This window comes from Lactuca serriola, chromosome 1, assembly GCF_051521515.1.
Source record: "Lactuca serriola cultivar US96UC23 chromosome 1, Lser_US96UC23_V15, whole genome shotgun sequence".
NCBI classification, from domain to species: Eukaryota; Viridiplantae; Streptophyta; class Magnoliopsida; order Asterales; family Asteraceae; genus Lactuca; species Lactuca serriola.
Genome location: NC_136408.1, coordinates 14,410,854 through 14,482,942, shown reverse-complemented (window position 1 = coordinate 14,482,942; position 72,089 = coordinate 14,410,854). Strand labels below are relative to the sequence as shown.

General features: G+C 38.5%; 1 protein-coding gene and 1 long non-coding RNA gene across 3 annotated transcripts; both read left to right on the top strand.

Moving 5' to 3' along the window:
• Positions 1–12,483: 12,483 nt before the first annotated feature.
• On the top strand, positions 12,484–14,644 carry LOC145067579 (putative serine/threonine-protein phosphatase 2A regulatory subunit B'' subunit TON2). 2 transcript variants are annotated; one of them, XM_079014690.1, is made up of 5 exons: positions 12,484–12,913; positions 13,032–13,149; positions 13,597–13,745; positions 13,949–14,050; positions 14,151–14,644. In XM_079014690.1, the coding sequence occupies exons 1-5, from the start codon at positions 12,724–12,726 to the stop codon at positions 14,261–14,263; spliced, it is 672 nt and encodes a 223-aa protein (XP_078870816.1). In that variant the 5' UTR covers positions 12,484–12,723; the 3' UTR covers positions 14,264–14,644. The 2 variants fall into 2 exon arrangements, 1 of the variants encoding a protein (XP_078870816.1); XR_013688861.1 differs by lacking the exon at positions 13,032–13,149 and having other exon boundaries at positions 12,485–12,913; positions 13,597–13,695; positions 14,151–14,338; positions 14,411–14,644.
• A 1,538-nt stretch (positions 14,645–16,182) lies between these two features.
• Positions 16,183–17,059, top strand: LOC145067573 (uncharacterized). The gene is made up of 2 exons (XR_013688860.1): positions 16,183–16,332; positions 16,835–17,059. It is a non-coding gene; the product is annotated as an uncharacterized LOC145067573 (long non-coding RNA).
• The last annotated feature ends 55,030 nt before the right edge of the window (positions 17,060–72,089 follow it).

Sequence of the window (72,089 nt, the reverse complement as noted above, 5' to 3'; positions counted from 1 at the left end):
ATTGTGTCTAACCACCGGTTGGTCGTCTTGACCAACGATCCCACTAAAGTTTCCTCCTTCAGACTGCCCTCCATTCTCCTCGGGCTCTTCCACTTGAATTGAAGGTTCTTCACGATTCTGCCTAAGCAGACGTCTTGTTTCTTCCATCTGACGATCCAACATCGTTTGAATCATCATTTGTACACCAGCCATTGTTATCGGCTCAGATGCAACAGCTACAACAGGTACTTGCTCAATCACTGGTGGTTGATTCCTGTTTTCATCCGCGTCTCCAACTCAACTTCTTGTTCTCACCATTTTTGATATATACACTGAATAAGGTGAAATTAGATCCTCATTCACGATAGATATTCAAATCATCCTTATCACTCCGAAACGTTTACATGCTAGTTCTAATAACGTAGACATACGCTTAGAATCCTACACACATAAGGTTTCCAGATCCGGTCGGCAACAGAACATGGATCCGAACAAATAATATCATATATGGCAACATATAACATTTAGCACATAAAAGCCTCACCCACTACATAGGGCCCCGCCTGGCTTCGAGCCCCGTTCGGTATACATATATGTTTCTCTTAGGTCCCACTTGTCTCTGGGCCCCGCCAGCTAAACAAATACAAGCATATAAATAATTCATAACACATAGGCTAACTGAGTCTACTATACTCCTGTACTAAGGCCTTGCCTACTAGGCACATACAAGTATCACACAGAAAACAAGTATATTATAACATGCAAAACATTCCTTGGGCACCCGACCGACATCGAACCTTGGTCAGGAACATCATACTAGCATACAATGCCTATTGCTAACCCCCGGGTTTTGTGACATCCCCAAACTCTCGGCTAGAAAAAACCGTTTTCATTTATGCTTTTTAAACATTTTCAGAGTAAATCCTTTTGATTTTAAAAGAGATGCGGAATTTGTTCCCAAAAACAAAACATGATAAAATAGATCTTTTATCAAAACACTTCATAAAGAAATATAATTTCATTTCATAATCAAAATCGGGATGTCATGTTCCGATACAGACCATAAAGCATAAACGATAACATTACAAGTCATTCAACAAATATATACATATACAGACTTGTAAACAAAACAACTTGATGATTCATCCATCTTATGCCCTTGCGTCACTTCCTGTAATACAGATAAACTGAGCGGGTCAGGCTTGGGAGCCTGGTGAGCATATAGGGTTTTCAACCCACAATAAATATTTAATTTAACAATCAACAATAAACCCGATTACCCATTCCCGTTATCCTCACTTTACGTCCCTAAAACAACATCTATTATAAGAGACCTAATCTAGGATTTTTCATCGGGACGGACATTACTGCAAAGGGGCTTCCTTAGCAATAAATATCCTAAAGGAAACCATGAGGGGGATAGAGTAAACCGGTGAACACGTCGTTCACAACACCTACAGGTTATGAGCCTGCTAGTGTTCCACAGGACAGTCTAGAATAGTCTGTGGTCGTCATCCATACTCTGCTGAATGACTAGAATAACACCAACAACACCGAGGCCTCTCATCTGTTTATTACACACCAACTATCTACCCATGTTCTACCCAACATATTAGTAGATAAAAATATACATTTTTATACATAGTTTAAGAACATGTATAGCATGCTTTAATCAATACATATTCCACATAACAGATGAGGCATACACACATAACACGTATTTCATAGATAATAAATCAGATCTATGAGATAGAAGAAAGTGAATATACATTCACACACATAACAACAAAATATATACACGTAGGACGTATTTTATATAAAATACTTCATAATATTGCGTTAGAAGAAAATGACTACACACTCACTTGATCAGAAGATGATCGGGCAGCACTACGGCTTGCAGAGGTAGTGTTTCTCTGTAGATCTGGAAGATCTTCACAAAAACCGGGCTCCTCGCGGGCAGAGCTTCGGCTCGGGAATAACGCTGTTCGGGATCCTCGGGGCTTCGGATCTTGCTTCGAGGATCGGGAATATTACCGGGGCTTCGGGGTATAAACGGCATGCAAAACGAGGCAAAATCTAGAGAGAAAAGGAAGAAGTTGTAAAAGGATAGAAGCTGGCTTCGCATCCCCTTTTATAGGGCTGATCCTCGGGGTTACGCTGGGCGTAACTTCGGGGTACGTGGGGCGTACTGTCTAATCGTCATTGCCTGCGTCATCGGAGGTACTCGAGTGCTAGACTTCGTCACGTTTCGCTGTACGCTGGGCGTACTTCGGATGAGTCCGCTGGGCGTACTTCGGATGAGTCCGCTGACTCCTCTTCGGATAATATCGGAAGTTTGAATTAAAATTAAATATTAAATATTTAATAAACTTCAAAATTTTGTATCTCCCTCATACGAACTCCGTTTTCGACGTTCTTTATATCCACGCGTAGGTGAGACTACGCTATACAACTTTTGTTTAGACTCCGTCGGCTAATTTTGAGTTTATTTTTATTATTTATTTTTAGTAGGCCGGGACAGAAAAACTTCGTTATAAATTCATATATTTTTCGTCCGACGTCCGTTCTTGCCTAACTTTTCATCGTTTCGCTACTAACAACGAGATCTTCGATTCTCGTTTAGATTGTTTCGGCTAAAAACCGCTCGATCTCAAATCGAGTATTCGGGCTGCATACTGCCCAGTCGAAACTTCAGAAAATCATAACTTCCTCATACGAAGTCAGATTTGGGCGTTCTATATATATTCAGAAACCTCGTTTCGACTACTACAACATTATCCAAAGATATCAAGTTTATTTTACACTTAAATTTTGACGCTCATTTTATTCTTAATTAATCATATCACATAATTAAGCAATTAAGCACGAAACACATAATACTCAAATAATACATTTTTATTATTTCAAATTTCGGGTTACAAAGGTTAACCTAGACTATTACATTGCTAAAAATGGCAAGCCCAGAAACACAGGCGTTACAGGTTTTCCTACTCATAACTACATGGGCCGACATTATGGCCTTAGGCCCATTCACATAATGAGGAGACTCACCTTGCACTATTGAGGCTTCTGCTGATAACCTCCTGACTGCTATCCGATAATTCTCCGAATCGCTGCTCCTCTAGCTCCCCGAGCTACCAATACCAATATAACACTTAGGCCTAAACTTTCCTTCCGAAGTCAAACTAAGTCAACTCTGGTCAAAGTCAAAGTCCTGGTTAAAGTCAACCTTTCAGGCTGAACCTACTCGCCGAGTCAGCCTAATGACTCGCCGAGTTCATAACCTCAGAAACCATGCAACTCGCGACTCGACTCGCCGAGTTACCCCAAGACTCGTCGAGTCCTTCAATCTTCGATTCCTAGTCCTGTCCAACCCACTGAGTCCTTCAATCTTCGATTCCGACTCGCTGAGTCCATGAACAGACCCGCCGAGTCTACTTGTGTCATCTCCATTCGTCGATTATAGTCCATTTCATTGCTTCCCACTTATAGATCTGGACTCCTAAGGCTAGCATCACACGTAACGTTGCCAACTTTACGTGCATGCAAGGTGCTATGAAGCTTGAACACCAAATCCAAGCTAAAATGGAGGTCTATGTCATTGAATGGAGCCATAGCTAGGTAAGGCTAGCAACTTTGAGCTTTTAAAGCTCAAGAGTTCCCAAATCTAAAGTCCAATACACCCTCAAAGGCTTAATTCTCAGATTAACCTTGGAAATGGCCCAAATGTGACAAAATACAAGCTAAGAAGAGGATCTAGATGAATAACAACCAAGGGATGAGCTTTATACCTCCAAACGTTCTGAAATGCTACCCAAGCTCTGGATCTACTGCCTCTTCTTGAATCACCAAGGGTTTCCTTCTTTTTTCTAGCTTCAAATCACTCAAAAATGGTGAGGAAAGCTTAAGAACACTCAATGGATGCTTAGAGTTTTGAGAGTAGGTGAGTGGAGTGATGAAGGATGGGGTGGAGGCCTGAAATGATGTTTAAATAGGGCACCAAGTCCCTAAATTAGGGTTTCCCAACCCATACCTGACTCGTCGAGTCAGTCTCCCCGACTCGTCAAGTCGGTCACTTAATCCGCGACACGGGACACGCTCCGACTCATCGAGTTCTCCCTTGGACTCAACAACTTGACCCTTTGACTTAGGGCTTTCCTTTCCCTTCTGGGTACTGCTGGATTAGGGTTGTTACAGTTGACTAAGTTCATTTATGGCTCACGACGTGAGTATTAAGGGTTCACGACGTGAGGAGCGCGTGATGCTCCAAAACCCTAGTTTTCGGGTATTTAAAGGTATAAGATGATTAGGGTTGCTTCTCCTTAGCCTCTTTCACTAACAAGACCTTTGGAAACCTTAATCTCAGCCCCCATTGAAGTTCTTGGTCATTTTGGTGTTATTCAAGAGATTTTAGAGGCTTTGAAGCTCATTAAGAAGAATAAGATCATTGGTGGTGCATTAGTTAGCTTCATGGGTTCATCATCAGCTAGATGTGGAGCCTTTTGACCTTTGTAAGTCTTCAAGTTCATGCCTTTCCTTTCCTTGCTTGCTAGATCTAAGTTTCCATACATTTTATGGCTTGTAATATTGGTTAGCATGCATGGAGCCCATAAAGCTGGCAGCTTTATGGATCATGGTGGTATCTTAAGCCTTATAAGTATCAGATATGGGTTTTGGTCATGGTTTTGGACTCCAATTTTGAGGCTTGGACCTTTTTACTCTTATTTGACTCGAGTTGGTGTTTAAGTAAGGTATTGGACATATGTGACTAAAAAGCTTCGATTTTGATCGTCCTTGGGGTCAAGGAAGACCCTATAAACTGTCCCATGTTAAGGCTTAATGGATTAAGAGCTTAATGCTCATTATTGGTCAGATCTGGACTCACGACGTGAGGAATGAAGCCCCATGACGTGAGTGCGTATTCGAGGAAGTTCCTGGACTGAAACCACGACCTCAAGACATGAGCATGAAGGGCTCACGACGTGAGCAGCCCCTGTGCAAGTTTTGGACTCTTTGATTGTGGGCTAGCTTGGTATTGGACTTGTCTTTTGGTTTGGGATCATAATGGACTAAGGATTTTAGAGTAATGGACTTCTGGTCGGGCTTGCCTTGATGGGCTTGCCGAACTGGGCCTTGGTTGATGAATTGGGCCTTAGTAGGCCCAATGTCGCAGGCCTTGATTGGGGCCCAATGGGCTTGGACTTTGGGCCATCGGAAAATCATTGGTTCAGAAAAGTAATTGGCCTTTGGGGAAACGCCCATGTAAGGGTTTGGGCCCAATTTGGAAAATTGGGCCATTGATGGATATTTATGGATTTGATAGTTTTAGGCCTTTTTTGTGAATCGTTTTGGGCGAGGGGTGAAATGACTAAGTGAATATTTTAGTAATGATAGCTCGGGGAGCTGAAGGATCAGCAGTTCGGGGAATTGCCGGTTAGCAGTTAGATGATTATCCGTGGGACTGCAATAGTGCAAGGTGAGTTTACTCTTGTTTGTATGGGTCTACGGCCACAATGACGGCCCATTTAGTTTATGCATGATAGGCAGACTCGGGGTTAGCTCTTGGTCTCAGCTATGTTATATGTTCCAGATTACGATCTGATGTCGGGGTAAGCCCGAGGAATGTTTATATGCTTCTGGACTTCGGTTCGATGTCGGGCGAGGCTCGAGGAAGGTTTATCTGTATGTTATTTCGGACTAAGGTCTGATGCTGGGGCAAGCTCGAGGAATGTTTGCATGATAGATCATACTTGTTGTCTGTGTGATACTTGTATGTTCTTGGTAGGGAGGTGAGTGTGGGCGAGGTCCCGTATCTCATCACTGGTTGAGTATGGACGGGGTTCCATGACTCATCAGTAGCAGGACAAGGGCGGGGCCCAAGTTAGGCGAGGCCTTAGGACATGAAATACATTTAGAGTATGTTTTCTTTATGTGCTAGTATGATTATATGATATTGTTATATGTGTATAGCGGGCGGGGCCTAGAGACAGGCAGGGGCCTAACATAAACATATTTGTATACCGAGCGAGGCTCGATGCCAGGCGGGGCCTGATGCCGGGCGGGGCCCGATGCCGGGCAGGGCCCCAGTATATGTGTTTATGGGTATGGTATGTGGTAAGTTGGGGAACTCAATAAGCTTCGTGCTTACGGTTTTCAGTTTTGCTTTCAAGTATTTCCAGTTGCAAAGAGAAGAGCTCGGGATGACTGCATTGCACACGCCAATATGTTTTAGCCTGGGATGTTTACTCTAATGTTTTGAAACTCTGATAACAATGTTTGAGATATTATAACTTATGTTTTGATGACATGGGTTGATAAATGTGGTTTTATTAATGATTTAAAATGAAATTTTTGGACCGTATTTTTGGGATGTTTCAAGTTGGACCTTGGTTAATTATTTGGCTATTGGGCATTCAGAGTGGGTGTTTAGGCCTTGGGCTTGGATTACGCTAGGTTGGAGGTAAAGTAGTCCTTTACCCCAAACATGGAATCAAGGTCATGTATTGGAACCCAATTATTAATTGGGTGTTCTTTTGATGTTGACAGTTCGGGAATCTGTCAACCAGCAGATAGAGTGTTATCCGCCGGACTTCAGCAGTGCGAGGTGAGTCTCCTCACCATACCAATGGGTCTATGGCACCAAGGCCAACCCATTTTGTGTTATGTGGTACACTAGTTGATGTAGTGATATGTGGTATGCTAGTTGGTTATATGCTATGTGCTATGCTATTTGTTTATGTGATATTTGCATGAAAGACCATGGGGGCAGCCCATGACACTTGGATGTAAGACCATGTGGGGGAGCCCATGACTTTTTTGGTAAAGACCATGGGGGAGCCCATGACACTTGGATGTAAGAACATGTGGGGGAGCCCATGAATTTTCAAGTAAAGACCACAGGGGGAGCCCGTGGCACTTGGTTATCAGACCATGTAGGGAGCCCATGGCATTCAAGATAAAGACCACGGGGTAGCCCATGACAAATAGTTAAGACCATGGGGGAACCTATGTCATATATGTGTAAGACTCTAGGGGGAGCCCACGACATCCTGGAGTAAGACCCTGGAGGGAGTCCATGACATCCTTATATGTTTATAGGCATTGTTTATGTGATATGTGGTATACAAGTTGTGTATGTGATATGTAGTATACTAGTTGGTTATGTGATATTTGATTTGCTAGTTGTCTTTGTGATACTTGCATGGAAGACCCCCCCCCCCTCAGGGGGGGGGTGGATCCCGTGGCAGTTGGATATCAGACCATGGGGGAGCCCATGACACTTGGATGTAAGACCATGTGGGGGAGCCCATGGAATCCTGGAGTAAGACCCTGGGAGGAGCCCGCAACATCCTTATATGCTTATATGTTTATACGCATGGCTTATGTGATTGATATGGCCTATGTGATTGATATGGTTTATGTAGTTATGTGAATTATATGACCTATGTGATTAATATGGTTTATGCTGATATGTGGATTATGTGGGGTATGCTCTAGGGAACTCACGAAGCTTCGTGCTTATAGTTTTGTTTATGGTTTCAGGTATCCTCGGTTTGGAAAGGAAGGGCCCAGCTTGATCGCAGTGCACACACCCGTGTTCCACAATATATGGTTTTGGGACGAACTCTGATAAATGTTTTTAATTAACCATGTTTTTGGAATGTTTGGATTTAGAAGATATTTGTGCTTTGACTATGATAAAAATAAAATTTTTTCCCTTGATTTTTGGGTCGTTACACCTTCCGAATCGGAAGTACCTGAAACCATAAACAAAAACTATAAGCACAAAGATTAGTGAGTTCCCAAAAGTACCACATACCACATATATATATATATATATATATATATATATATATATATATATATATATATATAGCAACATGTGGCTGTGTCGGGTCCATATCAACCCCTGGGTACGTATCAACGTCGATTCCATAATGACTCAATATAACAACTTGTAATTGTGTCGGGTCTGTATCAACCCCCAGGTTCGTTTCACTCCTCATACATAAGCATACAAACATATAAGCATGAGACATAAAGATAGCAAGCACATACAGGAATATCAAAAAGTGTCACAAAGACAACCACCATCCTATAAACTTAATCCAGTGGCCCAACATTGGTGCCTTCGACCCATGAGTACACTGAAGAGACTCACCTCCCAATCTGAAAGAATATCTTTACCCATCACTGCTCTAAAATTTATCTCTACCGGTCACCTATACATTTAACAGGAACCCAAATCTCAAACTATAAATCAAATTACCCAAAATGCCCTTAGGTTAAACTTGGTTAAAATCCTGGACAAAGTCAAAAGTCAAATGAGTTGACCGGGTCAACTCAGTTGAGTACGCTGGGCATACTCAAAACGTACGTGGGGCATACTACACCTTGACCAGAAGTCGAGGGGCTGAACACATACGTGCAACGCCATCCTCCAAATTAGAATGAACTGATCATATGTACATGTTAGCTAGTCGACTAACCATAGTCAACTCCTAACTCAAGGAAATTCCATTTTACTTCAATATGTCAATTTACAACATACATTTGATAATTGCTCTTTCTAAAAATTTAGAATACAATGTTTGAAGTAACCTAGGAAGAGATTTAATAAAGGCAAGATATTTCCTTTTGTTTATGAGAACTATTCCCACACTACGAATTTGACAAGATTAATGATCCTCATAGCTAATCCTCTTAAAGGTTTATAGTAGTATTTTTAGTGGATAAGGTTATAGACATCATTCAATGACAAATTCCATTATAGTTTGTTTTTACTTATCCTTAGAAAATAATCACCCTAAATTATTTTAGAAGGATAGGATCCATATTTGGCTCCATGATGTGTAAAGGGATGTCGTAAACACACAATAAAGTTATTTAGGTAGGCAAAGCCCTTTGCCAATTTCGATCACCACGAAATTCCTAGATCTTTGAGATTTATTGACTATCAATGACATGTTAATCTCGGATTATGTTCATCTCAAATTCAATGACGAGGTCGCCGCAGATCACTGAACAGATGGTGAATTGACCATACAAAATCGCGTCGTCCCCGGCTCAAGTTACACTTGAGATTCGCGAGTTCCACATCATTCTCTACCTATACTCTCAAATTGACGTGTCGGTTAACCACACGAGCTCCATCAACAAGTTATAAAAACAATGTGCAATGTTGGGCAAAGAAAGGCGTCTCGCGGTCCTTCATGACACCAAAGTTGGATTAGACTTTGGACTTGATCAAACTCTGGCTCACTTTTTTATGGATAACATAAGATTCACATTAAATAGATTGAGAATTAACCTTGCAAAACCGCTTGGTCCCCGGCTCAAGTTACGCTTGAGATTCGCGAGTTCCATATCATTCTCAACTATATTCTAGATTGATGTGTCGGTTAACCACAGGAGCTCCACTAACAAAATATAAAGACAATGTGCAATTTTCATGGATAATATAAACTCACATTCTATTAATAAAACGCGATTTTTTTTATATTTGTATTTAGAATACTCTTAGATTGACCATTATCACTATCAAACCCTTTCGGTAACTCCATTCTCAAAATGCAATAGGGCGGTGAGGGTGGTAAGCGCGAAACATATTAAAAACCGACCTCATTAGGAATCAAAGAGACCTCCTTAAACCCCTACATTAGAATAGGTGAGCCTAGTCACGGTAAGACTGACCATGTCAATATTTAAACACGCGAGAGCGCATGTTGTAACTTTCTTATACATATAGTAGACACAATTCTAATATATATAAATACAAGGGGTAAATTTAAAACTCTTTAAATTTAGTTGTCTATTATTAATTCTAATTAATTGCTAGGACGCAATGTAACAATTAATAAATCATAAGGGTGTAATATTCAAATTTATAAATCTCTATTATAAAAATATTAAATATTTAAATTCATTATTCAAATAACAGATAAATATTCAAATTCAAATAAACACATTTAAATAATATATATCAATTATCAAATAAATATTCAAATTCAAATAAACACATTTAAATAATATTTATCAATTTTTAAGATTAAAAAACAATTTAAATTTAGGTATTTATCCATATTTAATAAACCTTCATATTTGAAAATGGCAAAAAAATCCGAAATTTTGATTATGTTGAGCTCACGTTGTGAGCTCCTACTCTCACGTCGTGAGCTGCGACTAGGGTTTTAACACATTACGAAATTTTCAATTATTCTTCTTCCATTCAGTTCCAAACAAGTTTTTACAGAAAACATGCATCTAGGGTGAAAGTAACCATGAACCAATGGCTTTGATACCACTGTTGGGATTACTACGCAAAAAATACACTCTAAAACTAGGCAGCGAAAAAATCAAAATAACGATATACCTAAGTGTACATGCATCCTATGGATCTATGGCTTCATGCTAATTACATCAAACCTAGAAAACTAAAACATAAGTAAGAAAACATACCTCTTATGTAGCCCTTGATCTCTATGCTTGAGATCATGAACCTCCATGAAGTTGCTTGGATGAAAGGACCCAAACCAGAATCCATCTAATGGTATCACACCCAATGAGACCAAAGAGTGGAATAAAAATAACTAGGAGAAATGTTCAATTTCACAAACCCAAAGGGGTTAGAAATCTTCCCTAAGAGGGGGAGGAAGAAGGGTTGGCGAATACTTCAAGCCAAGGTGCAAGGAGGAATGAAATCCCTAAGGCCCTATTTATAGCCTTAGATCCCTCCTAGGGTTTAGTACTCCTTCCCATGTGGGATGGAGGCCTCACCATGAAATTTCACTCCTTTCCCATGTGGGATGGAGTGATTTTCATCCAAACCTAATTCCATAAGGTTCTGGAACATTTTTGATTAACCAACTATCGATTAATGAACATTCAACCCTTTAATTAATTAAACTATTAATTAATTCTCAAAATATATTTCCAATTAGTTTCTAATTAATTATTAACCATAATAATTAATAAACTAATTTCTCCTTTATTTATTCTACTCAATTTGGGTCTTGAGGGCAACCCAAAAGGAACCTATTATTATTAGAAATATTACCAATAGTTAATGACCTTGGACACTATTCCAACAGATAATTCTTCGACTACAAGATCCCACCCTACAACGACTAGACTCACCCGAGAGCCGCCCAACAGAGCAAAAATCTAACCTTCTAAAAAATTATCTACTCCATGAAACACGTAACCTAGCGTACTCAATTAATAGTTATTCGGTTTTAATGGAAGTCTCTAAAAGCACAAAGCAAGCAACATTCGGACATCAAGAAACCTCCACCGGCACATAAAACCACTCTAGCATACAACCCCAAATGCTCCATCCACAGCACAAAAGGCATCGCTGAACTCAGGCAATCCTACCTCACATTTCCAACAGATCTCTAATCATAAGCATGCAACACTACTAGCTCACGTAACAAGCATAAGAGCATCTCTCTTAAGCAGACACACTAGCATGCAATACTGAGCAGATTCCTAGCCCTAAACTAGCATGCAATTCTATCAGCTCATAATAACAACACATAAGCAAGTAAGGGTATTTTGGGAAATCACCGCTCGGGCTCTGGCTGATTATACACACCGCTTTGGACCTGCTTTCAAAACTCTTTTATTTCCTTGGAAAATCGTGTGATGAAAAATCATTTCTTATGGAAAAGTTATCAACTCCTCAGTTTGAGTCTAGGCATAGCCGAGGGTGTGCCCGAATCCCTCAAACCAAGGCTCTGATACCAAATTGTAACACCTCAAATTTCTAGCCAAAATTTTCATTTTTAATTTACCAAATATTACTTGATGTGTGTGGAATGCACTAGTTTTAATCCTACTTTTTAAATTTAAATTAAATGCACAAAAAGCAGTGAACCTGTCGATTGGTGGTATAGTTTAGCAAGCAGGGTATCGAACACAGGGAACGAAAATTATGCTAATTACTAATATTATCTAAAAACAAGCAATGGGGCGAGTTTGGATATTCGTTAATTCGGTGGATAAGGGTATGGGTCTGATTATTTAAAACCCTGCGGGTTACGGAGCGGGTTTGGATCGGATTTTGAAATTTGTTAAAAGGGTTTGGATCAAGGTCGATTCGCTCCAAACCCGCTTCATTGTTAGGTCTATGTACAAGTTAGCTACAGTTTATTTCTTGGTTTATTTAGTATTTTTTTTTTTGGAAATTTTCATGTTAATTAGACATATGGTCATTTGTGTATTGTGGATTAATTCAGTGAATTTGGTTATGGAGAACTTGCAAAAATGCATATATGCCTATGATTAATGTGTCGTGTATATTAGGATTTAATATTTGCAAGCATGTTGTCATTTATATACTTACTAATTTAGAACATCCACTTGAACAGTTCTTGGATTTCATTGGCTGAGATGTATATTTTCTTCGGTTTTTTCTTTGCTTTGTTGTAAGCACAATTGTTTTAATGTATTGGGGATTTTCTCTTTCGTGTATCTTCAAAGCCACGTGTTTAGATGTGTTGTCCACCGCTACAACACCCAATAGAAATAACCATGCTGTCACTCACTCAACATCCAGCGATCCAATCCACCGCTTCTTTTTTACTTCCCTCCATCACCTCTCACTTGATCTTCCCTTCCTACTCACTCATGTCGGCCTCTTCAAATCGTCGCCTGATCCCGATGATTACACCTTCTCCTCCTCTAATTATCTTCTCATCTTAGACGATTCCTCACCCTCCCTCCTCCCTGTCCCCGTCCATGTCGTTACCGCCTCCATCAAAGCTAAAGTACCAATCATACCTTACTCCGATTTCGCCTACAGTCATGGCGAATCAGAGATGGCGACATTCAATTGCTGTTACTTTGATATCTCTCATCGGCTTCTTCTTCTCCTCCGGATATAGACGGCCCTTCCACCGTTACCGATTCCGACGCCATTATCCTCGAGGTAACTTCTAGCTATTGACAAAATTCCCAATTTTGATAGACTCTCCATTTATTAATCGTCGCAGACTGCAATTACATTGTCCATTTAGTTAATACTCATTTTGTTGTCGATTTTGAAGTTGAAATTCTGTCAATGGAACACGATTCTGTTGAAAATAAAATTTATGCGTATGAGGATGATGTGGGTTGGGTGAATTCTAGGGTTCCCAAATTTTTCCTGATTTTTTGCTTAATAAGGTAATTTTGTTCATCTTTTTAAATATTTTGAGCTAGAATTGTCCATTATCCACCACTTGCACTCGCATTGGGCATGATTGTGATATTGATAATTCGTAGATTTTGTGGAACCAATTGGAAACTTTAGTCAAAGATATATGAAATCCGTCGTCCCAGTTTTGCATGCTATTTAACGGTGAATGTGATTATATAAATGGTGATCTACTTCTACTCTCATGCATTTAAATTGAAATAATGAAGTAATTTGTAACAACTAGAATTGTTATTCCGGTTCTTACTCTCACTCTGCACACTTGATTACTTATGAGCAGGATTATGCAAGTAGCAAAGTATAATTACTGTTTATTTTGTGGATTTTGGCATTTTCTGCACCTATTAATCAAAGCTTCAGCACGCCATAACATTATGTGATCTTGAATATAAAATATACTTCTTTTATCTTTGTAGCCAATTGGGATCTGCTTTCTTGGACGAGACGAATGGAATCTGTGTTTCCAGTGTTCCTGTTAGTCTGTCACCTGAGCTTTGGAAGGAAGACAACTGGAGGTGGGAAATCAACTCTAATCCATGTTCTAACATCTCCACCCTCAGACTGTGTATGTGGTAACCATATCCAGTCTCCAAAAGACCAAAATACCTTCGCTATATACTTAATGAAACAAAAATTTATATACCAAGTAGGCAGAATTTAATTTCATTTTTGATGGATTTCATATATCCTAATGGGAGGAAGAGGATACAATTCGATTCTATATAAAAAGACGAAACTACCCTCATCATATTTTCATGTACACTACAGATATGTTCCTTGCACTTGATAAAGATATGAACGGAACACTGAGCAAGCAAGAGCTTCGAGAGTATGCAAACGGGACACTCACATATATTTTTATCGAGTGGGGTAAGTAAGAATTTGTACATTCTTATTTTATCTTTATTTTTTTAATCTGATGATTTATATATTTTTTTAAATGACTTGTGATATTAATTTTTTTTAATAGCTTTTGATGAGCATGTGCATAGGGGTAAAACGGGAAGAGGAAATGCTCGGGAGATGGACTTTGAGAGTTTTCTTGACTTTGTTCTAGCCCTTGAAAACAAAGGCACTCCATAGGGAATTACATATCGTTTCTGATGTTTAGATCTTATTGAAGAGGCTTCCTTACAAGAGTTGATATTCACACCCTTTGTAGGTATAACTAATTATTTTTTTATTATTATTAGGAAATAGGAATGACTTTTCAACATCATACGTTATCAGGTTCCGTGTAGTTTGACAATGGAACAACTGAAAACATACCAGAGATGCAAGAGACGCAGAGACCAAACAAGAAATGTTATAAAAGGAGTGAAGTATGTTTTGAGATCAGCTATTGTTACATCTAATATTTTTAAAGCTAATTTACTATGTTTTTAACCTGAAGTTGTAAATAATTCAAATCCATGTTTTGCATTTTAATTTATTAATTTTTTACCATCCAATATAAAAAGTAACTTGATTGCAGACTATGGTGGTGTGTGTTTGATCATACAACTGAAAATAAGTGATAATTCGTTGTTCAAAGATTTAGAGAGATTTTTGTGCATATGGACCAGTGGTGTTAAACATACTTGGATTGGATATGACCCATGTTCTATTTACTATTTTGGATTGTCAGTAGCTAATTTCTTCAAAATGCTAAATAAACTAACTATTCAAGTATGGGTTATTAATGGTGTTATAGTTACATAATTAACAATTCAAATAGAGAGCTATATCACTCCACTAAATTGTATACATTAAAGCTATTTTGTTTGTTCTGTTATGAGCCGTTTTGTATTTATTTTTTCAGATTTTTGGTCATTCACTTGGTAGTGGCACACCAAAGTAGATTGTTATTTGTTGCATTTTCATATTTAAATATCATAGTCCTTTACAAAGTTACTCAATGAAATCTTCATGTTCCTTCCACTTCCTTGGCGTTTCCAACCCCGCAACGCGGGGTTCTTCCCTAGTTGATCACCAAATATGTTTAGAAATTTCTATTAGGTTTTTCTGAATTTGTTTGTTTTATTATATATATATATATATATATATATATATATATATATATATATATATATATATATGTATATTGTTTTTTTTACTATAGTAAAAAGTACGAATTTTCATGTAAAATTATATTATTATTATTTTTTAAAATTAAAATCACTATTAGCGATGGGTTAGTGATGGAAATCTGTCAGTAAAAATGTTGTATATATACATTACCTAGCTATTCTATCGGTAATCTGTTACTTAGCTATTCCGTCGGCAGTCTGTTACAAACGCATTCGTTGGTAGTCCATTGCAAAAATATTTCCGTTGGTGATCGGTTACTAATTACCGACGGAAAAATCTGTCGCAAAAAATTTGTTGTAGCCGTTAGAAATCCGTTACAAACAATTAGCGACAAGAATATACCGATGGATTTTGATCTGTTGCAATTCCGTCGGTATAGCCTATAAGCGACGGATTACTGACGGTTTTGGCCATCGGTAAGGCTCTTTTTTGTAGTAGTGTTTTTTTCATAAAAATCACTTCAAACATGCTCAAGCTTTTTTACCGTCTAAAATTCCGAATTTGAAAGGTTTAAACAAGTTTGTTATTCAATTGATAAAAAGATAAAAGGATTAGTTTATTAGTTTTTCCAATAACAAAACAAAAACTAAAGTTAGGGACCAATTTGAAACAAAAACAGCATGTTAAACGAAACTTGCAATTTTGGTACACCAAGGACCATTCTTGTTATTAACTCTGTATGCTATATTACTTTTAAGAAAATATGACCATTAACTAACATCCATTTAATCTTCTGATAACGACATAAAGAGCGAAATTTCTAAGTCATTGCCACAATGTGAAATGAAGGGCAAAATTATCGTGACAGTCAATACCAAGGTTTTGGTACTTTTGTAGTTTTGTTGACTTCAAATATCTTCTAGAAATTTAATGTTTGGTATTTCGAGGAAACTGGAAACCAATGTTGCATTGCATAACACTTGAACCTATGTGTGTATATATACAGCCACAAAAAGGTCAAAAAGCAATACCAACAAACTATTACATAATGAAGTTGTCTATCGAGTCCAGGCTCTTGATTACTCTTGCTTCTTGTATGCTCTTGATCTTTAGTATTATTTTGGCTTCTGCAAATGTGTCAGGTAAATATATGCAATATGATCATTCAGTTCCGTTAAAACTAATTTCTTGGCATTAATTGCAGCCAAGCATCTAGTTTGGTGTTAATTGGTTCAAATGTTATGTATCGAGTTTGGTGTTAATCGGTTCAAATGTTATGTTTTTGTCGTTGTTGCTACTTAATTGCTAGTCTCGCTTATAATGGGAACATAACAGTTAAGGTGGGGAACTCCATAAAAGAGGTTCAAAGTTGAAAGTTGAAACTTTGCGCCCAAAATGTTATTAGTGGTCCACGATTTATAAACTTTGCACCCAAAAGTGCTCCACGATTTATCCCCCACATGATTGGCCTTGGGCGGGTTTGGTGTGTGTGGGCCAAAGAGTGCAGTTTACCTTTTTACTCTTGCTCCCTCTCTCCTAGGCATGGTAGTGCTTCTAAGCACACTTTAGTTATCATTTAATCGAAATTACTAGATATTTTTTATTGTGTTTATGAATTCATACCAATTTCTTTCTCCCATGCAGTTAGTCAGAGGGGTCCTGCAGTTCGAGATCCTGGACCTGATCCTTCTAATGGTAGGAGGTTACTGTTTGAGAACGCTATGTTAGTTTAGTACCAATAATCTTCAGGAAATCAAGAGGGACATAAAATAAAATCATAATTACAATAGCTAGATTATGGTAGTCTTGGAAAATGTTGTATTTTTCTGTACTATTATCCTCTATCCTTATGGAATTTCTCTTTCTCTATGTTTTATCATTTGTGTATTCAGTTGTGATTTCTCATTGTTCCATGTTATTCTTTATATCAACAGAATTATGTTAGAGTTTGCTAATTTACTAATATTTGCAAATGCATGATGTAAGAAGAAATACATGCTTAGCGTTCTTCAGTTCTGAGTAGACATTGTTTGTTATTCTTACGGTTCATTCAATTAAGATGATGGAATTGTTATTAGGGTTTGAATATTAAGATGAACACCAAGTCCATCAATGACACTCATGACCCCTTGGTACATGGACACCGGGTCTACATCACATTTGGCTTCGGACATACGTAAACTCCATTCTTTTAGCAATAATAGCAAAAAAAATATGTTCCTATTGGCAATGGTTTACCTATTCGTTGTTGGTGATTTAGTGTCACTAGGACATTTTGTGTAATTGGAACTTATATGTGAGCTAACGGGCTTCGTAATTTGTACTTTAATATATGTTTGGGTATGTGCGGAATGCACGCACTTATAAGATCGAATTAGAAGCTGGTTCGACGACAAGTCAGGGGTCCAGAGGTAGCACCCCTGAGTTCAGGGTTTCCAAAGGGGCAGCGCCCCTTTGGTGGAGTTTAGGGGCAACGCCCCTACTAGGGTTGAAGGGGCAGAGCCCCTAGCTAGGGGTTCTGCTAACGGCCAACCCTAAAACGAAAGACTACATCTCGGATTTTACAAGTAGGAATATAGTGGAAAAATCGAATTCTTGAAGGTGATTATGGTAAAACTAACTAAAATCGTCAATTTTGGAAGCCATTGATTTCCTCATTAATTCTGGATTCACTTGAATTGTTCCCAAAGAAATCTATGACGGTCAACCCTAAAACGAAACCCTACATCTCGTTTTCTATTTAAATGGCTCTCCTCTTTGAGGAGAAGACATTACCTTTTAGCTCTTGTTTTTTTCTTCACACGAACTCAAAATTCTCTAGCAATTTGGTTTACATTTTCTATGCCTAGATTCGTAAGTGTCTCATTGAGGTTATCCTAGGCTGAATTTCTTATAACTTGGGCATAGGGTAGAAATATTAGTTCGGAAAATGTTTACACGATCCAAAGGGTATCCATATCTCCAATATAAACCCTACCCAATTTCTAACATTTGTGTCACTCACACCGTTCATTCCCTCTTACACATATCTCATCGCCCTCTTCACATTCACAATGTCTTTGTTACACCTGACATAATAAAAAATCTTATTTATGTCCAAAAATTTACTATATATAATGATGCTGCTATTGAATTTGATAAATTTGGTTTTTCTGTGAATGATTTTCAAACTCGTCAGGTTCTTCATAGATGTGATAACTCATGTGATCTCTACTCCGCTTTCTCGAAGCCTTAATCTCCTAAAGCGCTCCTTGCTTGCAGTCCAACATTATGGCATCAACGACTTGGCCACCTCGGCTCTCGTGTCCTTCAGTTTTTACTTTCAAATAAATTTATTTCATGTAATAAAGACATTAATTTTGTTACATATAATTCGTGTCGTCTTGCAAACAAGTTAGGTTTCCATTTACTTCTTCTATTTCAATTGTTTCTCAAGCTTTTGACATTATTCACTATGATATTTGGACTTCTCCTATATCGAGTATCTCTGGAATAAACTATTATGTGTTATTTTTAGATCAATATTCTCATTTTTTATGGGTTTATCCATTACGTGACAAATATGAGGCCATTACCAAATTCTTACACTTTCGTGTGTATGTTAAAACCTAATTTAATACCGAAATAAAATCATTTCGATATAATCACAGGGGCGAGTTTAATAATCGTGAGTCTCACTCCTTGTTTAACTAAAATTGCATTAGTTTCCGTTTTTTCTTGTCCCAAAACATCCTAACAAAACGGAATATACGAACGTATGTGTGACATCCCCAATTTCACGGCCAAAAAAGACCGATTTGTTTATGCTTTCTTTTTTAAAATCAGAGTAATTGTTTAAAGAAAATTGTTGCAGAATTTGTTCCCAAAACAAAATATGATAAGAATTTATCAAACATTTCTTAAAGAAATGTATTTTCATTATATAAAAAAATCTCGGGATGTCATGCTCCGATACAGACACATAAGCATAAACAGAACTTACATTTATTTACACTAATGATATACATCTCCTTTAATCTCTCAGTGAAATGTGTCTTCGTATTGATACCTGTGATACAAAGAAAACTGAGTGGGTCAGGCTTGGGAGCATAGTGAGCATATAGGGTTTTCATCCCACAATATTATATTTATTATATTTAATCATCAAACAATCAACCCAATTACCCGTCCTCATTATCTTCTTTACTCTTAAGGTTTTACCCTAAGAATCAACTATCCTTCATTCATTCATTCCTAAGGATTTACCTAAGGAATTGGCACGAAGTCCATTGCTTCCAAAGTTTATCTATCAGGTATTAAATTCATAGCTATCAGACGCTAACTCCATAGTCACCAAGGTTCACTTAACTGGCGCTAACTCCATAGTCACCAAGGTTCACTTAACTGGCGCTAACTCCATAGTCACCAAGGTTCACTTAACAGGCGCTAACTCCATAGTCGAAGGGGCTTATCTCGTTTATTGACAGTATTGGTTCCGAGACTCCTCTAGCGATACATATCAATGGGTTTTTAGAGTACACCGGTGAACATCAAGTCCACAACACCTATAAGTTACGAGCTTGCTAGTGTTCCACATGACTGTCTAGAATAGTCCGTGGTTGTCATCCCTACTCTGCTGAATGACGGGGGCCATCGTTTGGGTAAAGGTTTCACTCATTTTTCACCTGTCACCCTCACCTAAAGATCTATATCATCTTTCGTCTCGTCCTCAAACTCATCTTTCATCACACACCAACTATTTCATCTACCCATGTTCTACCCAACAAATTTGTAGATATAAATTACATATATAGTTTAAATCATTTAAAAACCTGTATAAAACATTCATTCAACAACCATCTCAAGTAAACAAACAACGTATAAACACATAGCACGTATTTCATAGCAAATACTTCATATCTATGCGGTAGAAGAAAGTAACTACACACTCACTTGATTAGACGATGATCGGACAACACCTTGTCTATTAAAATAATATTTTCGATACAACTGGGACGTTTTCTCCAAAACCGGGCTTCATGCGGGCAGAGTTTCGGCTTGGAAACTTTACTTCTCGGGATCTTCAGGGCTTAGGGACTCGCTTCGGGTCTTGGGAATGATACCAGGGCTTTGGGGGTAATGTTTTCATGTAAAAAGAGGTAAAATGGGAGAGAGATGAAGAAATGAGCAACAAAACTTGGCTGCCAACGACTTTTATTTATAGTGCTGAAGTCGGCCTCGAACGCAGTGCGTTCCTTCTGGGAACATAGGGCGTTCCTCGAACGCAGCGCGTTGGAGCGGGGTTCCGATCCTATCTCTTATCCGCTGAGTCATCATCGACGTGGCCAATCCGGAGCCAAGTATTGAACGCAGAGCATTCCCCAATTGAACGTGGGGCGTTCCCTCTTTGGGATGCGTGCCTCGTACTTCAGAAAATCGTAACTTTCGCATACAATCTTCATTTTCGACGTTCTTTATATCCACGCGTAGGTGAGATTATGCTCTACAACTCTCATTTAGACCCCATCGAGTAATTTTGATTTTATTTTTATTACATTAATTTTTAGTAGGCCGGGACAGGAAAACTCCGTTTAGAAATTCATAACTTCTTCATCTGACGTCCATTTTCGTCTGTCTTTTTACTGTTGCACTACTATCGACGAGTTCTTCGATTCTCGTTTAGATTCTTTCGGCTAGGAATCATTCGATCTCAAATCCGAACTTTGGGTTGCATACTGCTAAGCTGAAACTTCGGAAATTCATAACTTCCTCGCACGAAGTCAGATTTAGACGTTCTTTTTATGTACGCTCTCGGTTTAACATATTCTACGACTTTCGTTTAGATCGCTAAGGCCAAATTGTAGCACATGGTTCTTGGTACATATTCGGTTATTAAATCCTCATTTATTTTTGCATTTTAGCCATGGACTCGGTGAGTCGAAGGACTAACTCGCTGAGTAGAAGCGGGATGAGGCGCGAAGTTTAAGCTGCGGACTCGGCGAGTCGAGTCCCGGACTTCGTGAGTAGCCGTTGTTTGGACAAAAACCCTAATCCAGGGGTTTACACCGAATTTAAACGACCTTATGCAGCCTCTATTCCTCCTTTATGCTCCCAAACACTTCTCATAGCAAATGCTAGCCGTTTTTGAGGAAATCCAAGGCTTTTGAGTGATTCTTGTGAGTTTTGACCTCAAGGAAGAAGGAAGAGCATAGGAGGATCAAGAGGAGACTGAAGGATTCGAGTTTGGTTCACCATTTGCAGTCTACAGAAGGTATAAAGTCTGAACCTTGCTCATTCATTCATTAGATCAAGAGGAGACTGAAGGATTCAAGTTTCGGCTTGGAAACTTTACTTCTCGGGATCTTCAGGGCTTAGGGACTTGCTTCGGGTCTTGGGAATGATACCAGGGCTTTGGGGGTAATGTTTTCACGTAAAAAGAGGTAAAATGGGAGAGAGATGAAGAAATAAGCAACAAAACGTGGCTGCCAACGACTTTTATTTATAGTGCTGAAGTCGGCCTCGAACGCAGTGCGTTCCTTCTGGGAACGTAGGGCGCTCCCCGAACGCAGCGCGTTGGAGCGGGGTTCCGATCCTATCTCTTATCCGCTGAGTCATCATCGACGTGGCCACTCCTGAGCCAAGTATTGAACGCAGGGCGTTCCCCAATTGAACGTGGGGCGTTCCCTCTTTGGGATGCGTGCCTCGTACTTCAGAAAATCGTAACTTTCGCATACAATCTTCATTTTCGACGTTCTTTATATCCACACGTAGGTGAGATTATGCTCTACAACTCTCGTTTAGACCCCGTCGACTAATTTTGATTTTATTTTTATTATATTAATTTTTAGTAGGCCGGGACCGGAAAACTCCGTTTAGAAATTCATAACTTCTTCATCTGACGTCCATTTTCGTCTGTCTTTTTACCGTTGCACTACTATCGACGAGTTCTTCGATTCTCGTTTAGATTGTTTCGGCTAGGAATCACTCGATCTCAAATCCGAACTTCGGGCTACATACTGCTAAGCTGAAACTTCGGAAATTCATAACTTCCTCGCACGAAGTCAGATTTAGACGTTCTTTTTATGTACGCTCTCGGTTTAACATATTCTACGACTTTCGTTTAGATCACTAAGGCCAAATTGTAGCACATGGTTCTTGGTACATATTCGGTTATTAAATCTTCATTTATTTTTGCATTTTAGCCTTGGATTCGGCGAGTCGAAGGACTAACTCGCCGAGTAGAAGCGGGATGAGGCACGAAGTTTAAGCTGCGGACTTGGCGAGTCGAGTCCCGGACTCGGTGAGTAGCCGTTGTTTGGACAAAAACCCTAATCTAGGGGTTTACACCCTATTTAAACGACCTTATGCAGCCTCTATTCCCCCTTTATGCTCCCAAACACTTCTCATAGCAAATGCTAGCCGTTTTTGAGGAAATCCAAGGCTTTTGAGTGATTCTTGTGAGTTTTGACCTCAAGGAAGAAGGAAGAGCATAGGAGGATCAAGAGGAGACTGAAGGATTCGAGTTTGGTTCACCATTTGCAGTCTACAGAAGGTATAAAGTCTGAACCTTGCTCATTCATTCATTAGATCAAGAGGAGACTGAAGGATTCAAGTTTCGGCTTGGAAACTTTACTTCTCGGGATCTTCAGGGCTTAGGGACTTGCTTCGGGTCTTGGGAATGATACCAGGGCTTTGGGGGTAATGTTTTCACGTAAAAAGAGGTAAAATGGGAGAGAGATGAAGAAATAAGCAACAAAACGTGGCTGCCAACGACTTTTATTTATAGTGCTGAAGTCGGCCTCGAACGCAGTGCGTTCCTTCTGGGAACGTAGGGCGCTCCCCGAACGCAGCGCGTTGGAGCGGGGTTCCGATCCTATCTCTTATCCGCTGAGTCATCATCGACGTGGCCACTCCTGAGCCAAGTATTGAACGCAGGGCGTTCCCCAATTGAACGTGGGGCGTTCCCTCTTTGGGATGCGTGCCTCGTACTTCAGAAAATCGTAACTTTCGCATACAATCTTCATTTTCGACGTTCTTTATATCCACACGTAGGTGAGATTATGCTCTACAACTCTCGTTTAGACCCCGTCGACTAATTTTGATTTTATTTTTATTATATTAATTTTTAGTAGGCCGGGACCGGAAAACTCCGTTTAGAAATTCATAACTTCTTCATCTGACGTCCATTTTCGTCTGTCTTTTTACCGTTGCACTACTAACGACGAGTTCTTCGATTCTCGTTTAGATTGTTTAGGCTAGGAATAACTCGATCTCAAATCCGAACTTTGAGCTACATATTGCTAAGCTGAAACTTCGGAAATTCATAACTTCCTCGCACGAAGTCAGATTTAGACGTTCTTTTTATGTACGCTCTCGGTTTAACATATTCTACGACTTTCGTTTAGATCGCTAAGGCCAAATTGTAGCACATGGTTCTTGGTACATATTCGGTTATTAAATCTTCATTTATTTTTGCATTTTAGCCTTGGACTCGGCGAGTCGAAGGACTAACTCGCCGAGTAGAAGCGGGATGAGGCACGAAGTTTAAGCTGCGGACTTGGCGAGTCGAGTCCCGGACTCGGTGAGTAGCCGTTGTTTGGACAAAAACCCTAATCTAGGGGTTTACACCCTATTTAAACGACCTTATGCAGCCTCTATTCCCCCTTTATGCTCCCAAACACTTGTCATAGCAAATGCTAGCCGTTTTTGAGGAAATCCAAGGCTTTTGAGTGATTCTTGTGAGTTTTGACCTCAAGGAAGAAGGAAGAGCATAGGAGGATCAAGAGGAGACTGAAGGATTCGAGTTTGGTTCACCATTTGCAGTCTACAGAAGGTATAAAGTCTGAACCTTGCTCATTCATTCATTAGATCAAGAGGAGACTGAAGGATTCAAGTTTCGGCTTGGAAACTTTACTTCTCGGGATCTTCAGGGCTTAGGGACTTGCTTCGGGTCTTGGGAATGATACCGGGGCTTTGGGGGTAATGTTTTCACGTAAAAAGAGGTAAAATGGGAGAGAGATGAAGAAATGAGCAACAACACTTGTCTGCCAACGACTTTTATTTATAGTGCTGAAGTCGGCCTCGAACGCAGTGCGTTCCTTCTGGGAACGTAGGGCATTCCCCGAACGCAGCGCGTTGGAGCGGGGTTCCGATCCTATCTCTTATCCGCTGAGTCATCATCGACGTGGCCACTCCGGAGCCAAGTATTGAACGCAGGGCGTTCCCCAATTGAACGTGGGGCGTTCCCTCTTTGGGATGCGTGCCTCGTACATCAGAAAATCGTAACTGTCACATACAATCTTCATTTTCACGTTCTTTATATACACGCGTAGGTGAGATTATGCTCTACAACTCTCGTTTAGACCCCGTCGACTAATTTTGATTTTATTTTTATTATATTATTTTTATTAGGCCGGGACAGGAAAACTCCGTTTAGAAATTCATAACTTCTTCATCTGACGCCCATTTTCGTCTGTCTTTTTACCGTTGCACTACTATCGACGAGTTCTTCGATTCTCGTTTAGATTGTTTCGGCTAGGAATCACTCGATCTCAAATCCGAACTTCGGGCTGCATACTGCTAAGCTGAAACTTCGGAAATTCATAACTTCCTCGCACGAAGTCAGATTTAGACGTTCTTTTTATGTACGCTCTCGGTTTAACATATTCTACGACTTTCGTTTAGATCGCTAAGGCCAAATTGTAGCACATGGTTCTTGGTACATATTCGGTTATTAAATCTTCATTTATTTTTGCATTTTAGCCTTGGACTCGGCGAGTCGAAGGACTAACTCACCGAGTAGAAGCGGGATGAGGCGCGGAGTTTAAGCTGCGGACTCGGCGAGTCGAGTCCCGGACTCGGTGAGTAGCCGTTGTTTGAACAAAAACCCTAATCCAGGGGTTTACACCCAATTTAAACAACCTTATGCAGCCTCTATTCCCCCTTTATGCTCCCAAACACTTCTCATAGCAAACGCTAGCCGTTTTTGAGGAAATCCAAGGCTTTTGAGTGATTCTTGTGAGTTTTCGCCTCAAGGAAGAAGGAAGAGCATAGGAGGATCAAGAGGAGACTGAAGGATTAGAGTTTGGTTCACCATTTGCATTCTACAGAAGGTATAAAGTCTGAACCTTGCTCATTCATTCATTAGATCAAGAGGAGACTGAAGGATTCGAGTTTCGGCTTGGAAACTTTACTTCTCGGGATCTTCAGGGCTTAGGGACTCGGTTCAGGTCTTGGGAATGATACCAGGGCTTTGGAGGTAATGTTTTCACGTAAAAAGAGGTAAAATGGGAGAGAGATGAAGAAATGAGCAACAAAACTTGGCTGCCAACGACTTTTATTTATTGTGCTGAAGTCGGCCTCGAACGCAGTGCGTTCCTTCTGGGAACATAGGGCGTTCCCCGAACGCAGCGCGTTGGAGCGGGGTTCCGATCCTATCTCTTATCCGCTGAGTCATCATCGACGTGGCCACTCTGGAGCCAAGTATTGAACGCAGGGCGTTCCCCAATTGAACGTGGGGCGTTCCCTCTTAGGGATGCGTGCCTCGTACTTCAGAAAATCGTAACTTTCGCATACAATCTTCATTTTCGATGTTCTTTATATCCACGCATAGGTGAGATTATGCTCTACAACTCTCGTTTAGACCCCGTCGACTAATTTTGATTTTATTTTTATTATATTAATTTTTAGTAGGCCGGGACAGGAAAACTCAGTTTAGAAATTCATAACTTCTTCATCTGACGTCCATTTTCGTCTGACGTCCATTTTCGTCTGTCTTTTTACCGTTGCACTACTATCGACGAGTTCTTCGATTCTCGTTTAGATTGTTTCGGCTAGGAATCACTCGATCTCAAATCCGAACTTCGGGCTGCATACTGCTAAGCTGAAACTTCGGAAATTCATAACTTCCTCGCACGAAGTCAGATTTAGACGTTCTTTTTATGTACGCTCTCGGTTTAACATATTCTACGACTTTCGTTTAGATCGCTAAGGCCAAATTGTAGCACATGGTTCTTGGTACATATTCGGTTATTAAATCTTCATTTATTTTTGCATTTTAGCCTTGGACTCGGTGAGTCGAAGGACTAACTCACCGAGTAGAAGCGGGATGAGGCGCGGAGTTTAAGCTGCGGACTCGGCGAGTCGAGTCCCGGACTCGGTGAGTAGCCGTTGTTTGAACAAAAACCCTAATCCAGGGGTTTACACCCAATTTAAACAACCTTATGCAGCCTCTATTCCCCCTTTATGCTCCCAAACACTTCTCATAGCAAACGCTAGCCGTTTTTGAGGAAATCCAAGGCTTTTGAGTGATTCTTGTGAGTTTTCACCTCAAGGAAGAAGGAAGAGCATAGGAGGATCAAGAGGAGACTGAAGGATTAGAGTTTGGTTCACCATTTGCATTCTACAGAAGGTATAAAGTCTGAACCTTGCTCATTCATTCATTAGATCAAGAGGAGACTGAAGGATTCGAGTTTCGGCTTGGAAACTTTACTTCTCGGGATCTTCAGGGCTTAGGGACTCGGTTCAGGTCTTGGGAATGATACCAGGGCTTTGGAGGTAATGTTTTCACGTAAAAAGAGGTAAAATGGGAGAGAGATGAAGAAATGAGCAACAAAACTTGGCTGCCAACGACTTTTATTTATTGTGCTGAAGTCGGCCTCGAACGCAGTGCGTTCCTTCTGGGAACATAGGGCGTTCCCCGAACGCAGCGCGTTGGAGCGGGGTTCCGATCCTATCTCTTATCCGCTGAGTCATCATCGACGTGGCCACTCTGGAGCCAAGTATTGAACGCAGGGCGTTCCCCAATTGAACGTGGGGCGTTCCCTCTTAGGGATGCGTGCCTCGTACTTCAGAAAATCGTAACTTTCGCATACAATCTTCATTTTCGATGTTCTTTATATCCACGCATAGGTGAGATTATGCTCTACAACTCTCGTTTAGACCCCGTCGACTAATTTTGATTTTATTTTTATTATATTAATTTTTAGTAGGCCGGGACAGGAAAACTCCGTTTAGAAATTCATAACTTCTTCATCTGACGTCCATTTTCGTCTGTCTTTTTATTGTTACACTACTATCGACGAGTTCTTCGATTCTCGTTTAGATTCTTTCGGCTAGGAATCATTCGATCTCAAATCCGAACTTCGGGCTGCATACTGCTAAGCTGAAACTTCGGAAATTCATAACTTCCTCGCACGAAGTCAGATTTAGACGTTCTTTTTATGTACGCTCTTGGTTTAACATATTCTACGACTTTCGTTTAGATCGCTAAGGCCAAATTGTATCACATGGTTCTTGGTACATATTCGGTTATTAAATCTTCATTTATTTTTGCATTTTAGCCTTGGACTCGGTGAGTCGAAGGACTAACTCGCCGAGTAGAAGCGGGATGAGGCGCGGAGTTTAAGCTGCGAACTCGGCGAGTCTAGTCCCGGACTCGGTGAGTAGCCGTTGTTTAGACAAAAACCCTAATCCAGGGGTTTACACCCAATTTAAACAACCTTATGCAGCCTCTATTCCCCCTTTATGCTCCCAAACACTTCTCATAGCAAACGCTAGCCGTTTTTGAGGAAATCCAAGGCTTTTGAGTGATTGTTGTGAGTTTTGACCTCAAGGAAGAAGGAAGAGCATAGGAGGATCAAGAGGAGACTGAAGGATTCGAGTTTGGTTCACCATTTGCAGTCTACAGAAGGTATAAAGTCTGAACCTTGCTCATTCATTCATTAGATCAAGAGGAGACTGAAGGATTCAAGTTTCGGCTTGGAAACTTTACTTCTCGGGATCTTCAGGGCTTAGGGACTTGCTTCGGGTCTTGGGAATGATACCGGGGCTTTGGGGGTAATGTTTTCACGTAAAAAGAGGTAAAATGGGAGAGAGATGAAGAAATGAGCAACAACACTTGTCTGCCAACGACTTTTATTTATAGTGCTGAAGTCGGCCTCGAACGCAGTGCGTTCCTTCTGGGAACGTAGGGCATTCCCCGAACACAGCGCGTTGGAGCGGGGTTCCGATCCTATCTCTTATCCGCTGAGTCATCATCGACGTGGCCACTCCGGAGCCAAGTATTGAACGCAGGGCGTTCCCCAATTGAACGTGGGGCGTTCCCTCTTTGGGATGCGTGCCTCGTACATCAGAAAATCGTAACTGTCACATACAATCTTCATTTTCACGTTCTTTATATACACGCGTAGGTGAGATTATGCTCTACAACTCTCGTTTAGACCCCGTCGACTAATTTTGATTTTATTTTTATTATATTAATTTTTAGTAGGCCGGGACAGGAAAACTCCGTTTAGAAATTCATAACTTCTTCATCTGACGCCCATTTTCGTCTGTCTTTTTACCGTTGCACTACTATCGACGAGTTCTTCGATTCTCGTTTAGATTGTTTCGGCTAGGAATCACTCGATCTCAAATCCGAACTTCGGGCTGCATACTGCTAAGCTGAAATTTCGGAAATTCATAACTTCCTCGCACGAAGTCGGATTTAGACGTTCTTTTTATGTACGCTCTCGGTTTAACATATTCTACGACTTTCGTTTAGATCGCTAAGGCCAAATTGTAGCACATGGTTCTTGGTACATATTCGGTTATTAAATCTTCATTTATTTTTGCATTTTAGCCTTGGAATCGGCGAGTCGATGGACTAACTCGCCGAGTAGAAGCGGGATAAGGCGCAGAGTTTAAGCTGCGGACTCGGCGTGTCGAGTCCCGGACTCGGTGAGTAGCCGTTGTTTGGACAAAAACTCTAATCCAGGGGTTTACACCCTATTTAAACGACCTTATGCAGCCTCTATTCCCCCTTTATGCTCCCAAACACTTCTCATAGCAAACGCTAGCCGTTTTTGAGGAAATCCAAGGCTTTTGAGTGATTCTTGTGAGTTTTCACCTCAAGGAAGAAGGAAGAGCATAGGAGGATCAAGAGGAGACTGAAGGATTCGAGTTTGGTTCACGATTTGCAGTCTACAGAAGGTATAAAGTCTGAACCTTGCTCATTCATTCATTAGATCCCTCTTTGTGGTGATTTAGGGCTTTTATAAGCCATTTTGGTGGCCAACCATGTTTGCAAACATGGTTGGGGGTTTGAGCTTCTGGATCATGTCATTATTGGAGTCACATGACAGATTTGTGATGCTTTGGCACTCAAGGAAGATCCCATGCAACAAAAGAACCATTTTAGATCCTTTTAAGCTCAAAAGTCCCATGCATGCACGTAAAGTTTGTAACTTTACTTGCTAGATCGAGTTTAGGGGCCTGGATATGTACTTTGGTCAAGTGTTGTACATCAGAAATCGAAGTTTTTAGGAGGGGATGTGACCGACTCGGCGAGTCCATTCTTGGACTCGGCGATTCCATTCCTGGACTCAGCGAGTCCAAGGGTTTTGTCCCATATCAGTGAGGGTAAGGACCAGATGACTATGGAAGGGTTTTAGGGAGTCCCGGGGTGTGACCCAACGTTCTGGACTAAGCACATTGTTCTGGAAATTCATGGTACTCGGTGAGTGCATGAACGGACTTGGCGAGTCCAAGGAAATCTTCATAGAACTCGGTGAGTTGTTCATCAAATCGGCGAGTCGAGGACAGAACGTGTTCATAGGATGAAGAGTAACTCGACGAGTTGTTCATACAACTCGGCGAGTCAAGGCAGGACATGAGTATCAGTTGATGATGAAATCGACGAGTTGTTCATACAACTCGGCGAGTCGGATGAGGATTCAGTCGGTGTTCATTTAGAAGGAAAACTCGTCGAGTCATCGCCTAACTCGACCAGTAGAGACGGGTATGAGGTCTAATGGAAGGATAGGGTCTCTGCGAGTTGGCAAGCCAACTCAGCGAGTCAGGTCAACTAGAAGTTGACTTTGACCTTGACTTGGTCAAGGGGTAAAATGGTCATTTTACCCTAAGAGTAGATGTCAGTTTCTGACTAAGTGTTTTCTGGGAATTTTAGCCGAAGGATTTCCGGAGCAGCAGCAGCAGCAGTCGGAGGATTCCCGCATAGTTCGGCAGCTACTACGAGGTGAGTTACCTTCCCGTAGCGGTGGGTCTACGACGACAATACCTCCCCACCAGTAGGGTTCGTATGATAGATGATTGTCTTTGTGATATCATATAGGTTTGCTACTACCTGATATGTTATATGCTAACATAATGTGTTGTATGTGATAGTAGTAGAGTTCGTTTGTTAGGACCGAAGGGTAGTCAGACACCCCAGATATGTCTGACAGTATGTGATGATAAGTTTGCATGCTGGCTTGTTATGTTATATGCGATAGAGGTAGTAGGAGGGGACCAGTCCCCGATGTACGATTGTTAGGACCGATGGGTAGTCAGCACCCCAGAATGGCTCGACACGGGTAGGTCAGCGCCCCAGAATGGCTTGACATGGGAAGGACGACACCCCAGAATGGCCGCATGGGTAGGTCGGCAGACCATAATGGCTGTACGGGTAGGTTAGCGCCCAAGAATGGCCGTACCGGGTAGGTCGGGCACCCCAAAAATGCCTGGCAATATGTATGTGATATGATTGTATGGTATGTGGTACGATGGGGGAACTCACTAAGCTTCGTGCTTATAATTTTCAGTTTTTGTTTCAGGTACCTCTTCAGCGAAGGGAAGGAGCCGGCGTGGTAGCGGCACATCATACACACACACTTTGGTTTTCCGCATTATGAGATATTCTGGGATTGTACTCTGACATTATTACTATTTTCATGTTTTGGGTATTTAGACACGAGATATGTTTATTGAGATGATATGATCGTATGACGTTTTACTACAAATGTTTTACAAACTACTTAATTTAAATGAAGTTTTTGGATGTGAAATTTGGGTCGTTACAAGTTGGTATTAGAACCCTGGTTTGAGGGATTCGGACACACCTTCAGGGGCGTCTAGACTCAAACCGAGGGATTAAAATATTTTATAAGAAAATAGTTTTCCAAAGAATAAAACTGAAGAGATTTTGTTTTAGAAAGAACAAGTGTGTGATGTGCGCGGCCGGCCGAGCTCAAGTAAGTATTCCCCAAAGTACCCATACAAGTTTATGTTACATTATCAGTTTCGGTAGAACAACATGCTAGAATAGGACTAAGGATCTAGGAGTGATGCCTTATGTGCCTGCTTTATATGCTTCAGCTTATGAGAGTTGCATGCTAGATTTGAGTAGACAGCAGTAGGATAGCCTGTTTAGGTTATGCTTGATAGTATGAGCTTAGCATTGTATGCTAGTGCAGTTCCTGTTATGAGGATAGAGTTGCTTGAGATTGTTTCCTTTTGTTCGAATGTTGTTCGCTTTGTGCTTTGTGGGCTTTGAGTGATGGGAGTTAGTTGTTAGGTGAATACGTTAAAGTCACATGTGATCAGGGTTGAATAATCTCATAGTGTTGGATTTGACCCTATTGCGTAGCTCTTGTTTGAGTCCTAACTATTGTAGGGATGTGTCCCTTACTCGAAGGATTATCTGAGCCTCGTTGCATGTGATTGTATTCAGGTAATGGCTAATTGGCATTACAAAGAGACCTTCAGTAGCTGAGGACCGGTTTGGGTGGAGTCAGAGGTTTCCTAGGGTAAGCCTAGGATAAGAGTAGCAGAGATTAGCAGTGGTAAAAGGGATCTGGTGGAGTCAAGGCAGTCCTTGAGGAAGGTACGGATAGATGTGGAAGGTAGTATGGGCCCGTACTACTGAAAGCAGAGGATCCGTACCCGACTTGAGGAAGGCTAAGACAAGACCGGAGAACTTGTAATAGATGTGATCCCTTTAAAGATATCAGTATCACTAATAGTTTCCTGTATGTATTGCAGAATGGTGGTACTACGTCAGAGGCCAGCGGTTGGCAGTTCTGGAGAGGGATCGGGTTCGAGATCAGGTTCCGAGCCAGCAGATGAGAGGCTACACAAGTTCATCGCGTCAGAGATCACCAGAGGCATCCTTGAGTCGACTCCCATTATCTTTGGGTCGATCAAGGAAGGGATAGTCGAGTTGATGGAGGATCGCCTCAGGGCATTCAGGAGCGACATGGCATCTGGCCAGTCGGGATCTCGCACACTGTCCTTTAAGGACTTCAGGGGCAGTGGTGCGCCGGATTTTCACGAGGCGAAGAACCCCATTGATGGGTTTTAGCTATAAGAACATCCTATGTGCTCATACAAACCCTAATGCTTGGATCTAGGTTTCTTTATTGTACATGCAATTCATCCAAGACTATAAACCCTAGATCTAGTAGATGATAATCAAGATAACATATGAATAAGGGTTAAGATCATACCTTGATTGTTATGTAGCAATAACAATCTCAAATCCTTCTTGTATTGACTTTAGAAAGCTTAGAGTCACAAATGTCACTCCTCTAATGGTTCACAAACACCAAGAGCAAGAGGATGAAGAGGAGAAGAGAAGGAAGCTTCCCAAAACGTGTGGAAACCCTAGAAGAAGTCTTGTCCACGTTTTTGGGGCATAAGGGTTCTTTAAATAGTGAGGCTATTAGGGTTGTCTAACAAGGAAACCCGAATTTGGATGCTTAAGCCCTAAGCAACCCATGGGCTCCTTCCTTAAAGGCCTTGGACGATTTCTAATGGGTTTCCCCATAGAATTCGTCCACCCCTTTAATATGGAGTCCATTAGCTCAATATTCAACTATCACACAATTGACAGTTCTAGTCCCTTAAGTTTAATTAATCTCTTTTAGTCACAAACTTAATTCTTATTAATTATTGACTAATATTAATTAAACAATATGATTTCTCCTTGAATATATTATTCTCATAATATATTAATAAATCATATTTAATCCTTTCTCTCCATTATTCATCCTATCAAGTTGCTTTGGTGAAGGCAACCCAAAAGGACCATGCACCATCGGGTCAAGTACATACCAAAATAGGTATGTAATCTCATCTAATTCTTTTATGTTTAAAAGTACCCCATGCCATGTTAGATAGGTTATGAACCTTGGAAAATTATTATTTTGCATGTATTTAGACAAACATAGATCCAAGGTTTATTAGGGTTGCATGCACACTTAGGAAGTGTTAGATTGCTCAAAACCCAACATCAAATGCAATCTTATCACATCATGTATTAAGAATCAACGGATAGGAACTTAATGGAGTTAGATAGTGGATTTTACCTGAAGCACAACCATACTCTTTGACTCTCCCATCTCCTGGACTCTTCAGGTTCTTAGGGCAGACTTGTATCCAACGCCCTTTCTCTTGGCAGCAAACGCAGGTCGGTTCTCCTAGAACGTCCTCGGAAGTATGGTTAGTTGATTTTCCCAACAAATATGCTCCATTGCTTTGCCAAATCATTTCTGATTCAGCAGCAATGAGCATGTAAGTTAGGAAAATGAGGTTATCGTCATGATCCATCATATAATACTTTCTTTTGAACTCATTATATGATTCAGGAAGTGACTGCAGAACCCAGTTCACAGCCAACTTATCCGGGAATGACGCACCCAACATTATCAACCTATCGATGTGTGATTTCATTCCTAGAACGTGGGCACACACGGGTTTACCATCTTCATGTTTCATTTCCAATAGGGCTTTAGTGACATTGAACCTTTCAATTCTTTGATCTTGTGGGTTAGGGAGAATAATTGGAGGAGGTGGAGGAAGTGAAGCATGATATCTTGTTCCTTGATCGAATCGTGGAATATCATCTTCATGTGGAATGCTTGTTCCACAAGATTTGGGAAGACCATACTTGTCGTACATTGACATCTTCAAAACGGGAGAAAATAAATTCAAGTTAGTTGATTGATTGAGTCCTTAATAAATCACCCAAATGAGATATTAAGGCTAGGACCCAACACAATACGCTACAGCCTAGAAAAGGGATGTCGTAATCTAGTTGCAAAATATTTGAAGGTAAGTGAATGACGATTCACTAATTTCCACCATGAAAAACGAAAAAGAACCTTTAAGTTTTAAATCTATGAAAACTCCTAGATACTTTGAGATTCATTGAACTTTTCAAAGGCATGTTTAAATCTTGATATGCCCCTCTGGTTTGTGACTGGGATGCCGAGGATCACAAAGCGGGTGTGAATAACCATGCAAACTTACATGGTGCCCCCACATGTTACAGTCACCTATTCGATGTGCCGGTAAACCACACACGCTCCACCGAACTATGACAAACATTGAGTCACCCTTTGCTACCTTTGCTTAGAACCATTTAGTGTGCCGGTTAACCACACGTGCTCCACTAACGTCTTCGCAAGGGCACAAAGTGTAATTTCATGGAATTGCATTAATTCACTTTTGCCTAAAGTAACTAAGATTGAGAATTTGTAAACCATTTAGTTACTTTTGTACTTCATTATACTTATAATGGAAAGTCTTGTCCTATCCTACCCGTTCGGCTAACGAACCTCCACTAGTCAAGAGTGCGGTGGGTAAGAGTGGATACCCATTCAATCGCCATTTTATAAGCAATTTCCTTAAACACCCCTTATAGACCAGCTTCGTGAATGAGGCCTACTAACGGTAAGACTGACTTTTACTCATATATATATATATATATATATATATATATATATATATATATATATATATATATATAATGTTAGACTTTTAATGTTATATATAGTATAGGGTGTATTTTACACTTTTAAAATACTAAGTGGTCAAATTTAACGATCATACTTTTAATTCAATTAAATTGTAAACCAAAACTTTATGAATTTATTAAACATCTTTTAATTATACACCTTAATTAATTAATAATACCATAAGGGTATGATATGAACTTTTCAAAACATCACTAGGGTTTTAGAATTTAACATTCCTAAATTAAACTTTTAATCAACTTTTAAATTCCAAAACTTGAGGGCAAGTTTTGAAACATTTCAAAACATTAGGGTTTAGAATTTAAATATACATCAAAATTAAACTTTTAATCAAAATTTAAATTCCAAAACTTGAGGGCAAGTTTTGAAACCTTTTTCAAAACATTAGGGTTTCAACTATTTAAATTTCAAAACAAAACTTTTGAGTTCAAATTCAAACTATAAAACCTAAAGGGGAAAATTGAAACTTTTCATAACACAAGGGTCAAATAACAAATAATATAAATTAAACAATTAATTTTATCATTATCTATATTTGACCTAATTTCAATTTCTTGCAAAATAAGTTACCTAATTAATAAAAATAATCAAACTTTATCATATAAGGAAGTTATTATCTAATCAATTGGTAATTATCTTTTGTTTAATCAAGGATATACTCATAAATATGTATAAAATCGGATTTTAATGACTTAAATCAGATAAGGCAAGTATTCATGAGTAAAACAACAAGAAATCCCTAAATTCCCTCTTTCTGACGCTCGAACTCGCCGAGTACCCCTATGGACTCCCCGAGTAGGGGCCTACTCGCCGAGTCCACAATGGGACTCGCCGAGTTCATCAGGTAGGTTGGCTAGAAATCGATTTTGCAACTTGAACAAACATACAAGGCATCAATACAATAGAAACCAATCAAGGCTCTGATACCACTGATGGGTTTTAGCTATAAGAACATCCTATGTGCTCATACAAACCCTAATGCTTGGATCTAGGTTTCTCTATTGTACATGCAATTCATCCAAGACTATAAACCCTAGATCTAGTATATGATAATCAAGATAACATATGAATAAGGGTTTAGATCATACCTTGATTGTTATGTAGCAATAACAATCTCAAATCCTTCTTGTATTGACTTTAGAAAGCTTAGAGTCACAAATGTCACTCCTCTAATGGTTCACAAACACCAAGAGCAAGAGGATGAAGAGGAGAAGAGAAGGAAGCTGCCCAAAACGTGTGGAAACCCTAGAAGAAGTCTTGTCCACGTTTTTGGGGCATAAGGGTTCTTTAAATAGTGAGGCTATTAGGGTTATCTAACAAGGAAACCCTAATTTGGATGCTTAAGCCCTAAGCAACCCATGGGCTCCTTCCTTAAAAGGCCTTGGACGATTTCTAATGGGTTTCCCCATAGAATTCGTCCACCCCTTTAATATGGAGTCCATTAGCTCAATATTCAACTATCACACAATTGACAGTTCTAGTCCCTTAAGTGTAATTAATCTCTTTTAGTCACAAACTTAATACTTATTAATTATTGACTAATATCAATTAAACAATATGATTTCTCCTTTAATATATTATTCTCATAATATATTAATAAATCATATTTAATCCTTTCTCTCCATTATTCATCCTATAAAGTTGCTTTGGTGAAGGCAACCCAAAAGGACCATGCACCATCGGGTCAAGTATATACCAAAATAGTTATGGACTTAGACACTAATCCAACACCCATAGCTGCCAGGCGCTGGATTGCACGTATCGAGTCTGCACAGTTGACTAGCTTCTGCCCCGAGGGGTCGAAGGTGAGATATGCAGCATGGTGTTTACGAGACCGAGCTAGAGATTGGTGGGAGTCCGTCGGTGACTCATTGGGAGCCTCGGCTGTTGAGGCTATGACCTGGTCGGACTTTGTGACCAGGTTCAGGGCAGAGTTTGCGCCGGCTATCGAGCTTCAGCAGCTGGCCAGGGAGTTTTTAGATATGAGGCAGACGACGGAGATTGTGGCGGAGATCACCGCCAAGTTCCGGGAGAGGGCATTGCTGGTGCCCCAGTATGCAGGAGACGAGGATATGAGAAGGACCCGCTATCATGACATGCTGCGAGCCGACATTCGGGAGCATGTTAGTTTTTCAGCTTGCCCTACCCTGGAGTCTATGATTGCCAGGGCGAGGGAGAGGGACATTGATCTGGAGCATGTCCGGAAGAGGATGGTAGAGGAGGGGCAGTCGATGGGGGCTTCAGGGAAGAAGCCCAAGGGATCGGATGGTAGGCCGAAAGGCCAGTCAGGACCGGGCCGCTGCAGGAAATGCGGCGGGCCACATGAGAGGGCGTGTAGACTGGGATCGTTGGGCTGCTACAAGTACGGCAATATGGGGCATTTCAGAAGGGATTGTACTGCCCCTGCATCGGTTATTCAGACCAGCCCTATGTTCAGCAGCGAGAGCTAGGCGTTACCTCCAGCAAGGTTGCGCAGGTTATGTCGCGTATGTTATGGATACCCGGGAGGCGGGTAGAGCGACGGTGGGCGAGGTGCCTGTAGTACAAGAGTTTGCAGACGTATTCCCCGAGGAGCTGCCTAGGATACCTCCGGAGCACCAGGTGGAGTTTAGGATCGACCTGGTCCCTAGTGCGGCTCCGATAGCCAAGGAACCCTATCGGTTGGCTCCTCCCGAGATGCAGGAGTTGTCTATGCAGCTGCAGGAGCTGCTAGACAAAGGATTTATCGGGCCAAGTAGTTGGCCATGGGGAGCCCCGATTCTGTTTGTGAAGAAGAAGGACGGGTCGCATCGTATGTGTATAGACTATAGGGAGCTGAATAAGGTAACAGTGAAAAACCGTTACTTACTCCCGATGATTGATGACCTCTTTGACCAGCTACAGGGAGCATCTTGGTTCTCCAAGATTGATCTGCGTTCAGGATATCATCAGATGAGGGTCATGGAGGAGGATGTTCAGAAGACTGCGTTTCGGACGCGCTATGGCCACTAAGAGTTTGTGGTGATGCCCTTCGGGCTCACCAATGCTCCTGCCGCATTCATGGACCTCATGAACCGCGTGTGTAGACCGATGTTAGACCGGTCAGTGATAGTGTTTATTGATGATATCTTGGTTTATTCCAAGACGCAGGAGGAGCACGAGGAGCACCTTCGGGAGGTTCTAGAGACTTTGAGGAGGGAGAGCTTGTATGCCAAGTTCTCCAAATGTGAGTTTTGGTTGCACGAGGTGCGGTTTCTTGGGCACCTTGTCAACTAGAACGAGATTTCGGTAGACCCGGCCAAGATGGAGGCCATGATGAGATGGGAGGTTCTGAAGTCTCCATCTGAGATTCGGAGTTTCCTGGGATTTCTCTCTAGAAATCGATTTTCCAAAGGTCGACCTAGAATCGGTCGCACCCTTGGCCTTAGATTCAGGCAGGAGAGCTAATAAGAAAGTGGTCAGTAGTAAGAAGCAAAAGGTAGTGGCAGGGCACCCACTTTCTCGCTTTGACCATGATATCTCGAAAATGGAAGGCAGTAACCTCGAACACATGACGTATGGAAGGAATAAAGGGGAAATCAAACGCCGATACAGAATGAAGCAGCCATGTGTTGCTGTATCGGTACTCTTCAACCCTAATTTCTTCAAGTCAACCTAAATAATCCGACCCGTGCTGCTTTTGAGATGTCTTCCAACGCCATGTTTGATCAAGTTGGTGCATCATTTCTAAAGGGAATGCTGGAACCCACATCGGCAACTCTTCAACAAACCGATCCCACCCATTCTCTTTTGGCAATTGCGTTGAAGGTAATAATTAAACTCATGCCTTCTTTTTGGTTCTTTTTGTAATCATTATTTACTATTTTCCCCTTTTGATTGTTTACAGAACTCAATAAATTCAGCATCATAGACTCAATCATTAAGCGGTCAATTGGCTTATGGTTAAAGGAATTTAGTAGGTTTTCATAAGGGGCGGTTTCATTTAAACCAACTATTTAATATTTTTGTCCACTAATTGTCTAACACATCTAACCATACTAGGCATAATAGGAACAATACAAGCAATTCGTGTGGTCAAGATCCGAAAAACGATCAACATAATTATGTTAAGATCCATACCGGTTATCAGGCCACCCAACCTTGGGTGCACTCCACAAGTATGTATTTTGATTTTTGAAAATCAAGTATTTTCCGAACTGAGGTTCTTCCTACTCTTTTCCGAAGTCGAACCCTATGTTCCAAGAAAAAAAAATCGTATATATACTAATTGAAGGATTAGAATAGTTGACTGTTAATGTTTGTAAAAACATTATCTTCAACATGATGGCTTTAAAGTAATTGTTACTAATGTAAGAAGGTCAGAGAAGAACAAAGGTTGATTTAATTACCACATTGCTGACTTTTTTTGGGGTTTTTGAACCTTTTCACTTGAATTTTTATTAAAACAGGGGAACAATAGACGCATTAAAGAAGCTGCTATATGGTTCAACATCTTTTTTTATTCTTTTCTTTGACTAGAATACAGGTAATTCATCATTTTTCCGATTTTTATTATTGTAGGATTAATTAGGCATATCAGTTATCCAAAGTGTTCCTAATGTTCCTCTCATAATCACCAACATGTGGTTTCAGATATTATAAAGTAAAATCTAATTTGAAAAAAAAAATAGATTTTTATTTATATGAATCATTTACAGTCTGTTATATTTTTATTGTAATTTGCGGAAAGTGGGGAACCATTAAACTATAATTTATGTAAATCGGGTGGATAATGTTCATAAACGACCCTGGATTTGATTTCAATCATGGTGCACTGCTGCAAGAAACGTATATGTCATATAATTTTGAATTGGAATTAGAGATTCCATTCCATGGTTGCCGAAGTGATAGAATTCAATTTTGTTCTTCCTTTTATTGATGGAAAGACCAAAATGCCCTTCTAAAAACACTCTGCTAACGAAATTATTTGTTTCAGGTATCTTTCTTATCATAAGCCGAAAAGGTTCTAGAAGGAACAAAACAATAGAAACATAAAGGAGATGTAATATATTTTGTGCCCACGTAGAAATGGATGTGGAATTTGCAGGAAATGGCCATATTTTAACCTTTTGGTCCATGTGTGACATGCTAAATATTGGACATTGCAGGTAAAATTCAACTTTCATAAATGAATTATTTCAAGCATTTTTCATTTGCGTATGATTGAAAATACATAAAATACCCCTCAATAAATGCTTGCAGTACGCCCTTTCAGAAGGATGTATGCATTGCCATCATACGTGGATACCCATATCTTCCATTCGTCTTCGCTTCACAGCTATATCATGGCCACCCCTTTATTTCTTGAATTCACGATGCTTTACAGGTAAATAAAAAAATAATAGTAAACTATTAACAAAATGAATCCAAGTATGTTTCTTTTTTATACTAATTTTGTCAAATTTTACAACAAGATGTTTGTTGATTCTCTTGACATTTAGGACATGAATTCAATAAAAAAACTAAAAGCCTCTTAGGATTTTCCTTGAGTGAAGTGTTTGGAATATGTTATTAACTAAGTTTGGAATAGCTTAAATACTTATTGGAGAGTGTTTAGATTAAATAGAATAGAAAGAGTTTATTTTCTTAAATAAACAGTTTTTTATTATTTTTTTGATTAAAACATATCATTTTCATTTTTTTCATTCTATAGAAATCTACTTTCATGTTAATGTTTATTATACCATTTTACTTTTTTTTTTTCAATTAATATTCAATACCTTGAGGTAGATTCTAATTGTGGTCAACAAACACGTTTCATTTAGCTTTAATTTTTAAAAAAATGGCAATTAGGGAAAATGGTCCCAAAAGTTTTGTTTTGATTTGTCTTTTTAAATAACATATTCTTGATGGATAATGATAGATATTGGAACCTTTTTAATATGCACAATTGCATCAAAAAAAAATGTCAATACGATAATAATAGAAAATATGTTTTTTTTTTCTTTAGGTGGCTTTATTCAAGTTATGAGGAATGAGATTTCGACTCGAAATTTTTTCACTATCAGCAAAAAGCGTTAAATGCAAAAAATAGCAACGCACACTAATTTATTTGTTTACTTTCATTTCTTACATTAGGACACTATACTATATTCAATCTATCTGGTTGCTAAGTATTTGTATGATATTATAGCATCCTACTTTCGTGACCTGCCAAACATCAACAAAAAAATCCGACCCGTGCAACGCACGGGCCTCATTTCTACTTGTCCATATATATTTTTCACAAAGCAACAATTACTTCTCGTTAATGCATGTTCAAGTCACCACTCGTTAAGGTGCTGTTTGTTTTTTCAAGAAAAAAATTTGTGAAGACTGCGAACCACCTCTGCAATTCTCTGTAGCAGAAGATGTGAAACAAACGTCTGCAGCCCATAATAAGAAGCATGTTTGTTTTTTAACATCTGCAGACTATTGCAGTAAACTGAAGTTTAAATAAACTAATTTTAGAAACTGAAAATAGTTTTCAACACCGAAATTTAAATAATTTGTCTTTAAACATTGAAAGAATACTAAAAAGAACATGTAAAAAAAACAAAAATATATAACTTTTTTAAAGAAAAACTTACAAAAATATAAAAGAAGCTAACAATTTTATTCTAGAAAAAAACTAATTTTAAAAAACATAAAAAAGAAAATAATAAAAAAAATTAAGAAAGAATTACAAACAATGTCTACAAAGTTCGTAAAAAATTACACACGTTAAAAATGATAAAATTGAAACTGAAAATATTATTAACAGAAACGGTAAAAAAAATTAAAGTTTTTTTTTTTTAAATCAAGTTAAAAATTTTTTGTGGAAACTATAATAAGAAATTATATCAAATCCGTAAATAAAAGTTTTAAAAAATCTAAGTTTTTTAAAAAATAAAAGTTAAAAAAAAAATAAGTTATATCAAAATTCTAAAAAAAACACTTAAAAAAATGAAAGTTCAAGAGGTTTGAAGAGGCAAGTCAAGTGTTGCTGCCACGCAGCACACGTGCAGAGATTTTGCAATCTGAAGTCTTCCAAAACACAAACTGCTACGAAAGAGAAAGTGTTGCGCGTGTGCTACTTAAAAAAAAACAACACCTAAATCAATATTAAACATCTTCATAAATGCTTTGAATTCTCGTATTAATTATGGTATGAAGATTAATTTCTCATATTTCGCTAAGAGATCGCTCTGGGTCTCATGAAAGCTCGGGGCCCCAACTTTACGGTCAATAGTATTAATATATATTTATTATATACTAGGTGTAAGACCCGTGTACTAGACGGGTGGATTAGATAAAATGTTAAATATCTAAGGTGTAACCATTAAGCTTTTATACTAAAGTGAGACTTTATGGTTCCATCAATGTTCGATTACAAATTCCCTCTAAGTTAATTTCGCCAAAAACATCACATAGGTATATATATCAAAAGATTCATATGTTCATGCATTGTAGGATTCAAAAAATAATCGAAATGCCATTATCTGGAAAGGCAACTTGGAAAAGTATCAACGTTTAATTATAAATACCCAAATACCTCAGTCCACGACATAATAGATAAAAAATGTGTTCATCATTATTTCCAATTAAAGGGTAAAATGGTCATTTACCTCACACCATGTGTTCATCATTATTAGTATACTCTTCATTTCCCCCATTTTGGGGATGAACTTTGAGTTGTCGATTTTGGTCTTTCTTTTTATATATTTATACATTTCTAGTTTATTTTATATACTAATTATAATTTAAATGTAATATTTAATACTTATAATATTGTGTTATATATTAAATTATTGGTGTTGTGGATGGGTGGAGTATATCACCGATAAGTGATGGAATTAATATACTTTTTCGATGTAAAAATAGGATAAAAAATAAAGTAAGGTTAAGTAACAAACCAGCTTTTTTCATGATCTTCAAAGAAAATACGTAAAAAAAAGCTCGTGATCTCCATGGATCTGTAGTTTGTCGACACAAAATAACAAAGAGAGATATGAAAGAATGTAGAGACATGGATCCTACAGAATTCATAAATAGTTGATGGGTAGGATTCAGTTATGATGAATGGTATGGAACAAAGTCTGTGAAAATGACCACCAGTACCATTCAACACTCCCTCTCACTCCCTGTTATAAGACATTGATCTTTTTCAATTTGGAATTCATGTTGAGGAATTCTAAGCTTAATCACATTATTTTCATTTCAAAGGAAAATTCTAACATCCTTATTTCAAAATACATAATTTATTTTTCAAATATAAGATTAGCAAAAAGCAATGTGCCCATACATTACTAACTCACATTTTTTAAACAATGATATATTACAAATCTATAAGTAAAATATATGTAAAATAATTAAATATATATTACAATTTTAAACTATAATATATTATTATGTTTATTAAAACTGTTAAAATTGGGTAGGTTTCACAAAATATTATTCCAAACATACAAATGAGAAAATTGAAATAAAAAATGAATAAAATGTTCAAATGAGGCCAAGGAAGCTGTACAAATGCTCAAATGAGAAAATAACCACAAATGTACATTGCTAATTGCTAATATTGAATAAAACTGAAATAATTAAGATGAATAAATGGAATGAAAATAACCAAATAAGGTTTTTATTACAGGAAACTTTGAATAATGTTTAACATAAAATGAAAGATATGACAAACACCATACCGGGATACAACATGAAATGAAAAAAAAAAAAAAAAAAAAAAAAAAATAATAATAATAATAATAATAATAATAATAATAATAATAATAATAATAATAATAATAATAATAATAATAATCTAAGTACATTTCCCTTTTATGTTCCAAATCATAGCAAGTGGCTTGAAAGGACAACATACTTTGAGTTTATTTATGTGATGTTAGTGAACTAAATGGTGTGTGGCTGTAAATATGTTTTCTTTTAGCATCGTATACTCATTTGGTGATAAGTTAAGAATCTCAAATCAATGTCCATTTCACTCCTGCTCAAAATTGCCAAAGCACAAAAAAAAAAGTCATGCATCATATGCATACTCATTCAATTATTTATTAATATCAAAAGAATTATAAAAAAATGAAAAAAACTAAAACCGAAGAGTGTTGTAGTCAATTATATATTACTTAACACAATTATCATCAACTTTTATTATGGCCAAATAACAAAATTAAAGACATTTCGACAAAAAAATGTGAGCATTTCAACAAACCAAATTTATATGCAAAAAAATGAAAGTATGTTGCCATTTCACCTCTAATATACACAAACAAATGACCTTTGTTTATAGCACTGACCTCCTGACCTCCTTATTGCTTAGAATTTGAAATCTTTTCTGCAATTACGTATCTCACATTACAACCTTCAAGAAGTGGACAAGTGCATTTAAAAAACCATGGAATGAAGTAGATCAAATTCCATATGTGGTAAAAACTGCTTAAAACCTCTAGATAGAACAATGTTTCAATCACATAGGTAATGTTGGCGAGGGTCAAAATTAATTATACTGAAAAGGCAATATCAGTAAAATCCACCTTCATTAAAGCTCGCATGCTAGCTACTACTAATCATTAAGAAAGAAAACACAAATCTTTTACAAGCACAGATATTTAAAAAGATATTGGAATTATCAGGCAGATATTTAAATTAGTCATTAAGAAAGAAAGCACATAATACCAATCATTAATGTTTTACAAATATATATTGAAATTATGAGGTGTATAACATAATAATCATCTAAAGAAATCAAAACAACTACATGTTTGCATACAGGCAAAAAAACAATCAAACAGATAAAAACACATGTGAATCATAGAATATTATGATATTATTATCTTGAATCCAGAAGAGCCAAAGAATAAAGTCTAGATTAAGGAAGATTAAACCTTACACATGCCTTGTTGGTGCCTTAGTGGATCCAGACCAAAAGAAAAGAGGTGATGGGCGAAGAAAAATATCATAATCACAGCAGAGAGTTCAATCTTCTCCATTCTAGTTTCAACTTTTAATTAATACATCAGAAATCAGATAAGACCCTTGAATATGGGTAGAAGTATGGATGAGCTTAGATTTAGGAAAAGAGATCGAGATGGCATAATTCAAAATTTGAAAACTGAATGGATATAGGATTGGCCGAGATTGAAGGGATATAAATTTGGTATTAATCGGGTTGCCATAGATTTCCTTGATTTGATAGCTTTTTTTAGAAACGGTTGCCATACATAATGATGATTTCAATGTTGTGGGAAAGAATTGGATTCAGGGAGGACACGTGTAATGAGAGGGAGTTGTACCATGTGGATTTTTTTTTCTAAAGTTACCACAAAATTACATGTGGCAAAAGGCATGAAAAGATGACAAGTGGCAAAATAGGTTTTTATTTATTAGGGTAGATAAAAGAATACTCAAAATTTTAACAAAATTCGTTGCGGCTTAGTTGGCCAGATACCAAAACAAAATCGTTGCAATTTTTTAGACCAAAGTTCGATACTGTATGTATAACTTTTTTTATGTTTTTGGTTTATTAAAATTTGAATTTAGGCCAACTATTTAATCTTTATTTCAAGGGATAATGACTTGACTGGGTAAGATATTTTTTGAAATGTACACATTTAGTCCTTATTCTTTTTTTTTTGTAAAAATAGACCCTTATACTTTATTAATATGTACACATTAGGTTCTTTTCACCGGATTCTACAGGTTTTGCTGACGTGGGAGGGTTTCTTTTACAAAAAAAAAAAGGACTAAATGTGTACATTTCAAAAAGTATCTTACCCTATCAAGTCATTTTCCCTTTCTTTTATTTTGTTGAAATGAAATACCCAGGTGGCATCCACATATCCATAACGAGATTTTTCCAACTTTTATTCATCATGAAAAAGAGGTAGAACCCCGATCTCCGGCGACTCCTTTGTGTGTTCCTACACATCACTGGTAGCAAGGAGGAATTATAGCAAAAACAACAAGGTCGAAGGGGGAGGCAGGAGGAAGTAGAAACGGTAGTTGGCGGCGAGGAGCTGCTCTAGTAGCCCCCTCGTCGATTCTTTCTTCTTTTTCTAGCCACATATCTCAAAGATGGAGGCAAAGAGAGACAGATCGGAGAAACACAACAGATAAATGGTGTTTGGTTGTTGTTGTTCGACCGGAAGGAAGAGAGACGAGAAAGAGAGGGGTCGCCGCCCTTTTCTTGTTGCAGGAGGATCACCCACCTCCGGTGACTAAGCTAATTAATTGCTATTTAGTGCCATTTGTGCTTTCACATCAGCAAAACCTGTAGAATCCGATGAAAAGGACCTAATGTGTACATATTAATAAAGTATAATGGTTTATTTTATAAAAAAAAAAAGAATAAGGAATAAATGTGTACAATTCAAAAAGTATCTTACCCTATCAATTCATTTTCCCTAAAAGAAAATTCGTATATGACCGGTATACCAGGTATAGCCGGTCACAAGGATTGCATTGTTACAAAAAATAAAGTATAAGGGTTTATTTTACAAAAAAAAAAAAAAAGAATAAGGAGTAAATGTGTACATTTCAAAAAGTATTTTACACTATCAAGTCATTTTCCCTTATTTCAATCCATATGGACTGTAAGCATAAAGCTTAGTGAGTTCCCCAAGATACCACATACAACACAACATAAATAAACAATTATGGTTTATTAGCAACCCTGGGGACTATCAACAGTTCCAGTGGGCAAACAAGACGCCCTGTGGGTTATTAGCAACCCTGAAAACTATTCGCAGTCGCAATCACACATAATCAACATAACATAATAAAATAGTTAGACCCAACTAGTCATCACAAATACAACTATTCTACCACACAGGTGAGAATAAATGAGGAGACTCACCTGACACTGATATAGATAAATCCCATACCCGAACTGTCGGAACTAGACTCCGCATAATAACACAATAATAATCCCTAATTAATAATTAAGGTCCATAACTCAACTTACATGTCCAAATCCTACAACTATACCCCTTAAGGGCAAAAGACCATTTTGCCCCTCCCATGGTCCAAAACCCTAAAATGCTGACCAAAAGCCAAAGTCAACAAAATAAGTCAACTACCCAGCGCGTACACTGGGTATACTCTCCTTATGTGGCGCGTACTCGAAGAACCAGGTATATCGGGGTCAGGCCTGGCTACGTTGGGTGTAGCCAGAAGTACGTTAGGTGTACATCGTTTGTTTCCAAAATTCACTCAATAAGGTCTTAATCATTAAGGTATGCTATCCAAACACAGATCTGACCCCGATAGAATGTCTTAACCCATAAAGTCCATCAATTTAAGCCTTTACATGGCTAAAATGAGCTTAAACCTCAAAACCCTAACATAAACCATACTCAACACCACCAAACTCTTGCATGGTTGGAAAGCGACAATCAAGAAACCATTTTTATGAATCTAGACAAATTAAAACACCTGAAAGGATAGCTGCAATGCTCTAGATTAGCTCATACTCACAAAGGTCCAATCTTTGGGACAAAAAGCTCATAAAAACCCATCTAAAGAGATCTTAGAAGAATGTTAGCATGGTATGGACTTTATACCTTCAAAAGATGCACAAGATGAAGGAGTTTTTGGATATTCAAGCTTGCATCCAACACCACCTTCTTCAGCACCTTCTTCCACAACAAAGAAGCTCAAAACCACCAAACAAACTCCAAGATCTTCACACTCAAGGATAAGGTTCGATATTGAGGCAAAAAGGGAGTGGAGGCTGATTACGGCAGGTCCAAGGGTGAGTTAATGTGTTTAAATAAGGGTGAAACCCTAAAATTTAGGGTTTAGGGCCTAAGATATTATGCCCCACGTACCACATGTATGCCTAGTGTACTAGAATGGCTCCCGCATTTCCAAGTCTCCCACAAGTATGTTGAGCGTACCTCACATACGCCCAGTGTACGGGATGAATAGCAATTCTTTTAACAACAAGGGACTAATAATGTAAACTTAATTTAATCCAGGGAAAAAATGGAAATACTTGTAAACTGGATGTTACTAATATTGTGTATCGCTGGAAAAAGTGTGTAGAAAACTATTATCAGAAATTGTGTTTATTGACTTTCAACGACTTAATAAGCTTGCGATAGCTGGAAGGTGCATGGAAAGTGGTGTTTTCTTGGGAAGCGTTCATGAGCCGTTAAGTCATTTTAGGAAGAGTATTGTTTTAAAAAAACACAATTTTAGGTTTCGTGTCTTCTGAAAACTCGTGGCGAATATATCTAATAGAGTTTGGGAAAAAGCAAGTTAGGGATTCTTGTTCAATTTTCGTTATGGATTATATGTATATTGAAGACTTCCCATTGACAAAGAGTTTGATGATTTGTCAAGCTTTGTTTTTGATGGAGTTTGCATATCGGAAATTTTTCAAAATTTTTGACATCATAGTGCAAGTCAATTTTATTGGGATGGTTGCAGTCGAATGGTTGATTGGAAGAACTGATAACGAATTTGGATGTCGAATGGTCGAAATCAAACTTTATGGCCGAAATCAAGTTTCTCAGTAAAAAATCTGTACCTTGATTGTGCGACAATTAATGGTTCGATTTTGAAGCTTTTTGGGAAAGTCAAAAATTACAATTCCAATCTACTTGTACAAAAGGTTTATATGAAAGCTTGAAGACGAATTGGGAAGATAGGATTTCATATGAGAAAGTTTGAGGCTATATGCGAACATTTAAAGCTATATGAGAAAGTTGGAGGCTATATGCGAATGGTTGAAAGTTTGGAATTTGCATTATGGTTCCATGGACAACGGATGATAACGAAAACAAATTTTCATATGGGAAATGTGATTTTCATATGGGAAGTGATATTTTCGCATTTTGATGAACCTTCCTCTGATAACGAATCATTCTCTTTTCATAGCGAAACTTTCTCAATGAACATTCACTTCATCTCATTTTTGTTTCTTCTCTTTTCTTTTGGTCTGATTCTCAAGAAATTCGAAAAACACAAACTAATTTCCATCTTTGTTCTATGTTCTTTGTTCTTTGAAGCCTCAGAAAACCCTGAAAAACTCAAAAAAAATTTGTGTTTTGTTCGTTTTTTGTTTGGAGCCTCAGAAAAACTAAAAAAACTAAAAATGTGTTTTACTTTGTTCTTGGAGGTTGAAGTGTTGAAAATTTGAAGACCTGATTGCGAAAGTTCATTTTTTGACATTGAGGACAAAAGTTCTTTTTTTGACATTGAGGATGAAAGTTCACTTTTTCGACATTGATAGAGAAATTCGCATATAACTCATATCTGAGAAAATTTCCAAGGTTTTTCTTCAAGGGGGAGTATTGTATGTTCCAAGGGAGTGTTTTTTGTTCAAAGGGGAGTTTAAATTTTCAGATCTATGTTCTTTGCTGGTGATGTTTTTCAGATATGTTCCTCTCTCTTACACATTCCCGGGTGCCGATGATTCTCGCACTTTTAGGGGGAGAATGCCATGGAAGAAAAACGTGTTCCTCATCAGATCCAACATTTAGGGGAGAATGATGAGTCAAGAAATATTGAATCTGATGAAGTGGCATTTCTTATTGTGATTGTGTTGATGTAATACATAGAGAAGTCGTGTTGTCTATATTAAAGGTGAAGAACCTTTGGTATATCTATCTATTTTAGTGTGAACCTTAAGGTTGTACTTTATGCCTTGTCACACTATACATTTTGGAGTCTATGATAACTCTTCTATAAAGAGGGTTGTAGTCTTAAGTGTAGATAGAGGGAGTTCTTACATTTCCTATTTCTATACACTTTGATTACCTTCCAGACATCAATGGAGCTTAAAACATAATTATTTACGTTTGATGTTCTTAAAATTACCGTTTGATTCATGTTGATTGTTCTTACTTCCATAATGTCATTTTCCGTGGGATCTTAAAGACACAACCTTAATCCCCAGTCAATAGCCTCCATGTGAATACTTCGATCATTTGTCGTTGGTTCTTTGTAGTGCCCAACATAACTTCAGTCCCCCACCCTTTCGGTTCTTAAACTCATGGTTACTTAGAGACATTTTTTATTCGATCTTCAAGCACACATGGTCTACCTTCTCGAGGTTCAGCCTCCTAGATATGTATCTAGCAACAAAGTTGAGACACCTTAAAAACTCAATTGAAACATGGAGACCGACTAAACTTACAAAGGAAAATGTTCAACTAGAAAAATTGAAAAAGAGATAAATAGGTTGGACCTAGAAGCTAAAACATGGTCTCTATCGGATTAAGAGATGGTGGCTTGCATAATAGGTAGACTCAAAATAATAGAGATCGAAAAAAATCAAAAAATAGACTAAAAGGAAAAGGCACAAATGAAATAGGTAGTGAATGGTGACGAAAACTCACAATTTTTCCATGGTGTCTTAAGAAACAAACATCCCAACAAGCAAATACATGGGATTATGTGACATCCCCCAAATTTTCAGAACCAATTAAGACTTTTTCATTATGCTTTGAGGTATTAAGTTGCGGAAAATCCTTGTTAAATAAAACATTTTGAGATAACAAGGTTATTTCATGATATTAGACAATCCGAGGATGTCACCGTTCATATTTAAACATAAATTACAACGTAAATATTAAAAGGTCCTGAAATACTATAACAAACACATCTCTTTATTTCACTCGACATCCTAATTAGACTTTGGCAACCTTACATCCGCTACCTGTGATGCACCAACCCCCACACACCCTTTCCATTTTTCCTTTCCTTACAGTTTCACGTCTCTAAATACTCTTTATGAAATCAATTTCTTCTATCTGTATATGGATTCTCTTTCTTGATAAATTGAGTCCAAAAGAGTTGTAGTTTTTGGTTATGAATGGGAGGTTCAAGGGTTGGTACTTTTCTAGGTTTGCTATTTTTTTTGTCATTGAAGTTGTTCATCTTCATGTCTGATGGGTGAGGGTGAGAATGATGATGGTGACCAGAAAGAAGAGGAGGTCAGAGATGGTGTCCGGTGATTGGAGGTCATCGAGAATGGTTGCTAGTGATGAAAGAAGTGGGTGGGGGCAACAATATGGGGTGGGTGGGGGTAGGTGTAAAGTGGGCCTAATTATTTCTTATTAATAAACATAAAATCAATAATAATAATAATAATAATAATAATAATAATAATAATAACAATAATAAGTGAAAAATACATTAGAAAGGGCATAAAAGTCTTTTCACCTTGGTCAGGGACGAAGAACGCAGCAAAATAAAACTGTAGGGATGGTCCGAGTGCATAAAAATGTTAGGGACCAAACACGTAATTTTCGTAAAACCATAGGGACGATTTCAGTAATTTGTTCAATATATAATAAGATTTATACAACAAACTTTATAGGTATAATCTGACATAAGACCAGCTGTCCTGCCTAATCAATTCTCATAAATCCTAAAGTAACGATTATATGGAGGAATCACCCTACCTACTAAATCCTTTGAGTATCTGGTTGACTACACGTCTAGGGGAGTCCATGGCCAGTGTAAGTCATATAAATGCAACCAATGTTCAGAGTATTGATAAATATGGTATCCCATTTTATCTACGTATGTAGGTTATAAGTTCACACTAGCAATGTAATTCACTAGACCGCCTAGAATAGTCAGGTGTTGTCATCTACTTTGGTCAATGACACATACATACTTGCCAGTTGTTTGATCTAGAACCACCATTTCTAGTCATCCAAAGAGAGGACTACTACACTCCGCTTGGATCTCACACTCTACCCTAGAATAAGACCTAACCAATATCCAGCTTATCTGGAACTAAGTACATTTTATGTGTCCATAACCAAACCAAACTATATCTAAAGGCAAATATGATTCTTACATGGTTCCAACTAAGAATTTCTATTATAGTTATACAAGTAGAACATAATATAATTAATATAATTATCATTTAAGAAACACTTTTATTAAATTATGATCTTGAAAGTAACTACACATTCACCTGACAGAAGTAGGTGACTAGAGGTTAGGGCAGCACTTCGCCTTAACACCTTTTCAAAAGACCTAGAAGTATATAGCACTAAGTCTTAGTCTAATGTCATATTCTTTGTGATTATAATAATGATAGTCTAGATTCCTCAACAATCTCACTGTGTACATCAAGATCTATCAAGTAAGGAATAACCAGGTAGGATCATATCGGAGGTAGGGTCCGGTTGGTATAAAAAGTATACTGTTTGGAAATCCCACTTTAAAAACCTCACTAAATCCATCCTAGACATCACTCCTGTAAGTGGATCAATCAGTATAATGACTTGGAATCACTGATAAATCTTAATTATAGGTTCATAATAACGATTATGACTATAATTTAAAGTTACACTTAAAATAAAATAAGTGTATCTTAACTTACAATGTAATCTCACGAAAATCGGGAATTATGTAGGCATAACTCCGACCCAGAACCTCTATTCTTCAGCTATCTGACACCACAGGGCCTCGCTAATGTTGATGGGAACTAGAGAGAAAAGGGGACGAGGGGTACGAAGATATTCCAGAGAGAATTTGAAGGAATGGGGTAAAGAATGAGCTGAATTCCACTTGTTGATATAGGGAAATTTAAAGGCGTGACGTACACAATATCGGAGAAGGGTGACGTGGCGTCTTCTAAGTGGTGACACATGTCGGCTGCTTGTTCGTTATTGGGTGTGCACCATTGTCGAGGTGTGCGGCTGCACGCCAAAAATTTTGAATTCTCAGAAAATTCATATCCTTTCCATATGAGCTCGTTTTCGACGTTCTTTATATCCATGTGTAGCTATCGAGAAGATCTACAACTTTCTTTTAGACTCCGCCGGATAATTTTCAATTTATTTGTAAAGATATATTTTTAACAGACTTAGACTACTAATGTCCGTGTAAAAATCATAATATTTTCATATGATATCCGTTCTCGACTGTCTTTGTATCGAAAAATAGGTACTGAGGAGATCTTCAACTCTCATTTAAAATATTTTTCCTAAAAATCGACTGATTTTAATTTCGGTTTTAGATTCGTATACGGCTACGCCGAAAGTTCAAAAAATACAACTTCCTCTCACAAAATCAAATTTAAACGTTCCTTATCTGTACAAGTTCTCTTTTATGAATATTATGAATTTAGTTTAGTGAGAATTAGTCCGTTAAAAATATAACTTTAAAAAAGTGAGAATTAAACGTCAGAGTCTAAACAAAAGTTGTAGAACTCATCGATTGCTACGTGCGGATACGAAGAACGTAGAAAATGGAGCTTGTATGAAGAAGATATAATTTTTGGAAAAATCAGAATTTCGCACACACATGTGATGGCGCGGCGTGCAACAGGCTGCCAACATGATGACATGGACGAATCTAGACCTGACCCGTGGCGGCAAGGGGGTAGTATCAACATTGCTCGACTTGCGAGGCGTGCCTCTTGTTTGCGCAACATGCATCTTTCCTGCGATAAATACCCCTCAAATTTCTTCATTTTTTAAACCAAACTCTCTTATCTCTCTCTAAAAACTCTCTGGTTCTTAAACCCCGACTTTCCCAGACTTTTGAACCTTTTAGCTAGGCTATGGGATAGGTAGAAGCTCAACTAGTAGGAACTCTCGAGTCAGAGTTCTGCCAGTGCAATCTCCTAGTTTTCGCTATAAAATCTTTGTAAGTTAAGTTACACTCTTATCGCTTTCAGTGTAACATATATTTATATTAATAGTCTTTGTTATGAATTTATAAATAATATTCGTCAGTGATTCTAAGTCAAATTACTGATTGATCTACTTACGGGAGTTATGCCTAGGCTAGATTTAGTGAGGTGTTTAAATTAGGATTTCCAAACAGTATATTTTGTATATCAAACGGGCCCTAACTCCCTTATAATTTTACACGGTTGCTCCTTACTTGATAGATTTTGATGTAGACATTGGGATTGTTGAGAAATCTAGACTATAATTAGTCTCAAGGGATATTAGACTAATACTTTCTGATAAATAAACCTAGGTCACATCAAGGGAAAAGACAAGTGTTAGGGCGAAGCGCTGCCCAAGTCATCACTTTTAACAAATGAGTGCATAGTTACTTTCATCTTACACATAGATATGAGGTATCATTTTAATTGTTATCTGTTCTTACTATATGTGTTCTTGATATATGTTCTATATGTAATAAAATGATATGATTTTTACTTATATAAATTACTTTATCATATTTGAATTTGCATTGGGTGGTAAAGGGGTTTTAGGAAAAATAAAATAATGGGTTGGGTACTAAAAGGTTTTTGGGAAAATAAAATAACGTTGAGAGGCCACACATTGTACATTATGTATTACTAGGACCAGTCATCTAACAAAGTATAAATGACGACCACCGACTATTCTAGATAGTTTGGTGAAACACCAGCAGGTGGTGTTAATGATCATACTTTCCAGGGGAAAATGAAAGTTGTTCATTCAGGTAATCTAACCCCCTTAGGGTTGTCTTTGTAACATTCCGTTTGAAATTGAGTAATTAAATAATAAACACTGAACCCCAAGATGTAAATTTATATTTTATGTTATTTTGTAGTAGCTCTAAAATCCATAATATTTAGCGGGGTGTTGGTTTCGGGGAGCCAAATGATATAATTTGGATTTTCGAGGGTTAAAGTGTAATTTCGGGATTTATTTTGTAAAGATTTTCAGTCTCAGGGGGTGTTTGGTAAAATATTGGACTAAAATTGAAGGGATTTTGGAATGCTGAGGGCTGAATGGTAATATATGGACTTAAGTTGAAAATATTTTGTAGAGGAGGGGCTATTTGGTTGAATTTGGATTTAATTTGAAAGAAAAAGGAGAAAGAGGGGTTGAAAGTGTTAATATGGACTAATGCTTGCAATTGGACAGGACTTATAACCAGTCACCCATGTGTCCCATAACCATAACCCTAATGAGTTCTTCCAGCTGCCACCTTAAACCTCCACTCCCTCCAGCCGTCACTCCCTATCGCCGTCGGATAACCACTACGTAACCACCATTGTCGTTCTGCTGCCGAAGAAGACGAAGAGTCGCCACCCCGTCGTTGATTCAGTCGTGAAGGCTGCTATTGCTCGTTTTGGGTCGCACACACTTCTTCTTCCTTATTCTTCTGCCACCGCGCCATTCCCATTGAAGACGAAACCGCCGAGCTCCGTTGTTGCTGTGACGCTGCTGTTGAAGTCCAACGCCACCATGGGATGTCATGGCAGTGGATGACCGGAAGAAACGTGTCGGTGGTCATCGTTGTGCCTGTTTCCGGCGGGAGTCTCCCACATCTTCTCTTCTTCATCTCCATCTGTTATTGCGCCATTGCCGTCGTCGCCATTCCGAGCAGTTGCCATGATCTGCTGCCAATCGCCATGACCGCCGCATGCTACTGTGAAGGATGATTGTGTTCAGATTTTGAGCTAAGGCGGGTGTGTGTGTGGGTGTGCTTCTACTACTAGTGTGCATACCGTACCTGTGTTTACTTGGTCGGACTTCACAAGAAAAGTCACCACCACCACCGTGAGGTGGTAGCTATCACCTCCGACCACCGCCTGCCGCCACAAGGGTGGTTGATTGTGTGTGTGTTATATTGCGCGTGTGTTTCTTTTTGTTATTATGTTGTACAATGTATCGTTTTGGCCAGATTATTCAAGGAAACGACCCGTCACCACCACCATAAGGTGGTGGCTGCCACCTCACGCCACCATTCAGCCGCCACCTTGGGTGGCTGTGTGATTTTGTGTGTGATTGTTATGTGGGATGCTTGGACATATTTATCCTAAAATCTTAACCACCACCACGAGGTGGTGATCGCCGCCGTGAGCCGCCGTTGACCACCACTACCCGAGGTGGTAGTGGGTGGTGCTTGACTTAATTAACATTAATTAACCTAAAAATTTAACCATTTGTCCAATTGACACGAGATTGGGTTGGAAACCTAATTAGGGTTTAGAAAACCCTAATTTTGGAAACGTTAGCATAAAATTGTCGGGACCCGCATTTTGGACCATTGGATTGGAATTATGAATTAAGCTCGATCACATTGTATAATTGACCTAGTAGAATGATGGACTTAATGGGTTAAATCCTTAATGGGTTAAGTGTTTTTAATTAACCCAAATCGTCATTTTATGTGAAAACCCTAATTGTGTTGGGTTTTGAGTTGGGCTTTTCTATTGGGCTTAGATGTTTGGATTCTTGATGGGCCATCTAATAACTAGTATATGGACTAGGAAATTTGAATGGGCTTTAGGGAAAGGCCCATGTGAGGGGTTTGGGCCCAATTTGGAAAAATTGGGCCATATATTGGGCCTTGGTCTATTATTTGGTTTTTGGGCCTTTAGAGTGTGTGTTTGGGCCTTGGGCTGGGATCAAGCTAGGTTGGGGGTAAAGTAGTCTTTTTACCCCAAACATGGACTTATGGTTATGTATTGGAACCCAATTATTAATTGGGTGTTGTTTTGATGTTGACAATTCGAGAATCTGTCATCCAGCAACTAGAGTTTTGTCTGCGGGACTTCAGCAGTGTGAGGTGAGTTACCTTCCTGAGTGGGTCGAAGGCACTAATGTTGGACCACTAGTATTTGTTTATAGTAGAGATGATTGTCTTTGTGATAATTATTTGGTATGTCGCTATCTGTAGAGATTTATGTGCTTGTATGCTATGTTATTATGTGGTGGTGGTAGGAGGGGTGAAGTAGGCCCCGTAACTGGTTGAGATAAACCGGAGGGTAGGTCGGACACCCAAATATGCCTGACAGTAAGTTTATGATATGATATTATGTGGTGGTGGTAGAGGTGAAATAGACCCCGTAACTGGTTGAAATAAACCGGAGGGTAGGTTGGGAACCCATATATGCCTGACAGGGGTAGGTCGGACACCCCGATATGTCTGACAGGGGTAGATCGGACACCCCAATATGCCTAACATGGGTAGGTTGAGCACCCATGTATGCTCAGAAGGGTAGGCCGGGCACTCAAATATGCCTGACAATATGTTTATTGTATGGTATGTGGTATGATGGGGGAACTCACTAAGCTTTGTGCTTATGGTTTTCAGTTTTGGTTTCAGGTACTTCTTCTTCGAAAGGAAAGGAGTCGGCATGATTGCAGCGCATCACACCATGATTTCCGCAGATGAGATATTTGGGAGCTATACTCTGATGTTGTTTTATTATGACATGTTTTGATTATTGACATATTGGTTTTGACATGGGATGACACTATGGATGTTTTATACTATTGGTTTTATAATTACTTAATTAAAAATGGAATTTTTTGTCTTGAATTTTGGGATGTTACAGTCTTATTGACACATATTGCTATGGATTCCCCGGAGTAGTATTGTCCACTCACAGAGATCCTTAGGGTAAGTCTCGCGAGTTATTTTAGGATCGGAGAGTGAGAATAACGAGAACGGGTAATTGGGTTAATTATTTGTTAAGAAAAATAAATAACATTATTGGGGGTTGAAAACCATATGTGCTCACCAGGTTTCCCAAAATGACTCACTCAGTTTCTTTGTATCACAGGAAGTAGTACGAAGGTACAATCCACTAAGAGATTTGATGAAATATATGCCATAGTATAAAAGATAGCGTAAGACATGTAATGATTACGTTTATGCTTATGTTTCTTGTATCAGTTATGACATCCCAAGTTTTTTATAATCAATGAAAACCATTTCTTTGGAAATACTTTTTATGGGACCAATTTCGTATTTACAAAATATAAACTGATTTAAAATAAGCATAAATTAAAAGGTCTTTTCGGACCGTGAAAATTGGGGATGTGACATTTTAACTTCCAAACAAATAGAATACATGATACAAATATTAAATTAGAAAATAGAACATTACTAATTAGTAAACAACAGGTAAATGACACAAATTCCCTACAAAGTTTCTAGGGTTGGTTGATCCAGTCCCTAAAGTTATTTTCTAGCTTTATGAGAGTATAAGGTAGGTTACGACTTGCTCTCTTAGTCCCTTTCAACATCAAATAGTCGGCACATCAAGAGATAATGACCATGTAGGCCAAAAAAAACTCACATTATGCCCCTATAAAGCAAAAAAAAAAGTATAGGGACCATTTAAACCAAAACTCACGAAATAGACTTCAATTGACACTTCCGCCCTCGTTGAGAAAACCAACTAACCGGGCGCCCATCATAGAAATTAGAACTGGGAGGAAGAAATACTCACCGATGAGTTGGTTTTCCCATCAATGATGTAGATTGAAGTGGATTTTCATGAGTTTTGGTTTAAATGATCCCCAAACTTATTTTTTTTGGCTTTGTAGGGGAATAATATGAGTTTTTTTGGTATAAATGGTCACTTCTACATGGCGTGTGTGTATGTGTGGTGTTTGTGCGGATTGGTTCAAATAGGAACCAAAAAATGTTACAAACTATAGTAACCATTTTTAAAATTTGTTTTATGACTATCACCATTTTAAAATTTTATCATTGTTGTCGGAACACCGCTGGACTAACACCAAATTTATTGGCTTTTTCAAGTCTTATTCACATCTTATAAAACAAACATTGTATCTCTAATTTCTCTGATAATACTTTTGAACAATGACCATTTCTTTTACAACGATGCCTTGACAAATTCAGTTTTATTTCATAAATTGTAGATTTTTTAAAAAAAATGTAGTTTTTAGAAGACATATTTAAAGTTCAAAATACCATATGCACAAGTTAATTAACATATTAATTCATTCATTCATAGTTTTACACAAAAAAATCATATAAAATTCACAAGTTAGTTTAGTATATTCACAATTTAATTCACAAAATTCACAACTTAATATGATACATTCACAACTAGATCATATTACATTCGTAATTTAATACATGTTATTCACAATTTTTCTTCCTCCTAACACCATGAAATCTAGAGCTCTTAAACTTTAGAAAGCTCCAAAAATCATATTTGGATACGAAATCTGAATTCAAAGTTTAATATATTAATTCCTTTATTATTCTCAATTTAAAATACAAGTTACACACTCATTCACAAATTAAAAGACTAGTTAACACATCCATTCATAATTTGGTAAACTAGTTCAAATATTTATTCAAAACTTAAGACATGCCTTTTTTTTCATTGAGGCATTTCATCAAACGCCTTTTGTGTACATAGTTTCTAGAAATCAGGAAGATATAGAGTAAAGAATGAGGCGGTAGTGGTGGAACCACCACAAGCCACCAACAGATGGCGAGTTCTCATCAGACAAAACACCAAATCTTACTATAAAATAATAGAAGGCAGTGGAACCACCCCTAGCCATCAGGAGAAGACAAGTTTTCATCATTAATTTATTTTCACGTCTGACCACAAAACAAGTTCTTTAGCTATAGATCTTAGAGTTTTCTCTGGCAAATTCGGTTGCCATAAAATTTTGACGACACATGAACCACAAATCTAGAAGAAGGTGGAGACGAAGAAGATATGGAGGGAAGCGGTTATGGTGGATCCTCGTCGGAACTTCATAGATATGCATTAGAAAATTGTAGATCTAGAAGTGAACACCGTAGATCTGAGGCGGAGATCATAGATCCAAAACCGATCGAAGCTTGTGCATCTGATGAAGGTGTTTTGTCGGTGGTAAGAGATGGTGACGCAAGTGGTGCGGCATTCAATGGTGGATCTAAGCCAAAACACCTTGGTGGATTTTTTTTAGTGGTGGTTCCATTAATGAGAGAGAATGGAACTGAAGGTGTAACATCTGAAATCTAGGAGGTCAATTATGGAAATAAAACCTCATTTCTAAAGGCCCACTCCTCGAGTTTGGGGGAAGAAACTCGACGTGTTGGAAGTGTTGGTCGCGTGTGTTTTTGAAGACCAACTCGACGAGTTGGAGAAGACCAACTTGACAGGTTGGGCATGGTTTGGGAAACCTTAATTTCGGGGTTTTGCACCGCATTTAAACAGCTTACACCACCTATGTTGGCCTTATTTCCAGCCACCATTATCCTAAACCCTAACTTCGAAACCTTAAGGCATTTTTGAGTGTTGTGAGCCATTTGGAGTGCTTTCGTCGTGTGTTTGAAGCGATTGGAAGGAAGGGAAGCTTGGTGAGAATTGGTAATACACGAAGGAGCTGCTAGATCTCAAATCTTTGCTTTATTTTAGACATTTTTCTGGTAAAAAGTCTCAACCTTGCTTTGTGAATTCATATATCTTCTTCTTAGGGTTCTTTTGCATGTTTTGGTCCAAATGGAGAGGTTGTTGGGAGTTGGACGTCCCATTTGGACAAACCCTTTCAGATCTAGGGTTCTAGGGAGCTCTTTTGGCATAAAGGTGCCAAATTTATGGTCTTAAGTGCTCCATGCATCCATTAATGTCACAACTAGCATTATTAGCTAGGAAATCCTGTTTTCATGTAAACATCAACTATTGTAAGACTTTTACTCTAAGTGGATATCACACTCTATGCTCAATCAAAATCATCCATTTGAAGCAAAACTCCTAAGTGAAGTTCAAAACCTAATACAATACATATCCTATACTTAACTACGGGTCTGAAGCCCTAAATATCCCAATTCAATTTTAATATGGACTAGGATCCTCTTATTGGGCCTCATGGACCAGTAAGCCTTCTATTTGATGATTTTGGATCAATGAAACCCAATTGGGCTCTAGTTAGGTTCACATTCGTCAAACCATAGCAATTGGGCCATGAGTGGGCCTAAAATCACTCACTTATTCTAATGAACCATGATGGGCCCTGAACTATTCTAATGAATCATGATTGTATGTAAACTCATCTTCTCATGATAGTTGGGTCGTAAACCCCACCCTTTCACCACCTTTGGGCCGTGAACCCTCAAGAAGGGCCTAATGGGCCGACAACCTTCAACTTGGGCCCCATAATGTCAAGAATATTCAATATTATCCCAAAACTCTTTTTCCTTTACCCTTTCTCTCATTCTTGGCCCACATCAAAAAAATATTTTAAATAAGGGTGAAATAGGGCTTGACATCTCACTTTAGCCTAGTGGATATCCATGCAAAATTGCATGTATCCAAGCAAGTATCTTATCAATCTCTTCACAAGTCAACCCCCATCCTCTCTCCCCTCTCTAACTCTCGGCCTCTCTCCCTATCCAAACTCACTCACCATTTCAAATCCAACTCATTTTCTCTCAACCTTCAACACTCTTCCACCCTCTATCTCTCAAGAAATTCATGAGTATTGGGTATGTTTTCAAGAAGATCACTTCAAGCTTCACACTTGTGGTAAGATCATACAAAATCAAGTTGATATACTTCATTTTTAAGCTCAATAACTCCTCATAAACACATGTTTTTCGTTAATCTTGCTTCCTAGAACTTCCTAAGTTCAAAAACTCCACTTAAGAAGCAAGCTAGGCCGAGTTCTCCTCCATCATTCACCAAAAACCGAACCCATTAAAGCAATGTGAGTTCATACCCCCTATTTTTGGTTTTCACTATGTTTTTGGGGAGAATACAAGTTGTTTTGTGTAGATATAGGGATGAGCAAAAGGACCGAACCGGCCCGAACCGGACCCGACCCGAGAACCAGCTTCGCCCAAAATCAAGAACCGAACTAGCCCGACGGTTCTACCGGTTTTCGGTTCCTACCAGTTCTTGTTGTGTCTTCAAATGTTGGAACCGGAACTCGAAAAATAGCATCATACGATTCCGGTTTTTGCCGGTTCTACCAGTTCCGGTTCATGGTTCCAAAAATCCACAAAAATAACGTCCCAGTCTCGGCCTGACCTGTTCCATCGGGTTCCGGTTCCGGTTCTGGTTCTGGTACCGGTTCCGGCCGGTTCCCCGGTCCATATGCTCATCCCTATGTAGATCTATGTGTTTATGCATGCATATGGGTGTTTCCATGTTAAATGTTGTGTTTATGTCATAAAAACATGTTATAACTTTACCAAACTCGAAATATCTACTATATTTGGTGATGTTTGTAAACTAAACCATCTTATGTGACATACTATGTGGTGGAAAGGATTAAACATGCTAAAATGTGTGAAAACTAACCAAAATCGTATAAAGCGCCATTTTTGACAAAATAACCAAAAAGTGAGGTTCTTATGTAACTCACAGTTTTGAGGGGACCAAAAGATTCATTTTTAAATAAAAATGGATCTTTATGATATTCATGGTCTTAAAGGGTCAAAAGTGCAAATTTTTACAAATGGGCTTCTATATGGGCCTTCACGGTTCTAATGGGCTAAATATGTCAATTTTCACAAAAATGAGCCTTATTTAGGCTTCTCACGGCTTTGGCCAAATTTTGTAACTTTTGGACTTTTATGGGCTTATATGTCATGTCATTTTCAACAAAGTTGTGCCAAAAATGTAAATTTTTGATAAAAGAGTTTAAAGAAGTGAAATTATTAAAATTTGGGCCAAGAAGATGAAATTATCTATAATGGGCCGAAAATGCACATTTTTATTAAAATCAAGCCAAAAATGATATTTTTGACAAAAGTGAGTTAAAAATGTTATTTTTATAGAAACTAGCCTTAAATGCAAGTTTTGTTCTAAAAATGGGCCTTAATGGTAAATTTTTGGCTTAATGGGCCAAGAGTGTCATTTTTACAAAAAGTGGGCCTTTTATGCCATTTTGATAAATAATTGAATGAAAACAAGCAATAAGGTAACAAATGGGCTAATTTTGTCATCCTCATGTTATTGGACCTTCGTGAGCCAATTATATGCTTGATAGGTCCTCAATACTCTTTACATATTTATTTGGCCTTGTTGACCCATCTACATGCTCGACGGACCTTGGATACTCATTGCGTGCTATTTGGGCCTATAAATATCATACATGTGAAATGGGCCTTAGTTGTCCTTTTACATATATTTTGGGCCCAGGTTTTATAATCTCATTCCTTATGAGCCTAGAATGATGTACATGTTTAGTGGGCCTTAGTCGTTCACCTACATGGTCATTGGGCCTGGAATGTGCTTTATATGTTTCTCTTCGCGTAAATTCGATTAAGGATCTAGTGAGACGTGTCGGTTGACACCTATTGAGTGTACGATCGTAGCCTATAGTTATAACCAGAGTATCTTGGAGGGAGAGCGGGGTTTTGTGTATAGATCTATACGTGGATGACACCCCACAACTGAGCTGTTCGTTACAGTTAGACTAAAACAGTCTAGGGTGACGAAAACCTTATTCTATTTCGTCGGCGTCCATAAACGCCAAGACAGGCGAAATTGTCATTATCTAGTATGGTTATAACGACTCACTTAGAGGAATTAACATTATGAAATTTACGGGAGATCATTCTCTTTTCTCTTTGGATCACTCGGGAACATGCTCGCGCCGGTACTCAACGTCGGGGGTTGATATACCAGCATTCTCTTTTACAAACAACATGGGCTTGTCTAGGGGCATTCTCTTACCTACTCTTTACTTTCTCTTTACATTCTCTTCATTCTCTTTTGGCATTTTGGTAAACAATAACACACATGCATTAATACAAGATCGGACACAAACATACTAAACTGTTTTAAAAAAAATATAGGATTTTCTTGTGATTACAAAGTTATACAAATCATTTTCTCAAACGTGCTTATGAACACATCAACATTTTTGTGTTGACCTTTTTAAATTAACTTGTATTCTCAGGAAACCGTTGAGTAGGTTGGGCAGAATGAACTAATGGATCTTTTGATATATTTTGTTTCATCATACTTTAACTATTTTTACATGTAATATTCAAACACAGTAATCGATGTAAACAATGTATGTTGTTATATTACATGTGTGATGACGATGATGTTATGTTTCAATTATATACTATGTGATGATACTACAAGGATGAAGTCACACTAAGCCCCCGGACGTTTCCGCCGTCTGGTTCGGGGGTGTGACAATTAAGCCTTTCTTCTAGATTATTTTGAGCTTTTGAGCTTCTTCTAGCCTTGCATAAGAGTAAAGTTGGAGACTTTACTCATCAATACAGCCTTAAGAGACCAGATCTACAATTTGAAGCCTTATCTTGATGATTTAGTGGATTAATAGATTAAGTGGGTTGGCTGACTGAAGAACTCATCAATACAACCCTAAGGGACCAGATTTACAATTTGAAGCCATGTCTTGATGATTTAGTGGTTTAATAGATTAAGTGGGTTGGCTGACTGAAGAACTTGATAAGTTCATAGGAGAACTCGACAAGTTGGTTTGGGATTGTCCCGATTCTGATGAAAAGGAGGGGACAACTCGACGAGTTGAAGGGAACTCGGCGAGTTAGATCGATTCTTCATGATACTACAGTTTGATGAGAACTTGGTGAGTTTGAGGACCAACTCGGCGAGTTGGGTTGCCTGGACCGTTGACTTTGGCATTGACTTTGACTTTTGACTTAGCTTTGACCAAGTTTGTCCCAAAGGGTGTTTTGAGGTAACTTGAACTGTATTCGAGGAAAATATGGGCTTAGGATAAGATCCATATGGGATTGGATTGGGCCTTTATGGATCTTATAGTTTTGGGCCTTGTTGGTTTTGGGCTTGGGCCTTGGTTGTGAGTCTTAATGGGCCAGGGGTAAAATGGTCATTTTACCCCAAGTTTGGATTATGGATCATGGTTTGGATTTCAGTTGCTAATTGGATGTTGTTTGGGTATTGCTAGTTTGGGGAACTCACTAAGCTTTGTGCTTATAGTTTTTAGTTTTTGTTTCAGTACTCCATTTTTCAAATGAAAGTACTCGGGACGATCGCAGCGCATACACTCGTGTTTTCCGCAATACGTGATCTTCAGGATTAGACTCTGATATTTGTTTAATTGAAATATTTTTCAATGTATTAAACAAAGTTACAATAGTATTTTAATTATAGTAAAAATGAAAATTTTACCTTGTTGGGTCGTTACAAGTTGGTATCAAAGCCTTGGTTTGAGGGATTCGGGCATACTCTCGGGTGTGCATTAACTCAAAATGAGGGTTTGGTGAATTTTTTTTATAAATAAACATTTAATTAAAAATGAATTTCTAGTCAAGAAAGGGGTGTGATGCGTGTAATCGGCCGAGCTCAAGTAAGTGGTTCCTAGAATACCAATACATGTTATTTATGTTATATGTTATGATTATGAGAATTGCATGCTAGCTTAGGACCGAGGATCTGCTCAGTATTATATGATAGGAGAGATGCCTTTCATGTGCCTGATTGTATAAGCTTTAGTATTACATGCTAGTCTGTGTATCAGATAAGTAGATGGAATGGCTTGTTTAGTGTATGCTGGTTAGACTTTTCATTGCCTGAATGATGCTTGATTTGTGCTTTGTGGGACTCTTAGTGAGGTGAGATGATTGCTAAGTGAGTATGCTAAGTCACATGTGGCACAAGTTAAATAATCTTAGAGTGGTGGGTTTGACCCTATTATGCAACTCTTGTTTGAGTCCAATCGTTCTAGGGTTAAGTCTTTTACTCGAAGGATTATCTGATCTCTGTTTCATGTGACTATATTCATGAGGAAGTCAGTTGACATTGGTGAGAGTCCTTTAACACCTGAGGGTTGGGTGAGGTCGGGAACCTAGGAGACCTGGGATATGCTTTAGTGAGTTTAGTGGTGCAGTTTAATGAATTTTGGTGCTTTTGTTGAGGAAGTGACTTAGAGGATTTGGGATGATCGTTGAGAAAAGTATGGATAGGTGTGGAAGGTAGTATTGGGCCCATACTAGTAAAAGCACAGGATCCATATGCGAATTGATGAGAGTCTTGGAGAATCTAAGAAGCTTATGGGAGGTGGATTTTTGGCTATGTGTTGATCTGTGGCATGTCGTATTTTAGTTTGGAGATGAGCTCTCAGGGAGGTGGTTCAGGATGGGGTTCTTGTTGGGTCAAAATATGGTTTATACTTTGCTTTTCCGAGCAATTATATTTTTCTATAATATTTTTGGAGTTTACGGTTGAGTTTACGGCCGTAAACACCTTACGGCCGTAAACCCATTTACGGCCCATGTTATCCGGCCCATGTTCTCCAAGTATAAATATAGGTGTTAGGGTGAGGAGTAGAGATAGATGAACCCTAGAGAGTTTACGGTTAGAGAGAAACAGGAGCTTTTATGTGTGTGTGAATCTTTTGTATCTGGATCTTCATTCATATCAATACATACAAAGATTCATATTATTCTTCTTCTCCTTCTCTTCTATTTGATCTGACATCATCCGTTTGATTGGGATTCCGCACCATCAAACGGATCTGATTGATGCACGGACAAATTAGGGACTTACAATTGGTATTAGAGCCAAGTTGTATCAGTAAATTTTGTTAGATTTGGAGCATTATTTGATCTTATTTTCGAAATATTCTTGAGTTTTTGGATAGATCTCTGAAAAATAAGGGGGGTTTGTTCTTCGTGTTTTTCATAAAAAATGGTTTTTGATCGAGTTTTGGAGCAAAAAAGGGCAAAAATCACTGTTTTTGGTCGTAACCTGCGAGGGGGTGGCGGCCAGCAGCTAGGGTTTCCAAGGAGTTGACGGCCCGAGATTTGCGGCTCGGAGTATACGGCTCAGCAGTTTGCGGCTCGGTCTCGCACGTTTCCGGCTTCTAAGTTCTCGGCCTCGCACCTCGGCCTCGCAAGTAGCAGCCTAGCTCAGGAGCCTCGTCCTCGCAAGCAGCTTCACGCCTCGCATTAAAAATAAGACGCGCATTGAAGGCGCCGGGGATCGAACCCGCGACCTCCAGCTCCCAAACCAGGCGCCTTACCAGCTGATATCGATAACTAGATGGAACAAACTTTCGAAACTTAATTCAAAAAGACTCCTTTTGGGTTCCAAGTTTCGCACAATTGTCATTTTTAGCCCAAAATTAAATTTTTTTTAATTTTAAATTCCTTTTTCATAAAAAAAATTAATAATAATAATAATAATAAATAAATAAATAAATAAAATTAAAATTAATAAATAAAATTATATTTTAATTATTTACTTTTATTTATTTATTATTTCTTTAACTTTTGACCTTAAATTTTGACTTTGACTTCCAAGTTTGACCTTTGACTTTAAACTTTGACTTTCTCGTTTGACTTTTAAACTTTCAAATTTAGCTTTTCGGTTTGACTTTTAAGTTTGACTTTTCAAGTTTGACTTTTGAGTTTAATTTTTTAAATTTGACTTTTAAGTTTAACTTTTTAAATTTGACTTTTAAGTTTGACTTTTGAGTTTAACTTTTTAAATTTGACTTTTAAGGTTGACTTTTGAGGTTTATAATCAAAGGTTTGACTTTTAAGTTTTATTTTAGCTTCTAGTTGTGTTTTTAATTGATTTTAAGGTCTACGAGGGAGTTGAAAACATGAAAGAGAGTCGTCAGGATATGTTAAGACAAAATTTCAACATTTTCGATTATATCCCTGGAGAAACCCTCGAAACTCAGTTGCAGCGATTTACTACACTTACTACCGAGATGAATATAGCTGAGATCTTCTTGACTAAGTCCGAGATAAACAAAAAGCTGCTAAATTCACTTCCGAAATCATGGGATATGAACGTGGCTATCATCAAGAAGACAAAAGATCTCAATCATCTTAGTCTTGCTGATGTAATTGTAGAACTTGATGCTTTTAAGTGTAGAAAAACAATGAGTTCTGAAAACATTCCGGTCACTGAAGTTACATGTACTCCAGCTTGTGAAACTACGATTATATTTCTTCGAGAACAACTTGATTTATTAAAAAGAGAAGTTGAGGACCTGAGATATGAAGGATATCAACTCAGGAAAGGACAGAAACCCCTGAAGGCTGAATTAGAAGCAAAAATCAAAGACTTTAGGAAGCTTCAGGAAGAGTATAGCAATAAGTGTGAAAATTAAAACTATATTAAGAGACAACTTGCTGCTGTAACTGAAGAACTTGACTCTTTGAAAATTAAGTGTGGAAAAACAGACGTTAGTTTCAAAAATTATACTGCGTCAAGTCAGACAGTCGAGTCATTATTTGAAACCCAATTAAAATTCAAAGACAATCAAAACAAGGGTCTAGGGTATGATAATGTTCCTCCACCTTTCAATCATAACTACACATCCATCCCTATGACACAGGACGAAATTGATAGGGAGGCACATCTTCGATATGGCAAACGAGCTGGATTTGTGTCAGGAGGAGTTATTAATATTGAAGATACTTATGTTGCTGCTTCATGTGCAGGTAAAGTAGCAGAAGATGAGAACAAGGAGAAAACCATTGAACAAACCAACATCTCCTTGAACTCTGAATCTGTTGCTTCGGACTCAGCTGTTTCTGATCAACCTGCTGTTGAGAAATATAGGCCACCAATTCCAGCGAAACAGAGTGCCTCCTGCAATTGTGCTTGTGGGAACAATAAGAAACAAGGCAAAGATACGCCACCAGGGGCAGGAATAAATAACTTCACAGTGAAGAAAAAGACTTGTTTTCACTATGGAACACCTGGACACATTGCCAGAAACTGTCCAAATCGCGCATACGTTCCCTACTGCGCACAAGGATGGAAAAACGCACCAAGTGGGAGATACTTCAAAAGAAACCCTTCCAGGTCACGTTCAGACAATGGTGACTGGAACACGCAGAAGGCCAAGAATCAAACCCACAAGGAAAAGAATCCGAATCCCAATGGCAAGAAGGAAATGCCTGCCAAGAAGCCAAATCCAAGAGATGCTCCAGTGAAACAAAGACCGGCTAAGTCAAAGTCATCTCGAAGATCGGCTTCAAGTTCCAAAGCAAGTGTCGAGGCACCCATCGGATCGAACAAGAAATGGGTTTAACCCGAATATAGATGGGTACCAAAGGTGAAAACTCCAAAATCTCCTAATGCTTCTAACGTTTTTACATCTTCTGTTTGTGATAAGCAGGATATGTCATGGGAGAGAGTACCGTGCAAGGATGAAAAGGGTCGACCCAGTTTTAAAATGGATTGGGTTCCAAAGAACAACTGATCCCGCTCTGTGTTGGAGCAGCTATGGAGGCATATCATCAGACTTCGGTTTGTTGGTAGTGGCTGCTCCTGGAACATGATACGAGGCATCTCTCTGATGGGTTTTAGCCATAAGAACTTTCCTATGTGCGCATGCAAAAACCCTAATGCTTGGATCTAGGCTTTCTAATTAAACATGCTTTGAATCCAAGACTTCTAATGACTATTTAAGAATAAGAACAATGATAAAACAGATCTAGAATCATACCTTTGAATTCCTTGTTGATCTTGTTGTCTTGGAGCTTCTAGAGTCACAATTGTCACTCCTCTAATGGCTTACAAACACCAAATAGCAAGGAGGATGATTTAGGAGAGAGGAGAGGGGAGGAAATCGGCCAGGGTTCTCTTACTTTAGATGAAGTGCCGATTTCCCTTAGCCATGGGGTCTATTTATACTTGTAGACTCCTTAAGGGTTACAACCTAAACCCTAATTGGATAATCTTCTCTTAAGGCTATCCAAATCCTTTCCATAGATATCTCCTTGGACGATTTGAAGCTATCCTAGCTTCTAGAATCCGTCCATCATATATCCATATGGATTTACACTCTAAAGTTTAACTATCAAACAATTGACAGTTTATACCCTCTTATTTAATTAATCTCTTTAAGTCACCAAATTAATTCCAATTAATTTTATGAATTATATTATTCTTTATATTATTCTCATAATATACTAATGATATTTACTCTCTCTTAATAAATCATCCTATCAAGTTGCTATGGTGAAGGCAACCCAAAAGGACCATGCACAACCGGGTCAAATACTTGCCTAATATAGTTGCAGCCTTAGACATTATTCCAATAGTCTCCCACTTGGATAAGTCTAGTAACTATATGCACAAGTACAATTCGGTTTGCAATCGTAGCTCTCAAAGACGCTATCAAACTCTGATCTAATCAATCTTGTCCTTTAGATAAGGGATCGTACAGTCCTCTGTTAGATATCATGCTGACAATTCTATGGAATGGTTAGTCAAGCATTTAGGTTTCTCGATCTCTGATTTATTTGACATAGAACTTAATCGAACACATCAATTCAGTTCTGACCGGGCCCAACACATAAGTCAAATCAAATCATCGAGCGGCCGAGATATCGCTTTTACCTTCTTAGATAAAAGTTACAAATAAACTTCGACTTATATGCATTTACTTATTCATTAACCAACTATACACAACAATGCGTTTTATAACACCGAGTTACTGATGCGTTTTCGCATTATCAATGTACAATCAATTAACAAATAACAAACCATATATCTAGGTTTTAAGACTATATGATATTATCGTCTTGCGATCACCCTTTTATATCATATTCCATAAGGTGATTCCAGCAAGCGCGGGTTTGTTCCAATGCTCAAAACTAGTTCATAAGCACTCATGAATGTTGCAGCAACCCTTTGCTATGTCTAACACCATTTAGACAATCTACACACCAATTCATGACAATCTTTATTCATATCTACTTCCAACTTATGAACGATTGTGGACAATTTGAACAATTCGATTATTCCTAATAAATTCAATTATTCTGGAAGTCAAAACATGTAAAGTGAAACAATAGTTAAATAATTAACATAAGATAGTAACATTACTCATAAATAAAACTCCTTTATTTACTCATCAAATGTTAATTACATTTATCTATTACACGTTTCTAATACTATCTAATCTATGATAATATCATCCTTCAGCCCAATGCTCCTAGCATGCTGCAAGTGCTTAACCCTACTCAGTCCCTTCGTAAGCGGATCTGCTGGGTTATCTTCTGATGATATCCTCTTCACTACGAGTTGTCCTTTTTCTACACGATGTCTAATGAAGTGATATTTTCTGTCGATATGTCTTGATCTACCATGATCCCTCGGTTCCTTGGTCAAGGCTAGCGCTCCTTCGTTATCATAGAAAATCTCCATGGGCTCCTTTATGGCAGGTACAACTCCAAGATCACCGATGAAGTTCTTCATCCATATTGCCTCCTTCGACGCTTCGCTCGCTGCAATGTACTCTGATTCGCACGTTGAATCAGCTACGGTTTTCTGCTTGGAACTTTTCCATGTCACTGCTCCTCCATTTAGGGTAAAGACCCAGCCCGACTGCGAACGGTAGTTGTCCCTGTCGATCTGAAAATTGGCGTCACTATACCCTCGCACCTTCAAGTCATCTCTCCCTCCGAGGACTAAAAACCATGCCTTCGTCCTCCGAAGGTACTTAAGGATATTCTTTACCGCAATCCAATGTGCTCTGCCAGGATTCCCTTGATATCTGCTAACCATGCTCAAAGCGAAGGCTACATCAGGGCGAGTACAAGTCATAGCGTACATGATTGAGCCAACTGCGGAAGCATATGGTACTCGGCTTATTTCTGCTATCTCAGCTTCGGTACTTGGACATTGAGTCTTACTCAACTTGGCATTACCTTGTATCGGTAATTCTTCCTTCTTCGAGTTTTCCATACTAAAACGTTTTAGTACCTTCTCTAAGTAAATATTCTGACTAAGTCCAATTAGTCTCTTACTTCTTTCTCTTACTATCCTTATTCCCAAAATGTAAGAAGCCTCTCCGAGGTCCTTCATAGCGAAGCACTTCCCGAGCCAGGACTTAACCTCCTGCAGAGTTGGGATGTCGCTTCCTATGAGTAATATGTCATCGACATATAGAACGAGTAAGCTTACTATACTCCCACTGGCTTTGACATAGACACATGATTCGTCTTCGCTTCGTACAAATCCAAACTCTTTGTCTTTCTCATCGAAGCAAAGATTCCATCTGCGAGACGCTTGCTTAAGTCCATAAATGGACTTCTCAAGCTTACACACTCTATTCGGATGCTTCGGATCCACAAACCCCTCTGGCTGAGCCATGTAAACATCCTCAGCCAACTTTCTGGTTAATGAAAGCGGTCTTGACATCCATTTTCCAAATCTCATAATCATGAAATGCGGCAATTGCTAGCATCACTCTAATAGATTTTATCTTCGCAACTGGTGAGAAGGTCTCATCATAGTCAACTCCGGGAGTTTGAGTAAATCCCTTCGTAACCAATCGCACTTTATATGTGTGTACGTTTCCATCCACGTCGGTCTTCTTCTTGAAGATCCATTTTCACCCAACGGTCTTACGTCCGGGCACATAATCAACCAAATTCCAAACTTGGTTATCATACATGGATTGGATCTCGCTATCCATCGCCTCTTTCCATTTCGCAGACTCCGGGCCTGCCATGGCTTCCTTATAGCTATTAGGTTCATCAAGATTTATTAGTGTACCATCACTAATATACGTGTCCCCTTCGGTAGTAATATGAAAACCATAAAACTGGGGATGAACTCTAACTCTATCGGAACGTCTAAGAGGTAAGGACTCGTCAATCGGTTCAACCGGAGTTTCATCCTCATGTTGAGTGCCAGCGGTAGAGGTTCCTTCATCTATCGACTCTTGAATCTCTTC

Bases quoted from the DNA above. Each gene is read 5' to 3' on its own strand.
- LOC145067579 (XM_079014690.1), top strand. From the start codon at position 12,724: ATGTCGTTACCGCCTCCATCAAAGCTAAAGTACCAATCATACCTTACT. The intron at 13,746-13,948 runs GTATGTGGTAAC...TGTACACTACAG, and splicing joins CATCTCCACCCTCAGACTGT to ATATGTTCCTTGCACTTGAT. The intron at 14,051-14,150 runs GTAAGTAAGAAT...TTTTTTTAATAG, and splicing joins ATATATTTTTATCGAGTGGG to CTTTTGATGAGCATGTGCAT.